The 72,089-nt window shown below is 38.4% G+C and overlaps 5 protein-coding genes and 2 long non-coding RNA genes across 7 annotated transcripts; 2 read left to right on the top strand and 5 right to left on the bottom strand.

The window, feature by feature from the left end:
• The first annotated feature begins 15,520 nt into the window (after positions 1 to 15,520).
• On the top strand, positions 15,521 to 17,646 carry LOC123664584. The gene is made up of 2 exons (XM_045599108.1): positions 15,521 to 15,834; positions 17,610 to 17,646. The coding sequence occupies exons 1-2, from the start codon at positions 15,521 to 15,523 to the stop codon at positions 17,644 to 17,646; spliced, it is 351 nt and encodes a 116-aa protein (XP_045455064.1).
• A 1,840-nt stretch (positions 17,647 to 19,486) lies between these two features.
• LOC123664724 lies at positions 19,487 to 20,592 on the bottom strand. The gene is made up of 2 exons (XR_006744877.1): positions 20,492 to 20,592; positions 19,487 to 20,267 (listed from the first exon to the last, which is right to left on the bottom strand). It is a non-coding gene; the product is annotated as an uncharacterized LOC123664724 (long non-coding RNA).
• Positions 20,593 to 32,652: 12,060 nt separating this feature from the next.
• Positions 32,653 to 34,791, top strand: LOC123664647. Its single transcript, XM_045599165.1, has 3 exons — positions 32,653 to 32,951; positions 33,829 to 34,046; positions 34,131 to 34,791. The coding sequence occupies exons 1-3, from the start codon at positions 32,653 to 32,655 to the stop codon at positions 34,730 to 34,732; spliced, it is 1,119 nt and encodes a 372-aa protein (XP_045455121.1). The 3' UTR covers positions 34,733 to 34,791.
• Positions 34,792 to 43,247: 8,456 nt separating this feature from the next.
• On the bottom strand, positions 43,248 to 44,905 carry LOC123664476. The gene has a single exon (XM_045599015.1). It carries the CDS (start codon positions 44,415 to 44,417, stop codon positions 43,422 to 43,424), a length of 996 nt encoding a protein of 331 aa, XP_045454971.1. The 5' UTR covers positions 44,418 to 44,905; the 3' UTR covers positions 43,248 to 43,421.
• Positions 44,906 to 45,364: 459 nt separating this feature from the next.
• LOC123664477 lies at positions 45,365 to 47,775 on the bottom strand. Its single transcript, XM_045599016.1, has 2 exons — positions 47,408 to 47,775; positions 45,365 to 46,096 (listed from the first exon to the last, which is right to left on the bottom strand). Exons 1-2 carry the CDS (start codon positions 47,577 to 47,579, stop codon positions 45,420 to 45,422), a joined length of 849 nt encoding a protein of 282 aa, XP_045454972.1. The 5' UTR covers positions 47,580 to 47,775; the 3' UTR covers positions 45,365 to 45,419.
• Positions 47,776 to 50,731: 2,956 nt separating this feature from the next.
• LOC123664715 lies at positions 50,732 to 51,465 on the bottom strand. The gene is made up of 2 exons (XR_006744875.1): positions 51,243 to 51,465; positions 50,732 to 50,885 (listed from the first exon to the last, which is right to left on the bottom strand). It is a non-coding gene; the product is annotated as an uncharacterized LOC123664715 (long non-coding RNA).
• Positions 51,466 to 68,745: 17,280 nt separating this feature from the next.
• On the bottom strand, positions 68,746 to 71,110 carry LOC123664646. Its single transcript, XM_045599164.1, has 2 exons — positions 70,734 to 71,110; positions 68,746 to 69,422 (listed from the first exon to the last, which is right to left on the bottom strand). Exons 1-2 carry the CDS (start codon positions 70,903 to 70,905, stop codon positions 68,746 to 68,748), a joined length of 849 nt encoding a protein of 282 aa, XP_045455120.1. The 5' UTR covers positions 70,906 to 71,110.
• Between the last annotated feature and the right edge of the window lie 979 nt (positions 71,111 to 72,089).

Here is a 72,089-nt window from a genome sequence, read left to right as displayed (position 1 = left end):
AAGACAATTTTTTTTGAAGATGTCGAATATGTATCGACAGTGAAGGTCGACATTTTGAAAACTTTTTATAATAAATAAATTAATCATAAAAACAAAATCCGATCATGTAATAAGGGTGATTTGGAATCCCCAAGGGGTGTTCTAGCTTCTGTGACACTGTATATTCATACAACCATTTTCATCATCATATAAAAAAAATATTTCCTTATGTATTATTCATCATAATGATGTAAGTAGGTACATGTTAATGATCTTTATGAAAACCAATGCAACACCTCAATTTAATCCAATAATTGCGTAATCAACATACAGCAAAAAAAAAGAAAGAGCAAAATGGTCTATGAGCGGCCAAAAACGAAATAGTTATTAAATGAAAGTACTATTACTAAGGACTAACTTTTACTATGAACGCAACATTAACGCTCATTTAGAAAAAAAAATACATATAGCTTCAATACTTAGATAATAAATGTAAGAAAATGCGCAAACTCATTTTCATAAAATACATTAATAAGTATTTCAAAACGTTGTCAGCATACCGGTTACAAGACTTAACCCAAAAACGGGCTTACTACATGGATTACCTGAGTTCGAACGGACCAATCAGCTTTGAGTGCAAACAAACGAGCCGAGGCGTGGGGTACGCGTCACTCCGCGCAGTCCTTCGCTTACCCTTGTGACGCTATGTACTGTGCAATCATCTACGGATTCTTTTTCAAGCATTTTAACCTTGGCTACCCTCTGGATACTGTTTCTTCCTAACCTGGCTATTAATTCTGAACTTCTGTACGTTTGTGCTTGTGTACTTGGACTCTGGACTTATGTACGCCAACGGAACATTGATTGAAAAATGGCAAAAAACGACCTATATGTGTTTTATGCAATCGATCAGTGGTTAACAGAAGAAGATTAGAAATAACCCATGCTCTTTTTGAGGAAAATGCTGCCAATGCTCAATATATTATTGAAGCTATAGCTCCACAGCAAGGAAGTTTTTTTGAATTTTTTTTTTTGTTGTTTTTACCCGTGTGTACCCACCCTATAGGGGCGATGGCCTCTTTATCTGTCACGATGGGCACATGGGTTCTTTTCTAAGTATAATTAAGTCATAGTCAAAACAGATCTTCTCTATCTCTTCTATCTAGCTTCGAGACATAATAGAGGCCAAACTCACTAACAATGCGTATGAGCATAATTCATTCGTCACGTGGAAAAAGAGCTCGGCATGTTCTTCACTATACAAAACATGATTAGACCGAAACTGCTGCGAGTTTAATATACTATGTTATAAACTATTCTCCTTTTCAGGTTGAATACAAGGGCCGAGGATACATTTGTCGACCATGTTGGCAACGAGCGCAACGGGCTGTGCAGCCAAACAATAACCCTTGTGTTCTTCAAGTGGAAGAATATTCACGAGTGCCTAGCACCTCACCGAATTGTGTGTTTGACAGATGCCGTAGTGTGTCACGTCGTCGAATACCTGAGAATATAAGGACTACTCTTCTGTTACATTCTAACTTATTCATACCAGACAGTGCCAGAATATGTGATGCACATTTAACATCGAATGATTGGGATGAGCTCATTGATAGTCCAAATCTCAGACATGATTTTAACAGCACTCATTTTGTGCAAATACTAGAGCTTTTGAAAACAGCTGTTTTAAAAAAAATCTGGACTTTGAAGATGTCGAAAATATGGATCCTAATGAGATTGGGCGTTAGCAGAGATCAATTCAATTCAATCTTGGAACAAACGCCTTCTTTGTCCGAGTCAAACACCAAAACGAAACTAGGCATTTATTTAATAAAGTTGCGAACTGGTGATAGCAACAAGAGATTAGCCACGCTCTTTAACATAAGTACAAGGAATCTAGAAAGGCATTTAAAAACCGCGCGTGATGCTATATCTCTGGATTTTAAGCCAAGACACCTGGGACCCGACCATTTAAATAGAAGAATGGTCGCAGACCGCAATCTTATTGTACCAAACGTGTTATTTAGAAAACCCGAGTAATCTCCAGAAGAAAGGAAGGCAATAACAATCATGGATGGAACGTATATTTATACAGGGTTATTTGTAAAACACCAGCATCCTTGCAGGAGAAGATAGCTAACATTATGTACAACAACATTTGTTCTACGATTTTTGACGTAACTCAATACATTAATTAAAAACGATTTTTTAAGCTTTTATTGTACGGTCCTAACATTTGTAAGTCTATGTTTCATTGATTCATTCATTATCGAAAGGACGACGCGACGCTCGCGCGCTTTTGCACTGCTAATAATAATAATAAATAACACTTTCTCTGCCCGATAATTCTAGTTAATAAAATAAATAAGTTAATAATATAAATTGCTTGGTGGGTTTGTAGGCAGTATCACAGTATGTATGTCGCAGTGACTTAGGTAAATGTGTATGTAGATTAGCTTTCTGAATTCTGAACATCCAAAATATGTGAAAATTATTAACTTAGCTAATTATTAGTCTTTAACGTTTACTAAAGTTTAATTAAACCAAATTAATATTAAATATTGGTAGCTGGGTATTATTCACTTTTCATTGTTTAATGCAGGCGAATTAAAAAAGTGGAATCAGCGTATTTACAATAATTAAAAATTAAAAAATAATTGACAATAAAATTATATTTACAAACTAAATTTCTATTACCTCTACACCGCGCACATAGCGTTCAAAATAGTCACCATCACAACCAACACACACACCACACCTAAAAATCAGCTGTTCACTAACACGTGCTAACACTTCCGAATTCGTTTTAATTTGATAATAATCATCCTCACCATTTCCGTGTATTCGACATTAGAATAGCAGTACGCCATGGTTATAAAATTATTTTAGTACAGATACAATACATCGATCGATACGAGTAAAATAAATACGAGTAGCACACAAAATCATATGACGCGGGCGCATCAAAGTCGCCGCGCCGACTGCTTCGGCTAGCGAAATAGTTCAAGTTCAAGGGCGCTAGCACCGCTCCGGCCCTTCCTTCCCCCCTCACATTCATAGCCGCAAGTAGTAACTGTTTACCTAATATTTGGGATGCGCGTAGAGTTTATAACATTCAAACGGAAAATTAAATTAATATTTTTTTTTTGTATGAAAGTAAAATCAAACAAATTATGAAAAGTCGTAGAACAAATGTTGTTACTTATGATGTTAGCTATCTTGTCCTGCAAGGATGCTGGTGTTTTACAAGTAACCCTGTATACAGAAGAAGAGCTCCAACTTTTCGTTCTAGCGAGAGACCAACAGTCTACACAAATACGAAAATCTATTAAAACCGTTCTTAATGGTGTGTTCCGATGGGCATATAATTGATGTTTGTGGGCCCTATGCTGCTACCGACTCAGATGCCAGTATTTTGGAAAGAATAATAAATGACGAAGAAGGCACATTTCATTGGTTTTACCGGGCTGGCCATATATTCATTTTAGATCGTGGGTTTAGAGACGTCTGTGGCGATTTGCAGCGATTCAACTACAGTGCCTATATGCCCAAAACCTAAGACCGCGGTGCAGACAAGCTTACTACTGAACAGGCCAATAGAACTAGACTGGTCACTCTATGCCGCTGGGTAGTGGAAGTTATAAATGACAAGTTCAAGCGAGACTCTAAATTTTTTAGGCAAGGTAATTTTAATTGCACCTTAAGTCACATGTTCGAGGAGTTCCAAAACGCACTCATCAAAGCATTTCAGACATCAATACAAGATAGTATTTATGCATCGTCATTCGTGAATATAATTAATGAACGCATTGAAATACCAAACCTCTTAGCGGACTATGTTATCCGTCATAACATACATAAAGCGCATATTTAAAGAGAATCTTGTCACTCGGTCCATAGAATATTATAATGTGTGTGAATCGACAGACCTTACAACACTAAGTGACACAACAATGCAACAAGCAACATCGGTACTAAAAACAGCAGAATCGTGTAATCAAACTACAGCCCAAGAAAATATGCAATACACAACACTGGAAACTGTACGCCAAGATTTCACAATAGACCAAAATATTTTGTACACAACACCGGTCGATAATGATAATTCCGATATTTTAATTTTACAATCTGAAAAAACTGCCGTCGAATCTAATAATTGCAATGATTCTATAATTTTAGATCCAGATTTTTTAGTTGAAAACCAATCTACAACGACAGAAAATATTCCATCCGTATCTGTGTATCGTTTTGTCGCACAATGCTGGAGAAGCATGAGGAAGACTCAAATTTTTTCAAGTACGTCTTATGGAGCGACGAGTCTGCCTGTAAAAGAGATGGGTATCTTAATCTACATAATATTCACAGTTGGCAATTAGAAAATCCGCATGAAGTAAGACAAAACCATTCGCAGCACCAATTGAAAATAAATCTATGGACCGGGATACTCAATGGGCACATAATTGGCCCATTCGAACTCCCCGCTACCCTCAATGCAGCAATGTATTTAGATCCATGTGGAGTGACGTGTTTTCGGCCGTTAACAAAAAATTAAAATTAAAAACTAATTGGAGAATGTAATTTAATAATCACAAAGATGTATTGATTCTACTATATACACGAGAATACAAGAAATTGGAGAACAAAATGTAAATGTAAAGAGTAATAACTACAAAATAGAAATTGTAATGTAAATTAATAAAAAAAATTTGTAACTAGCCAATTTTAAATGACATAATTTTATAAGAAATGACTAATATTTTTTAAATCTTAACAATTGAAATGATTAATAATAAAAAAATTAATATATAACATTGAAGAAAAATACATGTGGGTAGAAATAATATAAATTGAAGGAACCAAAATAGGAAGGAAAAAAAATTATAAATTAATTAACATATGTAAAGATGCAGTTCAATAGTCAAGTTCGGAGAATTTGATGCCTTGAAATTGTAAAAACCAAAAACTTAATAACTTAAAATTGTGCATATTGTTACCTATTAAATTCAAATGTTTTAGTTTAAATTTTCAAAATTTATAGATTACAGTTTAAAATATAACTTAAAAATAATATATAATGTATTTGGATTTAGAATCTTACATAATGAAAGAACTTTGACGGGGAGATGTCTTTTGACTACTGTATGTAAAGATGCCTGATGATGGTCCAATAAAGGATCGAAACGTCGCATGAATTTGCAATTGGTGGTTTGATTGGCACCCTATGTCCACTTTCCTGCTAATCGTCAAAGTGTATTTAGAATTTTTACAAAATGATCTACGCATTCTTTTGGAAGATGTGTCTCTTGAAACAAGAAGAAGAATGTGGCTGCAGAATGATGGGTGCCCTACTCACTATGCTCGCGCAGTTAGAGCTTGTCTAGCTGACACATACCCAAGAAGATGGATTGGCCGGCTAGGGCCAATTTTGTGGCCCCCACGCTCCCCAGACCTAAACCCACTGGACTTTTTCTACTGGGGATGTTTGAAAGATAAAGTGTACAGTAAACCAATTCGATCAGTCGATGATTTGCGGCAACGAATCAATGAAGCAGCTCGCGAAATTACTGATTTAAGTTTAACACGTTTAAAGACACAGTTTTAAGAAGATGCAGGTTATGCATAAGAGTAGATGGCAGAAATTTTGAAAATCTGCTATAATGATTTATTCAATGTAAATTTGAATGGTTAATGATTATTTGAATGTTGTAATTGTAAAACTTAATGAAAATAAAAAAAAATATATAACCTTAAGTTCTGTACCTAAATTATTTTGATGCCAGCCTACAACAACAATTAAAAAAGGATAATGGATAACTCTGTTAGACATTGCAAAACTAAAAAGCGATTACAGTAACTAAAAAGTTGTAAGTTAAAGACAAAAGTCGGCTTAACTTTGTATTAAGCATTATTACACATCAAGATCACAGCAAAATAATACTGTTTTCAAGCAGTATTGTGTTCCTGTTGGTGAGTAAGGTGACCAGAGCTCCTGGGGGGATTGGGGATTGGGTCGGCAACGCGCTTGCGATGCTTCTGGTGTTGCAGGCGTCTATAAGCTACGGTAATAGCTTACCATCAGGTGAGCCGTACGCTTGTTTGCCGACCTAGTGACTTAAAAAAAAAAAAAAAATTTATTTGAAGTATTGCGTAAGTAGTACGACTTCAATGACAAAACGTTATTATTCAATTTTTCGTAAAAAAAAAAAAACTAAAAATGTTATACCATTTTTGAAAGAGCATTAAGTAGGTTAGTTTTTAAGAACATTTGCTGACTCAATCTGGTACATTTTTTTTCACAGTCGCTAGCCAAACTTTAGTTAAGGTTTTCGCTTTGAAACAATGTAACGTTGTGCTGGAACGTTACTCTAATAAATAAGATCTTGTAGTAAAGGTTAAGTTTTTTCACTTTATTCTTATCATGCTTCTACTTGTAGCGCCATCTATCGGCATTTTTCAACACTTCGTGACTATTTGTGTTTCATATCGGCGTTTTTTCTCTAACAGACTTGATAGATGCCAGTGATGTTTTTTGGTAATTATTGATCTTTCTTTAATAAAATCAATTTAATTGTAATTAGAAATTCTAAATTTAATATTCCTGTCTACTCCTTAAATTATAAAATAATTTAATATCTAAATTTAAACTTAATAATTTATAAAAATACAGACTATGCTTAACGCATAGACTTTTGCTTGTCAATATTCCCGAGCGCGGGAAGGCGCGCCTTGCTCGCGTGTCTTTGCTTTTTTTTCTTTGCACTTCGTTGCCGCCGAACCTCGAGACCTAACCTCGACCCTAACTCGGCTTAAATCCCGCTGGGGTAAGTTCTCATGATATCTATTATAATTACATATTGCTGGTGTTCTTAACTTAACGAGAAAATTGTAATTATTTATTATTTTGCTAATTGTGACACTGGTTTCTGAATTGTTCTTTTCCTGACTCGGAACTTTCTTCGTTCCAGGATTTATTTTTAGATTTATATCTTTAATCATACTTTGCTACAAATCGAGTCACTGCCCTCGATTAATAACGTGCTGACTGATTACCGGCATTTACACCGGTGGAGATCTCCGCCGGTCATCGGACGAAGACGGAACTGAAGACCATCATCGCCGGGAATTAGTCAGGCCAGTGTCCTTCCATTTTACTTTCTAAGGTACGTTGTCGCGGCGTGGGCCAGCTAAGGAAATAAAAGCTGAAAATCAGGTGCCTAACGCGCCTGATTCCGAACCTACCCCGTTTTCTGACCGCGTGCTACTAAAATTTTATAACTTTAAAATTAGTTTATTATTCTATTTCTACAACTTCTAAATCTACAAAGCGCGGCAACAAAAAGTAAGATTTAGGTGTTTTTTTTTTTAATGTCGTGCTACTTTTTAATAAAATGAATACTGGGTTGTCTCAACCAACTATTAGTGGTAGCCCAGGAAAAAAAATTTATAATTTAGAGGTATTTTATTTCCCATAACAGGCAAAAAGGTGGAGATTTTCTGAAAAAACCTAAACGTGTCAATATCTCGAAAACTAAAAAACTTTTACTGAGATCATGTTGCTTTTATTTGATAGATCTAAAGCCGATCTACCTCCCGTGTCAGCCTGGCGTGCAATTTCTGAGACACCCTCTATAAAAAAAGAACCCAATAACCTCCGTTGATGTTTTAAAACAAAAAATTATTGATACCGCAAACGAAATAAGAACAGAATTAACGACTGGTGTAATGAAAAGTGGCTTAAGACACAGAATGCGTCTATGTGTGCGAAACAGGGACGGACATGTGGAACATGTACTGTAGAATTATTATAAAAAGATAAATAAACCTTATTTTTTACCTATTTGTATTGTTTTATTTTGTTTCCTGACTCAACTTAAATTTGACGCTTAAGTACCGCTATTTTGTACTACTACCTGGTAGCATTTCGTCAAAGTTTTTGTAAAGGAATCCTAAAAACCCTATCTTATTATACCTTGTTGCAAAACTTAAGAACCCTAGATATTTTAATGGGTAAGTCTATGACGTTTTTTTTTTAAATATCTAATAAAGAAAAAAAACTATACGAATTTATTTCTTTTTTTTTAACATTGACTAGTCTACTACGGCTCAGTTGGTACAGTTACTTGCAGTTTAAGTGTTTATAATAATAAAAAAACTAATCTACTAAGGAATAAAAATTGTTTGTTGGCAAACGAAAAGAACCGACTTCAATTACATCGACAAGTAATACAACGTAGATAGACGAAGTGTAATCAGATCTCGATTAAATTTAAATGTGACTACATAATAAACATAGGCTTTCGATTAAATTACGAGTAAAATTCATCAATATCGGTACACCCAGTAAAAAGTTGTGCGAATTTTCAAGGGTTTCCCGCGATTTCTCTGGGATCCCATCATCAGATCCTGGTTTCCTTATCATGGTACCACACCCGGGATATCTCATTTCCAATAAAAAAAAAGAATTATCAAAATCGGTTCTGAAACAACGAAGTTATCGCCGAGCATACATTTAAAAAATATATATATACACGGTCGTTTTGAGTAACCCCCTCCTTTTATGAAGTCGGTTAAAAATAGCAAAAATAAATAAATTAGAGGCACAAAACACAAAAATAAGGGGACAATTAACAAAAAAGGTAATTTTTATAAAAAAAAAAATCAAAGGACAATAACTCGAGAAGGGTTAAGTTTAGGGTATGGGGGTTTCATAGTCAAATCAGTCAGGAATGATGGAAACTACAACCTCTTAAAGGATTCAGGTCGACTTAACCATAACCCAGTATAATAGTGCTTGTTTCAAAATTTTACCTCAAAAACTGGATTTTTCACATATTTTCTCCCTAAACACACGCCTCTGGTCGGCCGCACAACTAAGTATGTACGGTCGGTTCCTCGTCGTATAAATCCCTCTATAATTGTGTGTTCTCCTGTTTTCCCATATTTTCCAAATTTTCTTTCGATAATATTTTTTTAGCGTCCCTTCCTTATATTTTACATTTTTTATCCCCCTGCTTCACAGGGAGGAAAGGTCCAAATTCAAATCGAATTACGTTAACGTAAAAATCATTAAAAAAATTTAAAATCTGTAACTCGCTTCGCCCTCATCCTATTCCATAGCGGATTCACCTAACACATTCCTTTCACATCCTCCATCGAATTCATTGATCTTATGGAAAGGGCAACTTGCTTTTCGCCAATATTTAGAGGGGAAAGCACATAAATACGGTGTTAAACTATATATTTTAGCCGACGCCAATGGTATTATACTAAAAATACATGTTTATGCCGGATCTCGAGATCAACTTGTAGGTGGTCGAAACCACGTTAAAAAAGTAATTATGTTGCTTATGCAAAAGTATCTCGAATAATTCTCAAAGGACATGCCCTATACTTAGACAATTTTTATACGTGCGTAGGAATAGCTGGCGAATTAGTTGATAAAAATACATACGTGAACGGTACCCTACGACCAAATCGGGTGGGAAATCCTGCGTTAGTGAAAAATACTCCATCATCACACACAACAACAAAAAAATTATTGTAACAAAATGGAAAGACAAGTGCGAAATTTTGTTTATAAGCATCAAAGAGCAACACGGAGGGGAGTAGCCATGTACAGGCGTTCCCCTCTGTCAAGGTATAAGGCCAAATGGCCATATGCAAACAAAACTAGTTGCAGCCGCACCGATCACTAGACTAAATCTAGTTGCGCGATTGAATCAACGTCCTTCAAAAAACACAGGTAACGAGGAAAAGGCGGAGGAGCTTGCCCGGCGCATCAAGGCGATCGTCGGCGAGGACGTGGCGGTCACCCGGCCGGAGAAGTGCGCCGACCTGCGGGTGTCCGGGTTGGACGACTCGGTCACTCCCCAGGAGCTGGCCGGCGTGATCGCCAAGGTGGGAGGATGCGCCGAGGAGTCAATAAAAGTCGGCGAAATACGACAAAACTTCGCCGGCGTCGGGACGGCTTGGGTTCGCCTCCCAGTAGAGGCGGCGAAGAAAGTGGTGGACGGGCGCCGCCTACTCGTTGGGTTCGTGTCGGCGAGTGTGTCCCTGCTCAAGACGAGACCGCAGCAGTGCTATCGCTGCCACGAGGTTGGGCACCTGGCAGCGAAGTGCGACAAGGGGGTGGACCGCAGCGGCCGGTGCTACCGCTGCGGCAAGGAGGGGCACATTCGCCAGCAGTGTACTGCTGAGGCCAGTCCCATTTGCGAGGCGGAAATCTGACCGGCGAAGCATAGCTTAGTCGCGTGCCCTCGTAACAAAGCGGGGAGAAGAAGCGTCGTGTCAGCCGCACGTCGACGGTCCACCGGACAGGGTGGCCGACTGGCTGGTGGCCAGAATGACCGACGCGTGCGACGCGGCCATGCCGCGATCGAGGGGTCACCCCCGACGTACGGGTAATCTTGTTATCAATATGGAACATTTAAATAATTTTTAATAAGCTGCGGAATAAAAAATAAACAACATTAGGAAAGAATTATTTAACCAATAGAAAAATAATAATGAGATAAAGCTGAGTCCAGGCACAAAGGTAAAAAAAAATATTGTGTGGAGAAGTTCTTTCTGAACAATCAAGAGATGATTTTTCGGGTCTTTCGACTCAAAAAAAGAAAAGAAAATTATCAAACCAAGTACGCTGAAGAAGTGCAATCGGTTCATTTTGGAGGGTCGAGAGGGAGGAGATAAGCATCTATACAGTCGTGGTGTACAGCAAAGAAAACAATGGAGAGTTGAGACAATGCTCCTGTTATTGCCAAATTATCAAAAAAATATAACACATTCACCATCAGAAATTTGGTTTTTTGCACATTTGCAGCCTATACTCGACAGCCTTCCCGCACAAATCAAAAACAATGATATAGAATAAATATTATGTAATATTAATAACGTTTTCTCCCGCCTCAGACGATAGAACATATGTTATGAACCAAATGTAGCAACACTAAACTATTATATTATCTATGACAGTTAGTATAGTTTACGAAATGGTTTTATCTATGAGCTGTCATTCGTCACCTTTGAATTTAAAAATTTGCATCGTTTTTCCGGTCTCCGTATAAAAGTTACGCTTTTGTTTGTACTTGTTCGTTCTCGCGAAAAATTATCGCCTTTTGTTGATCGAACCATCCTTTGTTGTTTGAAGTAATTTAATTGTTAATAGCAAAGTGTATTCCTTGTATTCCTTGTTGAATTATTGTGAAAAACGTGAGGGAACTACGCCGAACAACGGCCATTTTGATTGCTGGTTCCTGCTTCAGCCCGCCACTTCAGTTAAGTATAATTGATTAGCATTAGACGTAATGATTGGCCAATTATAGTTTGATGTTAATTAAGTTATACCTGGCGAGGCTTCACCGAACAGTATTCAGTGAAACTAAGGTAGGATTTTTATTTAAGACATTGAGTGTTAGCTCTGCGTACTGCAGACAATTGTTCGTCCCGTTCGTACCTGAGATCACGCTTCCACTCGTTTCAATATACTCCAGGTCGGACGTAACAACATACTTTCCATCAAAGAAAAAATGCCAGAGATCGAACTCAAGCTCGTCGTCATCGACTTCATCTTCCAGCTCGTCCTCATCTTCGTCCTCAAGCACATCACCCAGTTCAGCTTTAGCTTTGTCTATACAAAGTCCAAGCACCCAACAAATTACTCAAAGTACCAATGACACACGTAATAATTTCGACCCTTCTAATCCGGATGACGAAACAGAGAACGCAAATAGTAACATAAATGACCAAATGCCAAACACTTTAAAAATTGATGACATTTTCTTCACTCAAATTGTTGAAGTTTCTAATAATCATCAAAGAAGTGATCATCTTCCTGCTGATTCGAATCTTCAAAGTGGTCTTGCTCCGAATGATGGTGATCATGTTGCCTCTTCCAGCCGTGCCGACAACGTCGAAATCATACATTTTGATACAAATGACACAGGAACGATGAACGATACTGCAAAAGAAGCTCCAACTTAACCAGTTGATGTAATAACAAGAAAACTAAAGAAGAAAAATAATAAGATCGTTACTACAAATATTGTGAAGATTCTAAGAAATGCAGGCAAAAAATATGTTTCAAACTCAAAAATGAAAACCGTTTATCACGCTAAAAAGATTAAGCAACCTTGTGGAAGTACATGTCGGCTGAAATGCTCAGATAGAATTTCTGAGGAGTCACGAAAACTTATTTTTAATGACTATTGGGCCATGGCCTCATTCATGCAACAGCGAGAATACATAGCTCGTAGCATAATAGAGATAATGCCTAAATATGAATATAAAAAGATTAACTCCAATAGAAAGTCGAAAGTGGCTTTTAATTTCCAAGTTAACGGCTCCAAAGAAAGGGTTTGCAAAACCTTTTTCAAAAATTCGCTGGATATTACAGATAAGTGCATAAGAACTGTAGTAGAGAAGAAAAATACATCAACCGGTGTTCTAGAAGGAGAAAAAAGAAGCTGGCATGAAAACCACAGAAAGGTGCCCGCTGAAATGATAGAAGAAGTGAAAAGACACATAAACAGCATTCCTCGCATCGAAAGTCATTACTTGCGCAAGCAAACTACCAGAGAACTCATAGATGGTGGAAAAACATTAACTGATATTTATACAGACTACAAAGAAGATTGCATAAAACACGGATTGCCCTACGTAGAGCTACATACCTACCGAAAAGTTTTCAATAACGACTTTAACATTAGCTTCTTTGTGCCCAAGAAGAACCAATGCGAACAATGCACAATATACAAGCTGGCTGAAGGTCCGCAAAAAGAAGTTCTGAAGGAAGACTACGAACGACATCTAGCAGAGAGGAAGAAAAGTCGCGAAGAAAAAGCTAACGATATATGAAGGTTTCAAACACCTTTGTCGTGCTACGACCTACAAGCGGTAATGACGATACCAAATGGAGAAGTATCAACTTTCTTCTATAAGTCAAAAATAAATTGCTTCAACTTTACTATCTCTGAGCTTGCAAGAGATGGGGCAGTGAAAATGAATCGCTTAGAATCGAAATTATTAATAAAGACGATAATTTTTGGCAGAAGGAAATAAAACAAAAGTTGACAAAATTCTATATTGACTGCATACTTCCAGAACTGATTGATCCGAACATATTATTTAAGAAATATACTCAAATAAATAAAAGCAAAAATGTAACCGATTCATATTTAAAAATAAAAATCACAATTTTAAATCAATGAGTGTATGTTTAATCATGTGTACTCAATATAATAATTGTGTTTGCAGGAAAACGAAAAGAAACCGACTTCAGTTATATCGACAAGTAATAAAACGCAGGTAGACAAAAAATTAGTCAAGTAAATACGCATTATCAAAGATTACTCCAAAAGTTGTAATCAGATCTCGATGAAATTTAAATGTGACCACATGATAAACATCTACTGAATGCTTTTTCTGGGACGAATCGCAAGGTAACCGTGGAGCAAATGAAATAGCCAGCTGTGTCTTAAAATACTTACAAAGACTTTTTTTTTTTTTTTTTTTCCTTTATTTTAGGCCTGTGATCAGTCGCCTAGACTATAATCAGGTGTGTTGCAAGAGATTAGTGTTTCGAGAGATAGAGCCACTGCTCCATCTCCCCTTCGTAAGGCAGCACATCGGCTCTCTTGAGTCTTCTAATTGGATTTGGTTGCAGAAGCATACTGGATATCGGGTTAGGATGAGTTGTCAAGCGGTCCTTGTAGTTGGCTGAATATCGTTTTGCTTCATCCAAGATGGTTGGGATTTCCAGATACTCGTGAATTTCCGAGTTGCGAGCATACCAGGGCGCCGAGGAAAGTACCCTTAGAATATTGTTTTGGGCTCTCTGCAGGCACATAACGTTGGATTTGCTGGCTGTCGACCACAGTTGGATTCCATATGTCCAAATCGGTTTTATTATGGAACAATAAACCCTGAGCTTGTTGGATAAGGATAAGGCAGACTGTCTACCGAGGAGCCAGAGCAAATTTTTAAATCTTAGATTGATTTCATTGCGCTTCGTTTTTATATGATCTTTCCATGTCATCCTCCGGTCCAGGTGAAACCCTAGGTATTTGACGCAGGTTGATTGCGGCAATGTGTCTGGGCCTAGGTTGACTGGGGGGCATGTTTCACGTCTTAGGGTAAATGTGATGTGGTGAGACTTTGGAGCGCTTGCTTTTATGCGCCACTTAGTCAACCAAGCATTGGTGGCATTGAGCTGGCTTTGCAACAATCTGCTCGCTTCATTTGGATCACGATCACAACTGAGGAAGGCCGCATCATCGGCAAAAGTTGCAACAGCTATGTCAGATGACTGGGGTAAGTCACTAGTAAATATGTTGTAAAGGATCGGACCAAGTACAGATCCCTGGGGTACAACGGCTGTGCAGCTATGAAGGGAAGATCTTGCGTCTCGGAGCTTGACTTGGAACTTTCTGTCGCTGAGATAAGATTCCATCAGCAGGTAGTAGGAATGTGGAAGGTACTTTTTAATTTTATAGAGAAGTCCTTTATGCCAAACCCGATCAAAGGCCTGTTGTACGTCGAGAAAGGCAGCCGAGCAGTACTCTCTCCTTTCCAGACATTGTCTTATTGTAGAATAGACTCTATGTACCTGCTCTATTGTTGAGTGGTGTTTCCGAAAACCAAATTGGTGGTTAGGTATTACATGTTCCATATCTAGGCAAGGAGATAATCGTGCAAGGACGATCCTTTCCCACAATTTTGACAGCACAGGCGTAAGGCTAATAGGCCGATAAGAGGAGACTTCACTAGGCGGCTTACCAGGCTTATGAATCATAACGATTTGAGATGTTTTCCAGAGTGCAGGAGCATGTGAAATTCTCAGTGTGGCATTGACAAGCATGGTCAAAAAGACAATGCACTTCTTAGGGAGCTCTTTCAGTAGCCTAGGGGTAATCAAATCAAATCCAGGAGCTTTATAGGGGTCCATTTTGGCTATTTCTCTAGTAATTTCCCTTGGTGAGGTAGGGCTTAACGGTAGGCATAACTGCAGATCTTGCTTAAGGACTTGGTCTATTTCTGGATCTTCAGGGCCATCTGAATGGTTGGGTCTGAAGACCCCGGCTAGGTATGTAGCAAAGGCCTGAGACTTTTCTTGGTCAGTTCGAGCCCATGTATTACTAGATCTAATAGGTGGAGAACACTGTTGTGGCTGCGGGAGGAACTTTGTAGCCTTCCAGAGGTTGTAAGTCCCATTTGCGTTAGTAGACATTCTCACTAATCTCTGTTCAAGCGATTCATTTACAAAGACTTAGATGTAGTTTTCTATTCAGATAACTGCTGCGGCCAGTAGAAAAATCAGGTCATCATCGGTATGTACATCTACGCAGTACTTGACTTGAAAGTAACATCTATAACACACAAATTTTTAATCTGTGGACACATACAGAATGAAGGAAATGCAGCACATTCAACTATTGAGAAACAAATAAAAAGAATACTTAAATCTGGACCCATTTATGTGCCTTCCTAGTATGTATCCGCTATCAGAAGTGCAAAAAAACATGGCACACCGTTCATAGTAAACGAAATGATTTATAACGATTTCAGAGACATCAAACAACTGCCAGTTCTTAGATTGAACAAAAGTGTTGAAAGTGAAGTTGTAAAGCTATCTGATATAAAAGTCATCAAAGTGGTGAAAACTGAAGATGAAAAGGTAAAAATTTATTACAAAAAATCCTACCTTGATGATTTCAAAGAAATTGACCTGGGAACTAAAAGGGTAAGTACAAGGAACCAGCAGACTCAAGAATTGCAAAAGCTGTATAACCAAAAGTTGGATTTATCTGAAAGAAAAAAGAACGACGTAAAAAGCCTTCTAGATGCTGGTTTGATACCCAATTTTTACAATGACGCTGAAACTAGCAGCCACTCTTTATATCTCTGCTTCTAAACAACAGATTGATTTGTAACTTTACACAAATTAGTATCGTTTGTTCATCTAACTGTGGAAAAAATCCAAAGGGTAAATACCACCCCTTCTATTTTTTTTTTAATTTATAAACTAAAAAAGGAGGTTAATTCGATATAAAAGCTAAAAAATTAATGTTACTAAGCATAAGATAGGGTCAAAATTTGAAAACAAAGGTAATTTATAATAACAAGAAAGATTATTAAAAAAAAATTCACTTTAATTTTTTTATTTTGGGATTTTTTCTAAGCAGACGAATAAGTAAAATTTATTAAAGTTATCATATCTCGGCTCATAGACACTGCATTTTGTTGTAACTTTGCAGAAACCTTTTCTTTACTATCAAGAAAAGATAAGACAATTTTCAAAGCGGATACTCAACCCCTTCTATTTATTTTTTATTTTATTTTTTTCTCTAAGACAACGCCTATGTACCATTTCTTCAAATGTCTATATCTCTGCTCGTGGACACTACATTTTGTTGTAACCTTGTAGAAACCTTTCTATTACTGTCTAGAAACGATGATAAAAATTTCAAAAGGGATACTCAACCCCTTCTATTTTTTTTAATTTTTTTTTTCTCTAAGACAACGCCTATGTACCATTACTTCAAATGTCTATATCTCTGCTCGTGGACACTACATTTTGTTGTAACCTCGTAGAAACCTTTCTATTACTGTCTGGAAACGATGATAAAAATTTCAAAAGGGATACTCAACCCCTTCTATTTTTTTTAATTTTTTTTTTTCTCTAAGACAACGCCTATGTACCATTACTTCAAATGTCTATATCTCTGCTCGTGGACACTACATTTTGTTGTAACTTCGTAGAAACCTTTCTATTACTGTCTAGAAACGATGATAAAAATTTCAAAAGGGATACTCAACCCCTTCTATTTTTTTTTTTCTCTAAGACAACGCCTATGTACCATTTCTTCAAATGTCTATATCTCTGCTCGTGGACACTACATTTTGTTGTAACTTCGTAGAAACCTTTATATTACTATCTAAAAACGATGATAAAAATTTCAAAAGGGATACTCAATCCCTTCTATTTTTTTTTCTCTAAGACAACGCCTATGTACCATTACTTCAAATGTCTATATCTCTGCTCGTGGACACTACATTTTGTTGTAACTTCGCAGAAACCTTTCTGTTACTGTCTAGAAACGATGATAAAAATTTCAAAAGGGATACTCAATCCCTTCTATTTTTTTTTTATTTTTTTTTTCTCTAGTTACAACCCTTTTGAAATTTTTATCATCGTTTCTAGATAGTAATATAAAGGTTTCTACGAAGTTACAACAAAATGTAGTGTCCACTTGAATATAATTGCCTCCTTAGGGAAATTGCAATATTAAAAAAATAATCAAAGTGGATTATTTATTTTTTTACCTTTTTTTCTAATTTTTTTTAATATTCTAAACGACCTTTGATTTAAATTTTAACCTTATTTCATGCTTAAAGACATAGATTTTTTGCTTTTATATCGAATTAACCTCCCTGTTTGGGTTTTTAAATATAAAAAATAGAAGGGGTGGAATTTACCCTTTAGATCTTTTTTATAGCGAGATGATATAACGTCACTAATTTCTGTACAGTTACAACTTAATCTGTTTCTTTTTTAAGAGATATAAAGCGTGGCTTCTAGTTTCAGTGTCATTTAATTTTGGCTGCTAGCTGCTAGCTGCTAGTTTCAGTTTCATTTTTTACAATTCCTACTTTGATAGAGCTTTGAACTAGGTACGTAGAGTAGTGGGAACGCCTTTAAAAAAAAACTATTGATTTATAATTTGTAAAAAGAAGTTTTCGATAAGTTTTCTTTTGTGATAAATCACAAAATGTGTGAAAATGTTTTTAAGTTACTGTTAGTTTATTAACCTTCCTATACTCGCGCCAATTTTTGTAACACCTATACTCGCGCACGGTGTCACAGACCGATAGTTCTACGCCTACAACATATTTTTTTTATTATGGAGCTAAAAAAAGTACTATTAATATTTCAAAGTTAAGGATATAATGAAACAAAATAGTATAAATAATACTTAATTTATTCATTATTTTACTGACTTTCAGTCTATCATAAATCAGTCTTCGAATTTGAGATATTTTTCTTAAGTACTAGGAAAACAAAAATAAAATCTGTACTTCTTTTTAAAAACAAAATAAACATCTAAATAGTAGTAAACAACATATCAGAGGACATATTTATCTATGTTTGACTTAGTTTTGACCCTCACCATAACAGTCTTGGCATACGGTTAGAGCATGTTCCAAACAAAAGTATTTTTTCCAAGTGGCGTAGTTTTATCGTGTCTTGCGTTTTGTTTTGGATGAGCAGTATCCACAACTACCAATTTTATTATTGTTAGATGTTGCTGAAGACTCAGGTCCACCTAATTTACATATTACGGCGAGCCTGGGCCTTATGGTTCTCGGCAAGAATGTAGTGAGAGCTCGACGTCTAAGTTTCGGATTGATCAAATCGTATGCTAAGCTGTCAAGAAAGATCCTACGGCTAATTTTCTTGGTAGGGTTGTTATTTAGGTATATTGTAAACGTACTTATACCCGCTACATTCATTAAACTATAAAATACCACCATTGGCCATCTATACGACACATCTGTTTAAAAAAAAACTACCATTTAGACGACCGTTTTTTTTTTTGACTCCAGCAACAGTAACTAAAATGTCTAAAAAAGCTTCCATTTCAATGTTGTCTCTATCGGTACAGCCTCTCTCTTGTGAAGTTTGGTTTTAATCAGAACTCAATTCATCCAGCAGCAATCTGATTCGATCATCGTCCATTTTGATATAAATTATAATCTAAAAAGAATAAAAAATGGTCGAATTATAATACAGAGCAACAAACATACATATATTTTAGTATATATACGTCATGAAGTATTCAAAGTTTGTATAAAAATATATAAATGCACTAAATATATTACATTAATACTTACACAAAAAATTGCACCTATACTCGCGTCGGTCTCTCGGACCAATTGGCGCCAAATGCTACAACATGTGAGCTTCGCACGAACGCGTGGCGTGCACTAAAATAAAGCTAGGAACAAATCCGGCAGCTAGCAAGGAACTCGACTTCTTAGGGCATTTGTGCATAAAAATAATTACGAATATGTGCTTCGTCGGTCTCACAGACCAATGCGCGAGTATAGGAAGGTTAATATTTTTCTCGGTTCTAGAACTGAGCTTAATGACAGAATTGCTAAAAAGCTTTGCTGATATTTACGTAGTTTAGTTTTTACATGATTTTATAGTATGTACAAGATTTTGATACAATATTTTTTAAAACTACTTACAGTTTTTTGTGAAAAACTATATTTTTGTGACTACAAAATTTTTGCTGACTCTTATGATAATTAAACCTTTAATACGCTGATTTGTATGTAACTTTTACAGTTCCTACTTCGAAAGACTTAACCTTAGCAGATAAGTTGAAATACCTCTAATAATTGTACTGATTAGTAAGTAGTATGTACAAAATTTTAATATTAATATTATTTATGATGAAATGATGAAATTTCTGTTATTTTGATAATAGGTTATATTGTTTAGGCCTATATTGTTTTATTTCTCTCTTTTTCATCATTACAATGTAGGTAAAATAATAATTTGGAGGTCATTAAGCAAAAAGTTTTGAATAACTAGAAAACTATAACCGACACGATGATAAACTTTTTTTTTAAATGCTTCTCTATTGATAAATAATTAATAATTTTATTGTTTGCCACTGGATACTGAAACAGCGTTAGTTAAACTGTTATTTTAAGCCAATCACAAAGCTTTATTTATATTTTTTTACTTCCATATCACATTTCAATTCTTAAAAAATCTTAAAACGGCCATACTATAAAATTAATATTTTCGTTTAGTGCCATTTATGTTCTCAGGGTGCAATATATTAATATAAAAGAAGATGAAATACTATTAATCTACAAAAAGAATATTGTTTTACAATAATTCTGTTTGATAAATAATTACACAATATTAAATATAATTAAAAAGAAGTATTTAGTCAATGATGATGCAAAGAGATTTTAGTCTTATAATAAAGATAAAATTTAGAAAAGAAATTCTTACACTACCTGCCATATTCCAAAATTAGTATGTTGTAAACAATTCATTATGAGGATGTAGTCTTTAAATTAATGTATTTGAAAATAGAAATTTAACAATACCGGATATGCTCTGGATATCACCGTCAGTGAACGGTGATAGTCAATGAGAATCCATCTGTTTGCCAGCGTCACAATAATAAAATCTCTGTGATCATGATGTACTTCACCAATATCCCATTCTTCTGCAGTATTACAACGTGATGGCATGAATCCATAGATATCTTAGTTAAATAAAATATATACTATTAGTGTAGTTACGAAATCGTACCTAAAATAAAAACCCACAGCATAGGCATGTGGGTCTAGATGAGGGTAATCACTCCCTTATTATCAGTACGGAACATGTTAAAGAATTTTAAATAGCTGAGGAATGAAAAATAAACAATGTTAGGTTAAAGTTAACCAATAGAAAAACATCTACCGATAAAATAGATGTAAGTCTCACCAGATAAGAAGAATGCATTTTGTTTTGCATAAATATTTAATATGGCACCCTCATTTATTGAGACGCCATTATTAAAATAAATTTAATATATATGGATTCGCGCCAATGAAGTTTGACAGATTTGAGATCAAGGCACAGAGTATAGTAATACTTATTACTTAAAGAAAGATCAAGGTTTGCGCATGAGGTTCATGAAGTGGCACCCAGAATTATGAATTTATATTTTATGATAATTTAATTTTATTTAATCGTCTGCGCGTTAAAATTTATGAAAAAAAGGATCAATAACATTTGTTTGCGCGTGTCCTCGTTTTTGAGAAAAATCAAAATCAAAATTAGGTGCTACAACGCCAGCACCCAAAAATGAAATCAACTTTTGGCTTAAAAATGGCAGTATTTAATATTTTTATTTACACATATTGACTGCGAATGACACGCGCAGACGGTACCCGAAAGAATTAATGCTATAATAACTCAATAACTAATTATTAATATTTTAATATTTTTTGTCGGGAAATAATCAGTGTGCATTCCACTGCGCGAATCCATATTGAATTAACGTTTTACTCCAATCCATGCGCGGGCATTTAGTGGAACACACCCAATAAGTCAAGCCACACTGCCACCATCGATCAAGTAAAAAAAATCATAGAGCAACACGGAGGGGAGTGGCCATTGCGTTTGTTACCGATACAAAACTTTCTGTCATTTTTTGCGGGGGGAAATTACACACATGCACACTTTATCTAATTCCCACGCAAAAATAATCGTCTGTCACTACGAAACTCACACATACTAAATTAAAATCACACTTACATTTTTCACACACACATAGATACATTCTGTGTCATTACAGTATAGTGACACGCCGCAACTACACTGAAAAGTTGCTAGCAGCCGTGGTTGTAACAACTGTCGATATGCATTATCGATAAATTCAACTACTCGGTTAGGGAAATAATATTTTTAAAGTGATACAAAGGTAAGATATTATTATAAAAATAGACTTAATTTATTATATACTACAAATCAAACATCTTCATGTAAAATAAACGATTATAAAGAGTAAAGATTTGATTGTTTGTTTGTTAGCATTGAATAAGCTCCGAAACTATTGGACCGTTTGAAAAAATTATTTCATCGTTGAGAAGCTACACTATCCTTGAGCGACATAGGTTATACTATATTTTTAAAAATATTAGGGATCTTTACTAAAACTCCAATAATGTAACCCAAAGGATAAAAAAATATCCTAAAAAATTCCTTACATTGCGTGCGCTGCAAAAACTAATGATAATAGAAATACAAAATGTAGTAAGACTTTGTAGAACACATCATTATCTACAATAATTGTATTTGCTCGCAAACGAAAAAAAAAACTGGCTTCAATTACATCGACAAGTAATACAATATATGTAATATATACGCGTTATCAAAGATTACTCAAAAAGTAGTTATCAGATCTCGATGAAATTTAAGCGCAACCACATGATAAACATCAGCTTTCTATTAAATTAAAAATTATCAAAATTGGTCAACCCAGTCAAAAGTTCTGAAGTAACATACATAAAAAAATACACTCGAATTGAGACCCACCTCCCTTTCTGGAAGTCGGTTAAAAAGTGTCGCGACAGCATATGTCTAACTATTATAATTATGTCACAATACGTTTGGTGCAGCGTTGTTGTGCCAAACAATGCCAGTCTGCAATAAACGATTTAAAATTAACCCACATTTTGAGGAGTTGATGATGTACACTCTGATGTCAACGAATCAGGAATAGGGAGCGTAGCACTATTGGCATCATAAGATGATAGCCTGTCATCTGCTAGATTGAATGATTTGTTCATGGCTCTGAAAGGATGGATTTAACATTGTTAATTTTCAAAGTTGACAAATCTAAGTTTCGTTTCACTACTATGACAAAGGTGAACCATATCTTGATTACCTTGTACATGAGACAAAAAAAAAAAACTTACGGGACAAAAACAGTGTGGCGTTAGTGTTGGTTTGGTGCCCTCGACTTATCCTTCTATTGTTCGCCAACACTTGAAAGTTAGTGGTATTGATATGATCTGAACAAATTACACTATTTTTTGTGGGCGTCCAGGTCTGTCTGTTATTACAATTTTTTTGCATGTATCCCTTAAATTTGGATTTTCAGAAAACCTGCCAAATTTTTATATAAAACATTATGGTCGAAGTTCACATTAAGTAATTCTAGTAAAATGTATTAATACTCGTAATACGCGTATTATATTTAATTTAATGCAATTTTATTATATAACTATGTTTATTAAAAAAAGCTAGCAATATTATATTATAAATAAATCAAGATCTCAAAAATGTCTGTCACCTCTTTTGCCTTTGCCGTTTTTATCGATAACTATCTACAAACAAATCGGTAACAACACTATCGCTCAGTGACAGTGACTTCTCGGAAATAGACTCCGATCAGTCGCTCGACCGATCCGCATATTGTATGAGGGCGAGCGGCCTATGTTGGTAAACAAATCGAGTCAACACGACCGATAATATTTGTAATTTTTAAGTTTAAAAAAGGTTTAAAAGTAGTATACAAGTAATAATGTGATTAAAAAATACTTACGTATGAAAGGTAACGCCATGTTTTAGTAAATTTGATGTGGCAGATCTTTTTTTGGAGCAAAAAACAGAACAATTTGGCATTTTTTGAAGGACGTTGATTCAATCGCGCAACTAGATTTAGTCTAGTGATCAGAGCGGCTGCAACTAGTTTTATTGTACGCATATGGCCATTTGGCCTTATACCTTGACAGAGGGGAACGCCTGTACATGGCTACTCCCCTCCGTGTTGCTCTTTGAAAAAAATAGATAACGCACTTAGAACAAAAAAGTGAAGCCACTTTTTCAAATATGTGTGAGTGAGTGAAGTGTTGACACTTTTTAAAAAAAGTCCCTGAAAATTTTATTAAATGGGATTAAACACAATTAATTTAATATAGGTAAAATGGGTATGCGAAAATAAAAATCCGTTTATTGTTTTAAATATATTTACTCCTTTTTTGCTTCAAATTGTTAAATAAATCTATTGCAGCCATGTTTTGATTTAATGAATAATATAAATCTGTGTCAATGAAAATTGCGTTTTTAAGTAATTGATGATTCCTCTGAAGGGCAAGTTCCTGTTTTAAAGACTTCTAACTCTTCGTTGTAATGATTTAATTTTTTTACATTTTTTTTAAAAATGAAGTGCCTGTTTTTTTAACTTTTCTCTTAGTTTATGTTTTCTAGGTGTATCAAAGATTGAATCTTGGTTAACGATTAATTTTAGACTCATCCGGTAGGTCCTAGAACAAAAAATTCAACATTAAAATACCTAGTAGTAAGTAGTAGTATATACGTGATGGTACTCTGCGAAGCGTATGTGATCGATTCCCTCAAAATCTACTAATTGGATTTTCATGCGGTTTCACCAATGGAGAGAGGGCTTCAAGAGGAAGGTTTACGGAACGGCTAAGCCGATTTTGATGAGAGTTTCACTGGAAGTTTGCCGGAAAAACTTTGTGACAAACTGATTTCAACGCTGACGAAGCCGCGGGCACAGCTAGTATTTAAAATTTCGCGAAAGCTTTATTGCCTATGTCAAACGCTTCGTACGAGAGAATATTCTCGTAGGTAAACCTGACCTAAACCAAAATAAGGAATAGGTTCTTATACAAACATGTTTCAGCTATAATTATCACAAAAGAAGGGATAAAGGACCACGAAGATTGTGTGTCTCCATTAAACCAAGTAAAAATATGTTTAAAAAACATATCGCTTACATACAGAGAATGAAGATGAAAATTTGGAGGCAAATGTTTAATACACACTAAAAGTAGTATGTAGTAGATGTAATATCGCTTATTGAAATTGTAAAATATTTTTTTTTTGCCCTGATTAAAGAAATTACGTTTTATTCGTTGTTTTTTTTTTTAGTTTTAATGATGGCATATTTTTGGCATTTTTGTCGTTAAGTGTGGCAAATTCTGGCAGATTTTTTACCCATTCTGTGGCAGATTCGCCACTATTGAAACGGTCACACTGCTTACCACATCCAATTACATCTCAAAGCTGTATTCAAGTAAAATATGAGTGAAATTGAGTGAAATATGATATATCAAAACAGATCATCTTTTTAAAGTGAATTTTTTTGTATAATAGTAAAATAAATAGTTAAAATCAATCACAGTCATTTAATTGACTTGTTTATCTCAACACGTAATGTGCTTCAAAATTGAATTGCAAGATTTCGCCCGAATAAACATACATACACGCATTCATTGCAAGCTAAATAAAAGCTTGAGAAAACATTCACTACGAAAAGTTGACCGGTTTTGAAAGAAGTGTTTCTCGTTTGTTAAAGTTTGTTCTATTGTCTTCGTCTATTCCTTGTCTATTATCTTTTTTTTTTTTTTTTTTTTTTTTTTTTTTTCTATCTTGTATCTATCCTTGTCTATTATCCTGTGATCTTGTATTTTTTCTATAAACAAAAGACAATTTCTAGTAACTAATATTTAATCTGTGGACAATTTCATTTCATGAAAAAAATGTTAGGTACCTACTGTATAAATTAATTAAAAACAGAATCCAATATCTACAATGAAATTCAAAAACAGGAAAATGAGTCATACGGTAGCGATCCAAATTTCAGTCCAGGATAATTGAGTCAGCATGCTCAACAATAACCCCCCTTACTTTTCGTATTAATCGCTACCATCGAGACCTCATGTGAGTATTAGTTTATATATTTGGAGTTAATTTCATAAATTCTTAAATAACTTAAAGTTCCTGCTAGGCCATCATCATATAGACTATTTGTAGTTAGTGCAATATCTGTACTGTAGTATATGAGCCCCGATGCACAATAGTTCGCCTAGTGTGAAATTTTATCTGTGAGATTTTTTCTAACTTCATTATTTTTGTATATCTATATAAAATATTGTACTGTGTGGCTACGGCACTAAAGAATTTAGCCACCCCCTCTCTTCCCGTGGGTGTCGTAAGAGGCGACTAAGGGATAACAAGGTTCCACAACCACCTTGGAACTTAAGAAGCCGACCGATGGCGGGATAACCATCCAACTGCTGGCTTTGAAATACACAGGCCGAAGACGGGCAGCAGCATCTTTGGTGCGACAAAGCTAGTACTGCGGTCACCAACCCGCCTGCCCAGCGTGGTGACTATGGGTAAAACACATGAGTTCACGTTATTTTTGGCGTAAACTTGTGGAGGCCTATGTCCAGCAGTGGACTGTATAGGCTATAATGATCTATATAAAATATTAAGCTTTTCTACTATCGTATGACGTGTTACTTATGCCATTTTTTAATTATGGACCAATAAACTATTATAGCTTTTTAAATTTATACATACCGTGTTTTACATTCGAAGAAGTTGTAAGCAAAATAGTTCGTTTAATTGATTATCGATGCAAAAGAGTTTGTCTATCAGTGATTATTCCTTCTTTGTACAATTATGTTTCATAATTTAAATTTGCAAAAGGAATTGTGTCAAGTGAGACAGTATAAATTCTGAAAGTTTCAGTTTGTTTCTCATTAGTTTTCAAATAACAATGGGTTGTGGCCAACCCGTGTGTGAAGAGCTTCGAAAGGGAATAGTTTGTAGGGTCAATGCTGGCAAATCAAGTTACCAAATATCTAAAGACTTCCCAAGTCTACAGTCCAATCTATCATTCAGCACTATAAAAAGAATAGAACGACTTCTTGTTTTGAAGAAAACTGGTCGACCACGCATCACAAGTGCAGCAGAAAACAGAATCCTGAAGAAAATTATCAAAAATAATTGTGAAAATAATTGTCGTGCTCGAGCTGGGGAACTCACGGTGCAATGGAAAGACATGATTCACAAAGACGTCTCAGTTGATAGTTGCAAAAGAGTCCTACAAAGAATGGGTTTTGGATTTTACACTGCTAAGGAGAAACCACTGCTGACTGCTGTACAAAAGAAAAAAGAGGTTGAAGTTTGCTCGTGATCATTTAAATTGATCCGATCAATGGCATGGTATCATTTGGAGAGACGAGTCCGAATTTGAAGTGACAGTCGGCGATGAAAGGAAAAAAGTGATTCGGAACATAAATGAGGCATTTCATACAGAATGTCTCAAATGCAAAGTGAAGTTTCTGGCATCTCTTATAAAACGGGGCTGCATGTCTGCACAAGATGTTGGTGGTATGCAGTTTGTGGATGGTTCTATCAATTCTGCAAGGTTTCAAAACCTTTTGGAAGAGAATTTACTGCCCTTTATTCTGTCACTCAAGCATCAAGATTCCTTCATTTTTCAACAGGATGGTGCTTCCTGCCATACTGCAAGGACAACAAAAACGTGGCTACTGGCGAAAAGTATCCCTACAATCGAATGGCCATCTAACAGCCCGGACTTGTCGCCGATTGAAACCCTATGGTGGAAAATGAAAAAAGTTCTCCATAAAAATCCATCAAGATCAAAGAGCGACTTAAAGGCTAAACTCTTGGCTGTCTGGGAGTCAATTACGCGTGAGGAGTGTGGAGCGTTGGTTGCAACCATGCCTTTTCGCATTAAAGCTGTCATTGAGAGCAAAGGCGACACAACTAAGTGGTAGATGTACTATTTAGCGTGAGTGTCAAATTTTTTATGTTATATAAAGTCATGAAAAAATTTCAGTTATGTTTAATATGTTCATCAAATTGTGGTTTACTTTTTACTTAACATTCTTAATTATTTTACCAATATTTACTTCCTATATTTTACACTTGCACTACTTTTCATATCAGACGAACTATTTTGCATCAAGGCTCGTATATAGTTCATGTGATTTTATAAATCAGTCGTATAGAATCAAAACCGGCTCTCTGATTAATGGCTGCGCTTAAATAGTTAAATTTGATGCCTAGATGAAAATTGTCGTTCGCATTAATATCTGTAAACCATAAAGAATCTAGAAACGAACACAAAACTTTTCAAATTAAATAAATTATAGTCACGGCTAACATTTTTTGTTTGCAATTGACCGGGGTAAAGTTTTATATTAAGAACCATCGAATTTCGGGATTTTGGGGGGAAAGAGGGTGGGGGCGGTACCCTCGGTACCACTGCCATACTTCGAAACCCCCATGGTTATGGAGATGTTGATGTTGATAAGCACGGGCTATTGTCCGCACCTCGACGTCTTAATGCGTCTATTTTGCGTGATAATGCACTTGTCGTGGGATCTTCTATGAAAGAAGCCCATTTTTGATACTAAAGTAATTTATACATTAAAAAGTATTCGTAATTTCCAGTGTTGTCACAATCAAAACTATATTTTGACCAAATCGACAGTCTCCTTTGATTCTATATGACTGAACCTAATATGTTTGCTAAAAACAAATGTGAGTACTTATAAAATTCGTTTTTTTTATATATTTTCATTTCTAGGTCTCTTGGATAGTCACAGTGGAGTCGCTTCTGCAGAAATGACTACTCCACGGAGAAGTTACAGTTGACAAACACCATGTTTTGGAAGAAGATTCACAAGACCTCACTCATGGCCACGAGGGCTAATTGGTCAAATAGATTGCAACAAACCAACTTCCCGAGGCAACATAAGGGGCCAATGCCAAAACCTAACCCAATGGGCCCTTAATAAATTCCCAACAAATTACATTGATGATGATGTATCCAAAAAAAACCAGAATGATTTAAAAAATACTTTAATTATTTAAAATAAAATTACAATTGAGAGAGGTGAAACCTATTCGATGTCAGAATTAGGAATGACAGATTTGTAAAAAAAAAATAATAAAAAAATTAAAATTAAAATATGACTGTATTGGACTTCCTAATAAGAATTTATTTTGGATGCTCTGAAGATCATCAAGACTAATTATCTTGAAACCGGTATGAGTATAGGTAGTTACTTGGTTAATTTGGTTGTATGGGATCCTTGATAGCTTCAGCGGCTCGCGATTTATATCACCATTTTCATTGATAACGGTGAATTTTCTAGTTCGCAACAGGCAATTCATGGAAATAGTGGCCAAATAACTTTCTTGTATTTGGCTCTTTAGGAAATTTCATGTCTATTCTTTCGCTAATACAGACAACCCTTTAATTTTAATGTTCGAGGCAAGTTCATATATTTAGTTGATACTGAGATTCCTTTACAATAATTATTTTTTATGCATTTTAAAAGGTTGTATGTAGCTTTATAGGGATCGAAATTAAATGTGGAATGGATAAGAACATAATGCTTGTTGTTGTTGTTTCTGTTTTTTTTTTTTGCACGGGCTTTTTTCCGCAACTCGACGTCTTATAGCGCCTTTTTTGCGTGATAGGCTATCTTTTTTGGGGCACTATTCGAATATAATGCTTATAAAGCAAAGAATATGAACAAAGTTTTTTTTTGATAAAATTTATAATAGGTTTAAAAACCTCCTTACATATTAGTGCTTATAAATTAGATACGAAACTTTATCTTGAAGTGTGTCTCTTTTCTCTCGCAGGCTAACTGTACTTTCTCCGGATTAGTAATGAAATAACATAGTGTTGATCGTCCAGTTTATCGATTGCTTCACCAGACAACACAACCTTTTTGAAGTGTAAGGTTTCTTTTAACTCTTCGAGGATCTCCTTCCATTCTTAGGAATTTCTTGCAAGACATTATTTTGAAATGTAAAGCCTGGGTTCTCTTAAAGATTTGTTGGCTTGCTGTCTTTCACTACATACTTCAGTGTCCTTCAGATGAAAAACATTATCATGTACTTTTATTATATCAACGTAGTCATTTGATTGAACAATGGAATTCTTCTTTTTTATTTCTTTTTCAGCAACAAATAATAAATCAGGGGTTATAAACCAATGCCCCGTCACGGGAAAATGATTTCCACTTTTTCTTATTGACCTCTGTGAACTACTGCTGAAACATTTGGAAACCATTCCAATCATGGTGGAGTTTTAATTGTGTGCCGAACGTCCATCAGCCATTAGTCTGAGAATCTCCACAACATTTAAAATCTATATTGTTTTCACTATGACTTGTTTATCAACTAACGCTCCTGTTAATGGCTCTACTTTGGCATGCAAACGAATATGCTACTTATTAAACTAATTCCAATCCCAATAGTTTTCTTGCAGAAATTTTAAGGCTGTATCACTTTCATCAGTGGACAATTTTTCTTGGGGTAATTTTGAATTTACCATCTAAGCTAGATAATGAACCGGTGTTATGGCTTGGCGGTACGATTCGTGACTAAGTTCATTTGGTTCGTGTTTAATATTTCTTCCAGTTGATCTATTAAATCATTCCATAAAGGTGTCTGTGGTGGTGTTTTATTAAGACCATTGAACGATAGAATAGAAATGCGGATTTTATTTTTTTAAAAGTATGTCACCCGTCGAGTTGAACACACCGTTCAAAACGGAGCTTTGTGCTCTGCGCCGCGTGTGGCGGTGATGAGCTCGCACTGTTACGCGGCACCTCCCGGTAGTCTTTTTAGAATAAATACACAAGTTGTTCAAATATGGATAAAGTTTATTTTATAGTCCAAACACTGACATTAACTGTCCCTAAAAACAACTCACTTTCCTTTTCTGGATAAAAATATATATAGTGACGCGCTGGATGGTAAACGGCATCTGACTCGACCGTATGGAAAATGGAATATTTAAAAGTAATTAAAATAGTGACGTCAGCACCAACCGCGAATTAAACCTAGGTATAACAGCACGTTTGGCAAAAAGAATTCAGTAATCATGTGTCAATAATTTTCACCATTGACATTCGTCGCCTGGCCTCTAGAATTTTCGAAAAAAAAAATGGTCCAATTATCTCATGCGTGGATAAGGCACACCAAACAGTTACCCTGGGGCAATGCAACGGTTTTTGATGTTTCAATCGAGGGTTGCGGGTTCTTGGAAACCAGTAATGGCAGTTTTGCTTGTTGACGTGGCCGTTAAAGTGAAAGTGAGCCTTGTCGTTCAAAAAAATTGGATTTACAGTGCAAAAACGCTCCAACATCGTTTCACAAAAATGTTTGTGTAAATCAAAGTCACTTTCTTTCACTTCTTGGACGATTTGAATTTGAAAAGTATCGAAGTTCATATCATTTTTTTTTAATTTTCTGAATAATCGCTCTTGGAAGTCCCGGTGAGGCTGCTCTTTTCCGTATTGAAAATCGCGGATTGTCACTTAAACTGCTTTCAACCAGTTCGATGTTTTCATCAATGCAAGGCAGGCAGTGCCTTTCTGCCTACAAAAAATGCACGCTACGGCTTATAAGCCGTCCACGCTAAGTTTGCCGTCGGCGATTTGACGCCACTCGAAAGGTAGCGTCAGAAAAAAAAATAAGAAACTAAGTATATGTATAATTATAAAATATTTTCTATTTCTTATTATTAAAAAATGTTTATTTGGGTAAAATTAGACCCATTAATAAGGTTAATCACTAACGTCCATAGATTCAACACAAGATATTTCATTCTCACTGTCACTAAAAATTGAGTCCGTATCACTCTCTGAATCTACCCCCACTGAAATTGTGAGGTCTCTCTCGTTTAATTCTTGCAGTCGATCACTTTCCCAATATTGCTGTCATAATCTATCAACATGGTTGATTTCTCACTTCCAATCATCTGCAGATATACTTCTTATAGCATCACGTGTTAACTGTTCTATTTATTTTTCTGATTGTGATACGTTCTTTTCGACCACTCGCTGTTTCATAATATTCCAAATGTACTCTATTGTATTCGACGCGTTGACGTAACGGTCACGTTGTGGCGGTTATGGTTTCGATCCCCGCACATGACAAACATTTGGATTGACCATACAGATGTTTGCCGTGGTCTGGCTGTTTGTGCAGTCCTGGTGGGACAAAGGGTCTTGTGGGACGTCAATTTAGGAGGTTTGGTCTAATGGTAATGATAGGTGATAACTATTCAAATACTCCCCTCTTGAATGAGCCCCGGCAATAGGGGTCTGGAGTGGCTGAATTCGGAGTAACGCCAAGTTGAGTTGGGGGGTGGGGGGTGGAAATAAGATTTTTGGGGGGTGGTTTTTAGGGAAAGGGGTGGCTTTATTTTTTTTAATTGGGGATGTGAAATGGCCTCGTTGCTACGGTTCTAACGAGCCGTGGCAAGAGGGGGTGCGAAATAGGGAGTTCGGTTTTCCCATGGTGCTTATCCACGAGTTGGTCCAGTTCAGAGAGAATCTGCAAATGACGAGACCGAATCGTTGACAGATCGGTTATCGTCGGTAGAGCGCCGGTTACATCAGACGAGTCGCTATGCGGCATGCGTGATGGACGTGACGCACGTGTCGTTGTCTCCAAGTGATGTTGTTTGTAGGTCTTTGCGGCGCCGGTCTGGCGGGAGATGTGGACTTTATTTTTTTTTACACTTCCTTATACATTACTAGAATATGGCCACTTCTGACCTTTATATCTCCTGATCTACGCCAAACTCAGAGACAAATCTGGTGTCAAACGACAGGTCTCACCAGCGCACAGAGGGGTATTTGGCCCAAAAAGTCGATCAAAATTATTTATCTGTAGTTTCTTTTTATTTTAATTCTATTTGAACAAATAACTATAAAAATAAGCATTGGAGTTAAAAATAGTATAATAAAGGTATATTAATAGGTTTAAAAATTAAACAGTCATTCATAATGTTATTTATGTTTAATTTTCCAAAAAGAAATTAATAAGAATTTGAAGAAGCATCCCATCTTTCTTCATCTGAAGTTTCATCGTCTCTGTCTGCTTCTTCATCTTCCTCAGACTGAGCATTCGCGTCCCACGGAAGCAACATTTCCATTGTTTCTGGTTTAAAAGGTTTTGATTTTTTTGGAGTTTTGGGTCTGATGCAACTTAGAAATGGATCTGATGTTAATAAAAGTCTATTAATGACATCCATGTTGCACTGAATCCGGCTAAATTTCCTTGAAAACCTTTCCCTGTACTGTCTGAAATGTTTATTTCGTGCTTCTGCTGCTTCTTCCGACAGAGTTCCTATGGGTAAGAGCTCGTTCCCACCTGTCGGCTATCGGATCCGTATATTAATCGGATGTCGGCGCCTTTGTTCACACACACGATTAATAATCGGTTGTCGGCCACGGTCGAAGCTAGTGCCAATTTTAAGCACTCTACGCGAGGCGTGCACGATGGACGTCGACGAAGCTCTTGTTGTGATGTATTATTATTTGAGAAGAAAACGAAGAAAGACAGCCAAGGAAAGAAAATATTGGGTGCACCCAATCCTGAGAGAAAGATTTAGTTTGGGAACATTTCAGAATTTAATAACAGAATTGAGGAGTGACGAAATTAAGTTTTTCAATTATTTTAGAATGTCGATAACTACATTCAACCATCTATTGGCTCAAATATCAGTGAGCATAAACTACCAAAATACGAGATTTAGAGACTGCATTTGTACTGAAGAAAGGTTGGCGATATTTTTAAGGTAATATAATTATACATATTAATTTGTATAAAGGAAGAGATAAAACAGTCACTTTTAGTTCACATATATTTATTGAAAGAAATAACTTTAATTTTTTTTAATTACGAAAACAAATTAGTGGAGTTAAATATTACTAAAATCTAAGTCCGAATCTTGAGTATTACTTGAATGTAGTGACAAAGTAGGTGATGCTGGTTCAACGAGTTGGCGTGTCGAATATCCATATCCACTTGAAGGGAAGATATTATTCTGGTTTAATGGTGGGTGCACATTCTGGTTTTGTGACGAATATACAGATTGTTGCACGTGATCTCTTGACTGTGAATGCCAACCATAGTTTGATGAGTATAAACGACTTTCACGCTGCTTTTTAATATTTTGAATCAGTGACAGCACGCCTGATTGAAACTCTAAAGTTTCACTATCGTCAAAAGACGTAACGCTCGGTAGAACACCTTTGAAAAAAGAGAGCATTGGATGTTCGTTACTTCTGTCTGACTGTAGCCTGCTATCTAAAAACTGGCTTATTTTGTCATCGAGGGTTTTGGGCTTTTTGGAAGTGCTTGGTAATAGCAGCTCTGAATTTATATCTGTTGTATTGGCCGCTGATGCCTCGGGACATGTATCTGTTGGACGCTTCTTGACAGAATCATGAGTTCGATTAGGCTCAGCCACTTTTTGCAGAAAACTCATCTGTTCTTTATATATATATGGCTTTGAAAACTTAGCCCCTGCTCCGGATTTTTTGACGTCATTTTTATTTGCTCGCATCCAGGCATCTCGTAGATTCGACCACTTTGTAGATACTAATTTACCTGCAATTACAATAGGTACATATAGAAATGTTAATTATTTTACCTACTTAATTATTTTACAGATATTACGCATCGGGTTGTTCCTTCAAAGAATTGCACTATAGTTACAGAGTTGGTGTGTCAACTATTAGTAAAATCTGCAAAGAAATTAGTTCCACTATCTGGGATGTATTAAGAGACGAGTTCATGAAAATTCCTGATAATGAGAGTAAATGGTTGGAAATTGCCAAAAGTTTTGATATGAAAGCCAACTTTCCGCACTGTCTTGGAGCAGTTGATGGTAAGCACATTAGAGTGGTGAAACCAAACAATACTGGCTCGATGTATTTTAATTACAAAGATTATTTTTCATTTGTTTTACTAGCCGTTGTTGATTCAGAATATCGTTTTATTTTTATGAGTGTTGGCTCGTATGGAAAAGAATGCGATTCTTCAATATTCAAGGAGTCAACTATATGGAAGAAACTGAATGATGGTAGTTTAAATATACCAAAACCAAGGCCTCTACATGCAACACTTCAAAATGATATGCCTTATGTTCTCGTGGGCGATGAGGCTTTCCCTCTGTCAACAAATTTGTTAAGACCTTTTGGAGGCACTCATTTAGACCACATGAAAAAAATATTTAACTATCGTTTAAGTCGGGCAAGAAGGTACGTTGAATGCGCATTCGGTATTTTAGCCAATAAATGGAGAATATTTCATCGGCCACTGGATGTCCACCCAGACACGGCTATCGAAATTGTAAAAGCGTGTACAGTATTACACAATTTTGTAAGAGAAAAGGACGGTCTGAACTTTGAAGATATTCATTATACGGCAGAAAATCCGATGCAAGAACAAGTACAACTGCAAAACTGTAATCCACGTGGTGGTCCTATTGCAAATGATATACGGTCTGAATTTGCAAACTACTTCGTTTCAACAATAGGCTCGGTGCCTTGGCAACCAGAAGCGCATGGTTAATATTTATGTTTTGAATTTTACGTATATTATTAAATAAATAACTTCAAACACTTACCACATGATTGTCTTTCTTTTTCGTCCAAATTGTCAAAATCAGGTATGAGTAGGCAGCAAACTTCCCGCCAAGCAGCTATTTTCAGTTGCTTATCTTTATAATCATTTAGAGTTTTGTCCCAAAGGACACCTCTTTCCTGAACTAGTGTGATCAATTGTTCGGGGTTGATATTTCTTTCCATTACTACGAATCACCAAACGTGCGTACAATAAAAACACAACAACTCTGCTTGCGCGCCGCGATGTGTGTGTGCGCGATCGCAGGTACGACGTACGCACGAACGGAATGAGGGGTAGCGGAGAGAGGGTTATCGGCTCCGACATCAGACAAATGTGAACAGCGCCGTTCTTAATCATAGGCGAGCGAGATCCGACACGATTTTTTTCCGGGCGTAGAGGGCTGGCAAAACACCCGACATTTCTTGTCGGAGCCGACACAAAATCGGTTTCCGATAAGTGTGAATAGCGTCATATATAATGCTCTGCCACTAGAACTTCCGTTTAATATACGGATCCGACACCCGACAAGTGGGAACGAGCTCTAAAAGCGCATGTTGGATAACTATTGAGCCGTGTATCAATATTTTATGTAGGGTAGGCGACATCGGATGCCATGAATACAACTGGACGTAAAGCTTGGCTGTATCTCGGCAGTAGACATCAAATTTGTTTATGTCGATCTTGTGTCCACTAGATATTACCTCCAGGACAGTAGCAAATCTCTCTATTAAAGTTTTATCTATTCCTGTAATGCTTGCGGACGTTTCAGCATTAGCGAAGAACCTTCTGCTGGTGTTGCCATCGTTGCTGTTGCCATAATTAGCCTTAGGTACGTCTACTATTAGTCCAAGCTCACTTCTGAATTTTTCTTGGATATGTTGCTTTCTTTCTTTTATAATATTCTTTTCAGCTTCTGTTCGGACTTGCCACTTTTTTATTGGTAGCTTATATGAAATATGCAGTATTGATTCCAAAAATCTGATTTTTGCATGCAAAATGGATAAACCAAATTCCAAATCTTTCGGGTCTATATGTATTCCTTCAAATTTTGATAAATTATTGAATTCTTTGGAGGTAGCTTTGCAAATATAGCATCGCATGGTCGAGGTTGTATTTGTAGCTGCATTGCAGACTTTACCATCTACCATGGTAAATAGCAATTTGTGGTTGACAACCACTTCTCCAGACCCCACAGTTATTTTGGTTCCTGATAAATGTTCGATTTGTTCTTTGTGATAGATTATTTCTTCATTTGTTATATCCTTTGATTCTTGAATGAATCTAATTCGCATTGGTCTGCAGAAGCGCGGTGAAGAGGGCGATGGGTTATGCCAAATTACTTTGTTATTGGTCTTACATACGAGCTGAAGGGGTACCAGTGAAGACTGAAAAATGTTGGCGTCAGAGTCACTACTACTGGAAAACCTTTGTTTAAATTGAGCTTGCTGGGAGCCATCACAACCCTATTTTATAAGTGAGCTCCAAGTGAGCTGATTCTTCTTGTGTTAGTGATGTCAACACTTCTTCCAAATACAAAATAAATCGTTTGGCTGTGTGATCCAGTAATGCCTGTAATTTTATTTCCGCACATGTTTCAGTGACACGGTAAGCGTCAGTATCTGGGTAGCAATCTGATTTTGCTTTTTGAAGGATGGAGTAGCACGGATATAGTTTCTTTGAACTTTCTCTTACGATTTCATATTGCTTTCTTGTTAAAGATGCTTCAACAAACATAGATAAGGCTTGCGTTGGCGTTAATTGGGTAACTTTCCACTCAGGGGTATTCCTTTTTCTGAGTACATCTCGATATTTATTAGCACGTGATGGTGATGAAATTATATCTTTTATAACCTGTGCTCCATTAACATTCCCAGATTCTCTAAGTGCCATTTGACCAGCATAAAGAAGACTTTGTGCCTGATTTTGCGTTCTCAAATGTACTGTTTTGCGACGTTTACTGCAATCGGTTAATTCTTCAAAGGCTTTCTTCGGACGGCCTACAATATTTGATGCACATTTTAATGGTATTTCGAGAGTGACTTGCAACCAATCATGGTATTTTTGTAAAAATAATTCTCAGTTCTCTTAGAAGCCTGCCATTTTGCTTTCATTTCCGATTTAAGTCGCGAAAATTTTCGAAGAAACTGTTGCGTTTGCTCGGTCGGGATAGTAGATCGATTTATAATTTGCTTCTCGGCTAAATCCAATTTTTTTGCAAAATCTTTTACTTCGTATTCTTTTGTCATGCGATAGATGTATTCCCGTGTCACAATCTTCAAACCAGACGGGGCTATAACAAGGAAAAGCTTAGATAAATAGAGGTAACCGCAAAAACAAGTTTGTCCTGGCAAACCACAACTAAATTTTTATCTACTGAATTCATATTTTTGGCACTTTCTGGCAGCTGGTTTTTAAAAACACGCAAAGATTACACATCAAGTAAAAAGATGTAAAAGAAATTAGATCCCGGAAAGGTCCGGAAATATAACCAAGTAGCTTCTTAACATAATTACAAAACAAAACAAAAATGACAAAGTAGATCACTTCTCAAAAATCAACAGAACTAATTATGTTATATAAAAATTATAAAATAAGCTTATGATATAGTTTCTACATACCTGACTCTACAATATCCATCAAAATAACCACAGTTTACTTGATTGGACACAAAAACACTTATAACTTAACAGATTTTTTTTTGTGTATTCACTTTGTAACAGTACGTGCGATTAGCAATGCGCTCAAAAGACGACTGATCATGCGGTGGTGAGTGATGCTTTACAAATAAAGATAACGGAATATTGTTCCTTAGACTCTTACCGCCGGCCAGATAGCAATGGCTACCTGAAATTTGTTAGTTTATTATTTCCGACTTTTGATCGACTTTTTGGGTCAAATACTCCTCTGTGCAGCGGCTAAAAACTATCAATTTCTCAACCCCGTAAACATTGTTTTAACACTGATTACGCTGTTTTGAAGTTTCGACGCTAATAATTCGGGAACCAGGGACTCCACAGAGTTGCGAACACTCTCACTTATGGAACGCACCTTAAATAATAGCTACCGCCACTTTTTTAAAACACGAGGCTCGAAAAAATAATTTTTTGATTTTTATTGACGGAGCCTATGCTTTCATAACGCGTGTTAGACTTGTACACGGGGTTTTAATTGCGTTGTACTAGCAATGGTATGGTGGTAGGAGCAAAACTTGATGACCGCGTTGTTTAGCCATCTCGTCGAGTTGAATTGGTTTAGCTTCGCCTTCAACATTGTCATATCAACGTCAATGTTATTGTTTAAGCCACTCGACATGTTGCGCTTTGTTGTGACACGATGTTGGCGCTTTATTCAGTTGAACCGAATAGTATGGCGCATTATCCTATTAATGGTGCTGAGTTCCTTTAAATTGCCCATCATTTTAATAAACCACTCTTTAAATTTTTCCACATTCATTTCTTTATGATAGTCTCTCCTCTTTTTGGACTTAAACGCGAGAGGTGAGTTATCGACAAACCCATTAACTGTGCCCGCGTAGCAAATTATTTTATTAATCGTTCGCTTTACCTTCCGGTACTTTAGTCAAAAGCGTGAGTAGTGTCGTCTCCATTACACTTTGCCAACAGTATCATTGGCGTTCATCCATGTCTCGTCAAGGAATACTACGTTGTTCCAATCCGTAATGTATTTCGCCTTTTCTAAGAATGTCACCCGTGCAATAGCAATAGTTATATCCGTCCTTTATATAAGCCTTTTTGGTTTGTTTATTTTTTTGTATCGAAATCCGATTTTATTTACAAGTCGCCATAACGATTTCGCACTTCTATTAAATAATTCGGCATCTTCCAAAGACTTCATCAATTTTAAAACTGTGGGCAACTAATTTCTCCGCTAATCATCACATATATGATTTCTTATGGCATCGAAATCAAAGCACTTCTTAAACTATTGGAAAAGGATTTAAAAAAGCAAGATACTCGTACGCGTTGGAGGAAAAGTATCTGCCCAGAAGAAAAACTAGCGATATTTTGAAGGTACGTACTTTTATTTTTAAAACTCAGACAGATCTAACGTAGCATCAATGTATACAGATTGTACTGGCGATAGTGCACTATCAGTAGGCTGTCGTGTGCTAAAATAGCCCTGGGATTGATAGTCACTAGCACCAGATGTTTGTGTATAGGCTGACCAGTCATAAGTTGACTGGCCAACCCTCCTGGTTTGATATTTTTTAATAGGTTTAACACCCCTGCTCAATTTACTTTGGTTTTATCTGATAGTCAATGTAGGACATCATTTTGGCATCCATTTCATTAAACTTTCTTTTGGCTGGTTCTCTGCGTTTTGGCGGGGGGGCTAGATTTTGTTTGTCTTTTTGACTGTCATTGTCAAGTTGTGTCATTGTAGTCACACTGTCATCTTCCTTTGTAGGTTCATTCGATCTCGTGGTGTCATCTTCGGTGTGTTCTACAGTTTGTTTAGCAGAGACGCTTTCGTGCGTTTCACCAGCAGCAACTACTTTTTTCAAAAACAGCATCTGATTATGGTATTTGTAGGGCTTCGTGTTTGAGACAGCGGAACCAGACGTCTTGCAATTCTTTTTATCTTTTAGTGTTCTTACCCAGGCATCTCTCATCTGTCTCCACTTTTTCATAACAAGTTTTCCTAAAACAAGTAATAAAACAATTAATTAACCCAGCACATTGTCGGAAAAAGTTGCCCGGCTATCTCGAAATACAATGTGCCGTTGACAAAGAAAATAGTAATAAATCTTTAGGGTTAGGGCCGAATACAAATTTTGAAGCAGGTTGGAAAAAGTTTTAAAATAATAAACCAACTAGTAGTTCAACAATAAGGTAGTTTAATTACAAATATCACACCTACCCTCAAATAAAAAAAATATATAAAAGCCTACCTAGCCAACCCCAAAAACCATCACTACAGAAATTTCTTCTGCGTCCGTGTCGCGAAGCTCAGGTTTTTCCTGATTTTTATACTTTACTCGAATCTGGCAAAGCTTCTTATTGATATGTATAATTATTTTTTGTGTTATCTCTCCGTCAAAAAAAAAAAATTTTTTTTTTTCATAAGTCTTCTAGGTTGGTGAATATTCTGGGATGTGATCTAGGTATGTTCACTATGTTATGACTAAGTGAGCGACTTGACCATTTGAAACCATTCTTACCTACGTAATATCTTTAGTTTCTTTGAGATATTGTTGGTACATTATCTTGTGAGGGTATTAAGGGTAGACCCGAATTTTCTATAGCAACTGAAGGCTAAGATCTAGATTAGGTAAAACCGAATTTCGGGACCGTGGGGGGATGGGGGGGGAGAGGGTGGGAAACGCTACCCCTGGTACCACTGTCACACCTCGGAACCCCATGGTTATGGAGATATCCATGGTTAAAGTTTTGAGGTTAGAAGAAGAATTTCGAAAGTTAGAGGAACGCTTGGCTCCGGCGCTACGGGAAGTGCAGCCCTTGCGTGCGAAAGCACGCTCACTCATGCTCCGTACAAAAAAAACCGAATTATGGGGTTTTTGGGTGTGGAGGGTGGAGGGTGTAGGGGAATCTATACAAGGTAACACTGTCATACCTCAAAACCCCATGGTTATGGAGATATCCATGGTTAAAGTTTTGAGGTTAGAAGAAGAATTTAAAGCTATTATAATACCTTTTAGCTCGTACTGTTTGCATTGTGTGACAAATCGACACTTTTAAACAAATTAACGCGTCAGACATAATATTCTAATAAAATTAGTAACATTGCGTGCTAGAATATAGGTTTAGAAATTCGAAAAATACCCAAAACCGAATCGGAGCACCCCACTGTCCACGTGGTCTTGGTCTGTCCTACCCCTAGAGTGTTTTTTTTGTGCCGCGGAGGCGCGAAGGGAGGGCAGCCCTCGCCCGCCGTGCGAAAGCGCGCGAACGAATGCGTAGAGGAGCGGCTGAGGCTGGTCGCCTCCGCTGCGGAACGGAGCATGAGTGAGCGTGCTTTCGCACGCAAGGGCGGAAGGGCTGCACTTCCCGTAGCGCCGGAGCCAAGCGTTCCTCTAACTTTCGAAATTCTTCTTCTAACCTCAAAACTTTAACCATGGATATCTCCATAACCATGGGGTTCCGAGGTGTGACAGTGGTACCAGGGGTAGCGTTCCCCACCCTCTCCCCCCCCATCCCCCCACGGTCCCGAAATTCGGTTTTACCTAATCTAAAGCTTTACCCAACTGAATTGAGTGGTGATATTTGTGGTTGGAATACCTGAGATTCTTCTTCCGCTGATTGTTCTGAAGCAGAGTCATGTTCGCTTTGCAAACCCAAGTCTGGATCCACATCTTCCTCATCTAAAGGGTGTCCAGCGGAAAATTTTGTTTTATAAACTTAAATAAAAAACATATTAATAAACTCAAAATATTTATTATATTTTTAAAACAAAGCACGTTTCTGCGGATTTTATTTTTTAAAAATAATGTCCTCCAAGTGACGTCCATTTCTCGCAACACACTCTTGTAAGCGAACCCTCATATTGGCGAATACGCGCCAACACAGTGCTTGGGGGATTGCATCAATTTCACGCCGGATATTTTCTTGCAGTGCAGATATGGTGCGGGGATTATTACAGTACACTTTAGACTTGAGGTATCCCCACAAGAAAAAATCACAGGGCGTCAAGTCAGGCGATCGTGGTGGCCAGGCTATGTCTCCGTACTTGCTTATTAATTTTCCAGGGAAAATGTCCCTTAACTTCGACATGGACACCCTGGAAGTGTGCGGGGTTGCCCCATCTTGCTGAAAATGTGTCCTATTGTTGCGCCCTGGAAAAACTTGCAATTGCGGCACCAAAAACTCATCAATCATGCGGCAGTATACAGAGGAATTCACAGTTTCCCCCTCATTAAAAAAATACGGTCCGATTATTCCTTGAGCTGAGATGGCGCACCATACTGTGGTTTTAGGGCAGTGCAAACTTTTCTGATGACGTTCTTTTGGGTTGTTGGGATTCCAGTAACGCATATTTTGCTTGTTTACGTAACCCCCGATGTGAAAATGTGCCTCATCGCTGAACAATATGTTTCCAAGTGTTCTGGGGGTTCGAAATCGTTCCAAAGCCGTTCTGGCGTACCTTTCCCTTGAAACATAATCGTTCTCATTCAATTTTTGGACAATTTGCATTTTATAGGGATGAAGCTTTAGTTTTTTTTTTCAAAATCGTGTGCACAGTTGACTTCTTAATGCCTGTAGAGGCGGCAATCTTTCTTACTGATTTCCTTGGATTTCTAAGAATTTCTTGACGCACCTGTGTCACTCGTTCTGGTGTTGCTGCCGACGTAGACGGTCCTGGTGGCGGCCTATTGATCATTGTCCCTTCTTCTCGAAATCTTTGCACCCACGTTCTGATAAGCTGCGTACTCGGACCATCGCTTAATCGCCGAATGTTGTAATGCAAACAAAAAGCACGACGCGCTCGAATAGGCGAATTACCGTTCATCAAATATTGTTCCACCGCGTACGCGCGGTGCGCGCCCGACCAATGACTCATGGCGACTGACAAATCCGCAGAAACGTCGCTTCTAACGCCACCCCCTCCGCGGCCCTAACCCCGCTTACAAATGAGTAACGTTGATTTAAAGTTGAAAAATTCCCGCTGGACACCCTTTACATTACTGAAGTCTCGCTCCATCTCAGCTTCTCTCCATTGACTTAGGGTATTTTGATTTGTCAAGACATTTAGTGCTACTCGCTTTCGCTTTCGGCTATTTCCCGAAGGTCATGATTGATCCATCTAAAATAGTAGCGTACATAATGAGGTGACGAATAAGAGACAGAAAAATAAACTCTAAGTCTGCCTACGCACTGGCGACCATAGACGCGGCCAGGCCGCCGCGGCCATGGTCGCCGGTGCGTAGGCAAGCGCGACATGTGGACGGCCGAAAAATTTGCAGTCGACTTCCAAGGATGTGTCAAGATGGACGTGCAGAAGATAATCACGCTAACTGTGCTTGTGTATTTACTACGAAAACGAAAACGGAAGATTTCACGTAAAAGACAGTTTTGGGTGCATCCATTACTTTGCGAGAGAAAGACTAAAGGATTATATTATACTTATTTTTTGGATTTAAAAATGTATGAGAAGAGATTCTTTAATTACATGAGAATGTCAACGAATACTTTTAACCTGTTATAGTTATTCTATTTCACGATGAAGGTTTTGCCTTTATTGTAGTAGTGACGTGTACCGACAGGCGCATTTGTGTGTGTAAACTGAAGGAGCGTTAGCAAAGAAATCAGAAACGCATTTTTATATTAAATAATTATTTTTTTAATGATGAATATTTGATAAATGTTCATTTATTATTATTATTATTAATATATATATTATAAATATTTGTCTTTTATATACCTATATTACATATATTTTATTGTTAGAAAAAACTTGCTTGATGGAAAAAAGTAAGTAGATATAGGGTTTTATGCATTTTTATTCAGTAAAGAAATGAAAAAAATTGACAGAATTCGATATTGTTAATCACTGTCAGATACATAATTTTCAAATTCTGGTTCACTGTCGTCGGAATCATTTTGCAAATCAATCACGAACTCAAAATCTAAGTCAAAGTATTTCAAGTATTCTTTTTCTATTTTTTAACATGAGTACAGGTTTTACACCACGTTTCGCTAGTAACTTTGTTCAAGCTTTCATTTATTAGTGTTTCCATGTTAGTCATATTTTGTTCAATATTTTTTGAAGCGATATCATTTTTCACAATTCCCCAAATGTTTTCAATCGCATTCAATTCCGGGTGATAAGGAGGGAGGCGTAGAACATCAAAACCTTTGCTCTTGATAAAATCATCGATTTTGTATTTTATGTGTTGATCTTTGTGTTTTTTAATTATGTCATATAATTCCAATTTAAGAAGAGATTGTTCATATGCTATGCCCTTGTCTCTGAGCCATTGCTGCATGTCTGCTTTATTTGTTGTCGATGTTGGCATTTTTTCAGCCTGTGTATTATGATAAGAAGCATTGTCTAAGACAATGACAGAGCGTTCCGGTAAATTTGGTAAAAGTTTTTCGTTGAGCCATTTTATATAATTATCATAGCTCATATTCGAATGATAATCGCCAACTGTAGAATTAGCCTTATAAACCAATGACGCATTTTCAATAAATCCATTCTCTGTTCCCGCGTGCACTAATATAAATCTGCTACCTGTGCTTAACTTTTTCAAAAATGGCGTGCTTTCTTTTTTTTGTGCCCAGGTGTTGTTGCGCACGTGTGTTGAAAGAACATAACTTTCATCAGTGTAGACAATAGGTCGTCCTTGAGAGCGATATTCAGATATCTTTTTTAAATATTTTAGTCGCCACATCTGTATGTCATGACGTTCTGTCAAAACTTTTCGGTTATTTTCTGTTTTGCGCCACTTGTATCCTAATTTGAGTAATAGCCGTCGAAGCGTTTCGAGACAACCTTCAAAGCCAATCTTTTCATTTAAAACTCTTCTTAAGTTCGCCAACGTTGGGATCACTTTATGAACGACATGAAAATTTTGTACCGTACTTCGTATAACATCGGCTGTGAAATTATCTACGTCTATCTTGTTATCTCGTTTTATTCTTTTCTTCATAGGAGAAGTAAACTTTGAGGAAGTGGATGGCAATTCCTTCTTTTCTTTTAAGATCCGTTGGACAGTTGAAAGAGAAACACCTGTTGCCTCAGCTGTACGCTGAGTAATATTTCGTAAATGAGATAGATCACAGTTAGGCTCTATAACTGATTTCGTAAATTCATACTCCTCTTTTAGGAAATGGTAAACGCTAGCTATTATGCTTCGACCCTAAAATCAAACCAAACTAAATTAGTACTGTCAACTAACTCTACTACATTAAATACAAACAAAAAAAAAATGAATTAATGTTACCTCACTTTTAACAACTTTTCTGTGTTTAGTTGCCTTGCTGACAGTACTTTGTGTAGACATCTTGCGCGGACCCAAAACACTAGTGACACGGACCGCGTTGCGATCGTGACTGACCACTCAGAGGCCTACGCACACTAACACGATGTGTATGTGCACGGTTAACAACAAGCAAAGTCAAACCTTCATCGTGAAATAGAATATCTATACTGGATACAATAAAACCAAAAATTACTGGAACTGGTAACAACTATCGGAAATGCATTCCAGCAGAAGAAAAATTAGTAATAACAATAAGGTAAGCTTTTTCTTTTTTAAATACAGAATGTTTAAAAAATACGTGATATATTTTAAAGGATGTTTCGGAATGGAGTATTGTGTACAGGAAAAATAAAAATAATGTGATAGGGCCTTTTTTTTACTTAAACTGCTAAACGGATTTTTTTGTAAATTTGAATTATACAAGACTTGATTCTGAATCACCCTAAACCACCACTGTTGCGTTTTTCACAACAACCTGTATAATTCATTGACCAAGGTTTTGCCACTTTAAAAAATTTATGAACTATTGTTCAGTAGTATTCTACTTTACGACTTTGAAAAGGAGAGGAAAAGGGCTTGCTTATAACATGTTTTTAAATATTAAAAAACTGAAGTAGATAATCAAATTATTTGTATTTTCATAACTTAAAAAATGGCAATTGTGAACAATTAATCATTCAAATTGGGAAATAGGTCTATCATTTCTGAATTTTGAGAAATATCAGAATAATGAGTATGAGTATCGCTGTAATTTGAATCATCTGATATCCTGTTGGTAGTAGAATAACCTGAATAACTCGGTCGATGCGGGTCATATTCTTGGTCGTTAAGAGTATTGAAATTACTTGAATAGTTTATGCGCGCTGTTGTAGGTGTACAGTTCGGTTGGTATTTTTCTATAATTTCCATGATTTCCATTTTCGCTTTGGTCTTCATTGCAGCAGGGATTGTTTGAAATCTTTCGAGGAGGGATAAAAGAAACAGTCTGTCACAATTTGAATCATTCTGTGTAGTCGCTATGGTCTTATGCAGAACTGAAATTAGAGGGTCTGTATCGGATTCTTCGTTTGGTATTTTTTTCTTCCTTTTTGTTCTAAGCGACTTTGATGCAGACTGTTGAGTCTCAAGATCAGAAGATCTTGCACTTTCATTTTCTTGACTTGCCTCTTCGAGACTATTTTCTGTTGCGTTTGTGTCCAGCACTGATTTCAAAAACAGTAATTGGTTGAAATAGGTGTATTGTGATTTACGTTTTGCAGCAGAACCACTTTTGACATCTTTAAGACGGCGCAGCTCTCTTGTGAAACAGTCTCTAAGGTTTTTCCATCTTTTTTGGAGAGTAATGCCTGTAAATCAATAAATAAATGTAGTACATATTACAAAACTAATATTATGTTTATTAATGTGAATTTTATTTTCAGGTATTTGGCTACTGGGTGTTCTTTATCTCATATAAGTTATGAATACCGTATAGGGCTTCCTACAGTATCGGAAATAGTATTTGATGTTTGTGAAGCAATATGGGAGATATTAAAACCAATTGTGATGCCACAATTGACCAGAGATAAGTGGATTCAAACGGCTGAAGGTTTTCAAAAATACGCCCAATTTCCTAATTGCATCGGAGCCATCGACGGCAAGCACATTAGAGTTATCAAACCACAACATTCGGGATCTCTTTATTACAATTACAAGAATTATTTTTCAATCGTGTTACTTGCAATATGTGATGTAAATTATAAATTTCTTTACGTAGATATTGGAGCATACGGCAAATGCAGTGATTCGTCAATTTACAAAGACTCTGTATTTTATCATAGGCTTTTAAATAATGATCTCGATATTCCGAGCAATAACCCCATCAAAGAAAATGGCCAATCAATGCCGTTCGTTTTAGTGGGTGATGAGGCGTTTTCACTATCGGAACATATGATGCGACCGTATGCTGGGAGAAACTTGAATAATGTAAAGACTAATTTTAATTATCGACTATCCCGTGCCCGCCGCTATATTGAATGTACATTTGGAATATTAGCCAGTAAATGGCAGATTCTTCACCGACCCCTAAACGTCAAGAAAGAATTTGCAGTTGTGATTATAAAAGCTCTATGTGTGCTTCATAATTTTGTGCGAGAAAGAGACGGATATGATTTCAAGGACACGTTAACTGTACCAGAGGCTTTATTAGAAATACCTGCATGTTTACCTAATAGAGCAAATAGAACATCAACCGAATATCGAGATATATTCGCAAACTACTTCAGTACCGATGGTCGCTTGCCCTGGCACAATTTGTAAATATATGGGTGCTCGCCGCGAGCCGCCATTGCGCGCCGTAAACAAAATGGCGTCGAACGCACATGCGGTATGAGTAATCTTTTTAAAAAGTTATTCCAATCATTACGAAAACCTGGGAAATTTTAGCAAATAATTGTCAAAACTCATGTGCAAAGCGAAAAATAGTAGAAATAAAATAGTTATACTTTTGACAATTACCTATTTGCTAAAATTTCTTAGATTTTGAATGAACGGAACAACTTTAAAAAAAAATCACTCATGTCACATATACGTGTCGAATGCTACTACAGCACCTGCTGCGTTTATTGTAGTTCATCGCATTATTAATTTACTTAGGCATAATAAAATAAAATACTAACCAAGTTCTGCCTTTTCTTTATCTTCCATGGATTCACCGCCAAATATATCGACCACTTCAAGCCACAACTGCCGCTTAACATCTTTATTGGAGTAATCATTTGATGCTAAATCCCATAAACCTCTTCTATTTTCAACTTCAATTATGAACCTTTCCGTGTCGAAATTGGCCATTGTAAAATAATCACTCTGTAGCTAGCTACACGTCTGGTCGCCGCGGCCGATGCGGTAGCACTGATGAATTTTAATACAGAAGTGATGTTCTCGACGGCCACGATTGGTCGCTGGTCGCGTGGCATCAAATTGGACGCCGCGGCCAACGGTGGCCGCTGGTCGCTGGCCGCTAAGTGCGTAGGGGCTATAGCGATTGCCATATAAAGTCCAGAATTCACTGGCCGCCGCGGCCAGGTCGCGGCGACCATGGTCGCCAGTGCGTAGGAGGCCTAATACTGATGTGACGTCTAATAATTCATATGCGCAAATACTGACCTCACGTCTCAGAGACATCCAATGTTTATTGCCACCCGACACATTGACGGAAAAAGTTGCCCGGCTATTTCGGAATACAATGTGCCGTTGACAAAGAAAATAGTAATAAATCTTTAGGGCTAGGACCAAATACAAATTTTGAAGCAGGTTGGAAAAAGATTTAAATAATAAACCAACTAGTTGTTCAACAATAAGGTAGTTTAATTTCAATTTTTACACTTACCCTCATGTAACGAAATATAAAAATAAGCCTACATAGCTAACCCCAAAAACCATCACTTCAGAAATTACAGTCTAAACAAATACTAAGGTTGCTCAGTCGTAGAGAGAAGGTTCTTTAACATTTTTACTACATTTAAAAAAACATGATGAGTATAATGAGCTTAACGAGTATACCACCAGAAATCAAATAACCTTGCAAACATAAGTTTGGATAAAACTAAATAGTGATAAAATCTGTACCTCTTCTTCATTAATTCATTACCAATGACCTCAATTGTCAATTTGCTCTGGACATCAACCGGGTGTTAGGATTTCAACAGGAAGTTTTGAAGAGCAGGATCTCCAGCCCAAAGGATTTTACTTTAATACGGACAGGTGTTTCATTGCCCTGGTGATCCACGGTAGACTCAGCTTTCAAAATATTGAAAAGATCCCTCTGGTGTTATTTAAATTCCAGATTCAAACATCCAGGCCTCGATGATTGAAACGAAAATGACAGAAAGAAATTGAAATATAATCTTTTTTTTAAATTTTTGAGTCCTGGTTTGTGACTCATTCAAGTTCCATTTTAATTTCAAGTTATAATTTTTAATTTAAATTTTCTTTTCCTACATCATTAATTTATTTTTTAATTTAAAGTAATAAATTTATTCATTAGTTACATAAAAAAATAAAACACAAAAAAAGTAATAAAACCCTGAAACAAAGAAAACACGTTGTCAAAATGGCGTAATCGAACCGATGCAAATTTAAAAAGAAATGGTTTGAAATCTTACCAGAGTAGATTGCATATGTGAAATCTCTCGTTCCCACCATCCCCGAAATCAGATAAAAATCTATTTCATAATAAACAAAACAAAGGAAGCATTATTGTTGAGATAAAAAAAAATATTATTCCTCTACTTCAGAGACATAATTTTATAATACAGGCGAACCTGGCCAAAAAAAACACGAAAACGTGAAATCTTTCCCTCGCCATTCCCAATCATGGTCGAAGCGAAAATCCGTCAACCTGGCAGTGTTGCCACTCAAAATTAAAAATTTATCCATTACAGCAAACCGAAAGAAGGCTATATAAATATATATATATATATATTTATTATTTATAAAAAAACAATTTAGACAAAAACCCTAAGCAATTAAATAAATATTTAAATATGAAACGATGTAAAAACAAACCGTGCAAATATACATAGCAACTCTCCAAGCACGCCATCTAGTGAGCCCGCAAGCTTCGCTAGATAAACCTCAATACCAGGATCTATAGTAATACTGCCGTTAGAACCAGATGTCGCTATGCACCATATTTTTACTATGTACAAATACAAGTAGCGCGAGCGCTCGACTGACTAATCACGCCACCGAAACGCGAAGTTAACAGGGAGCAGGGAGGGCGGGGGCGTCACTTTAACATCGGCGGTGGGAGCCTACTTTTTGCATCCATGCCGTCTCTGAGACACCCACGTCACTACTTATAGGTAATAGGATTTTTAGGCATGTATTGTTTCAGGCTACTGCGGCCTTTAAATTTTACCATGCATTCGTCAACAGAGTGTTTGCTCGAATTTTTCATTTTAATTCTGAAAACTGAATTTAGTTTATTGATCAAGGGCCGCAGTTTAAATAGTTTGTCGTAATTTGGTTCATTTCTAGCAGGTTCAAGTCCGTTATCGTTCAGATGTAAATTCTCTGCTATTTCTTAAATCTAGATAATTACTCTTGAAATTTCAGCATTACTATAGAAAGTATCACTGGACCAATATAATTCCATATCGGGGAGAGGATTCAGGCCCATCAATATGAGAATTAAAAGATACGCTTTTATTTCATTATAGGTTACTTGTTCCCAGTTTCGACTGCGTTTTTATTCAGCATATTTATTGGTTTGATACACTATTAATTCTATTACAAACTCGTTAAAAAAATTTACGTCTATGGGTTTTATGTGTGTAACTAGAACGAGGATTCTGATTGTTATGCTCACTTACTACTGGAAGATTATCATTCTCGGGTGTTATGTCGGTATCATCGCGATTTGGCGCTGGAGTTGAAACAGAAGGCGTCTCTAGGTCCATATGAGTGAATACAGACTGGACTTCAGAAACAATCGGCGGTGAAGATTTTTCAGTAGCATCAACAAAACTGCAGTCACGATCACGAAGGGGTATAGAGTCAGAAGTCAAAATAAGTGATAGATAGGAAGGATTTGGTTCAGTGTTCGCAAAGCATTGTAAATTTTCATACTCAGGATAAGTTGGCTCTAAAATATTTTCAAGGTTTTCTGTTAGAGCTTCATCTTCATATGGTTCTTGTCTTGGTGTTTCTTCGTGATCATCATCAAACATTTCTTGTATACTGATTTCAGTTATTCTGCCATCAGGTAAGTTAAGATTGGAATCCGAAGTGGTGGTCAAATTTAAATCATCCCAACATGGGTCATCATCCTCTTCATAAGCTGACAAATCAGATATATCATCTAAATGATCAACCACATCTTGTATCCGCACAATACAATATTTCACCATTTTTTAAGGCCGTCCTCTAGTTTCTCGGCTGTTTTTTTATGGCTTTTTCAATAATTTTTTACGGGCAAAGCATTGAAATAATCAATCTCATTATTTTTGCATAATCTTTATTAACATTTAAATAAGCTTTACAAATTTTTTGAAGTCAAAATATATAATAGAATAGCAGTTATAGTGGCCGACAGGAAGACATCAACTAAAAGAGGTGCTTGACGGTGACCAAGATTGCGGCTGTTCTGCTTATCTGAAATCAAAAAACCAAACGGCATTTTAATCTTCATATTCAAGACTAGCGATTGAACTAGAGTGAATTCTAAATTACAAAAATTGACTTTTTTATACACTTTTCTATTTCACTACATTCTATTTTTTACTCATTTTTTCTTAAGTTTCTCGCTCGTACGAAAAAAACTATCGAAGCAATCATGATAATCCTAGTTCAATCGCTGGCTTATAACATATTAAAGATGCTGTATAAATTTGAACAAGATCGGTGCAATAGTTTCTGAAATATCGTGGTTACCGTTTTGAAAAATGGTGTTTCGAGAAAAACGCGTTTGAAAGTTCGCGCATGTGATTTATCCTAAAAATTTCATCTCACCGTCAATCTGCTATGCCTGGACCATACAATAGGCCTTCCTCTTCTTCTTGGAAGTCACGCAGAGCTGCTCTGTCTTCTCTTTTCGCGATTCGGGCCTGTTTTACAACATCGCTCGTGCGCCTTTCTGAACGGTCGATCCGAGAGCTATCACGCTGTTGAACATATCACGGGGCCTTGAATTTGGCCTTAACGGTCGCCTTTGTTGCCGGCCTTCCGGACGGCTTGGACGGCTTGGCGGCCTGTCGCGCGGACGACGCCGTGGCTAGCTTGTCAACCGGCTTCGCCGCAGGGGCGGCAGTTCGACCTTCGCCTGCAGGTGTAGATGGAGGGGCGGAGGACTTCCCTTTCCCCTTCCTCTTGCCCTTCCCTCTTTTAACCACTGTTGCCCAGGTTTCCTCCCGGGCAACCGTGGAGGGGGCTTCCGACGTAGTGGCCGCCGTCTCGGGGCGTCGAGGTCCACCAGCTCCCAGTTGGGGGCGGACCGACGGAGCCGGCGGCAGCCTCTCCTCGATCTGCGCCAGCCGGACGTTCATCATATCGCCCAGCGAGCAGGTCAAGGAGTGCTTGAACTCCTCTAGCATGTCCGCCACCGGAAGTGTCGCAGGTGGACCGGCGATTGAGGCGTTGGCAGCGGCGGCGGCGGCGACGGCGGCGTTAGCGGCCGCTTCCGTCTTCGTCTCGGCGAAGCCGCGCCGCACCGCCTTCAGCTCCGTTTTCATCGCCTCTATTTCCATCCTGAAGCGGCGGTTCTCCGCTCGGAGCCGCCTCACCTCATCGGCCTCGGTCCTAGAGGCAAGGGCGTCGACCACCTCGCTTAGGTCCGTCGCGGACCTCTTCAGCTTTGCGACGAACTCGCCTTTGAGGTTCCCGGATTTCCGGGCAACCTCTAGTATTACGGCGAATCCCTCGCCCGCGCGCGCCCTGAGTTCTTGCGCGTTGAGCGCAACAACGTCGTCTAAGATCAACGAGCCGACGTCGGACTCGTTGTCGGTGAATAAGTTGGTCGATTCCGGCCGGACAGGTGCTGGCTTGAGAAACTTTTCCCGGGAAGGACCCGCCGTGGTTCCTCTCGCCTTTCCCCTTCTCGCCGTGTTTATTTTAGCGAGGCCCGCGCCCTCGGCCTCCGTGTCCGAACCGTCACGCCCAGACGCGAAGGTCGAGGATGAGGGCCGCTTCCGCCGTCCCGTCAAAGCAATATCCCTGTCAGGGGATCCCGAAACCATGTCTGCATCCGTGTCCGTTTTGTCGTCCGCAGCCAGAACCGCAAAACGGTTTCCACCTTTGTCCTGGCCCTTAGAAGGGCCTTTTTGGCGTGAGAGGAATCTCCCCTTGAGATCTCGCGAGGGGAGACCAGTCCTCGAGAGTGACGGCTCGTTTGAGCCGCCACTCCGAAGGCTGTTATCGGAGTCCGTATTTCTAGCAGAGGTCGTATCACCGCCCTTCCCGGGCACAACGTCAACGCCCATATGGGGCGAATCACAGTCACAAAGGGTGCCCTCCCCAGAATCGAACGGGCAGCGTGCATCCGAAGATGCACGGAGGGATTCTCCTTTGCCGGAGGCGCAGGTACCCTCCTGGGGTAGTAACGTTTTGATCTTTGTGTCCATGATTAGTAAGGGCTGTATCACAGCTTAGATTTTTAATCGGGGTTTACTCCCCTAGGCCGCGCGGCTGACAAGCCGCTAAAGGTGCGCCCACACCTACTGGTTTTGGTCCGCGGGGGTCCGAAAACCCCTACCACCCGCTCAGTGCGAGTGGCGTTCCCCTATCCGCCACCGTGGGGACGCGCCCAGTAAAAGTCCAGCAACTCCTCCCCTTGGAGCCTAGGTCCCAGACCTAAGTCCGAGACCCAGGCCCCAAAGGCCTGGGGGGCTCCAAAGGCCTTTTTTTTTTTACGTGGGGAAAATCCTTCATGGACACCCTCGGCGCGGGGACACCGAGGGGAGTCAGACTCTTACTGAATAAAAACCGGCCACGTGTGTTCTGCCGTACGCCTATGTGGCGGGATCACAAGGACACATAGTTCTTTCGCAATCCCGCCGGCGCTTGCCCTTGCGGGCCCGTCGCGGAGAGTTTCGCAGCTCTCCGAAAGACGCACTCGAACACAAGAAGTACGTCTTCCTCCTCTGGGCCGACTAGTGCGGACGACAGATACCCCTTTATCTGTCGCCCGCCAGCCCGGCAAGTGGGGGGTTTAATCCCCACTCCCACACGCTAAGGAGACATTGGCGCGGCCTCCTCAGTTGCCTGACGGCTTTTTCTCCTTTGAGCGGGAGTGGCCACTTTCGCGGCCACTTTCCGATTGGCTTTAGGGGGACGGCAATTCCGTCCCCCCATCACATGCGACGCCGGTCTGCCGGAAGCGGCACAGACCGCGCAATTCGGCGCCTTAGTGCATGTGCGGGCCAAGTGACCCTCGAGACCACACCTGTAGCAAAGTCTGCTACGGTCTACCGCCGTCGGACAGGTCGGGCGAGTGTGCCCGATACCCATGCATCCAAAGCAGCGCAACGGGCGCCGCTCCAGAAGCCTGACTCTCGCCGAACTCCAGCCGACCAGAAGTCTGCCGGCCTCGGCGAGTGCCTTCGCTATCGGGATCGGGCAGCGGAGAACCACTGATCCCATCCCGCTCCCACCGAATGCGATTTCCGCGGCCCTGACAGAACCGGCGTCGCATTTTCCCACTTTGGCCGCCGCGTCGACGACCATCTCTCTCGTGATCGAGTCGTCGAGTCCGGAAACACGCAAGCTGACGTGTCTCTCGGGCCGAACGACTCTAGCCACACTTCCCACGGCTTTTTCGAGCTCCTGTGCGAAACGCTGCGCCACCTCCGGGGCCTGGTCGTTAGACAGCTCTAACAGCCTGGCCCCGGTTGCGGCAGAACGAATGCTTAAGCCCTCCTTAATTCCCAGGCTGGCGAGATTCACCGAACCTGCAGCCTGGCGAATAACGTCGGCATAGGTGACCCCCCGTTCGATCGCGTCCGGCTTCAGTGCGATGATCACTGCGGGCCGACGGGGGGCCACCAACTTGGGTGTCTTCTTCTTCTTTTTGAGTCCCTTCCGCTGCTGCTGCGGGGCAGCCTTAGCAGCGGCGTCCGACTCAGGAGCTTTGCCCTTATCTTTTTTCTTCTTTTTCTTCTTTGACTTCTTTTTGGCGACGGTGACCCATTCGGCGTCGCCAGCAGCAGCCGGTGTGGCCGGCGTGGCTCCCTCACCCGAGCAGGCCGCCGACGAGGCGGCTTTCGCCGCCGCGGCCGCAGCCTTGCGCGGGCGAGCTTTCTTCTTTCCAGCGCTAGTGGTTAGCGCTGGCACCTGCTGCGTTGCATCACTCGAGTGGTCCGTCGCCTTGGTCGGCGTCAGCCTCTGCTCGATGCTGGTAAGGCGGGCGTCGAACAGTTCTCGAACCGACGACAACAGCGACGCCCGCATCCGCTCTTCCTTGTCAGCCTCGCTGGTAGTGACTGGAGCCGGGCCCGGAACGACAGCCGGCTGACGCTCCTTGACCAACTCCGCCACTTGGCATTTGAGGTCCTCGACGTCCCTCCTCAGACGAGTGTTCTCCGCTTGCAGTTTGCGGACCTCGTCCGAGGAAGTGCGTTCCTTCAACACCTCCACCCCGAGCCGGATTGAAGTGGCGGCGTCCTTGAGGGCCCTGACGGAGGTACCCTTCAGGTTCATAGACCTGGTCGCCACTTGGTAAATCACGTCGACGTCCTTACCGACCTGCGCACTAATGGCGTCGGCGGTTCGAGCGTCGCTTACGTCCAGACCCATCGCCCGACGTCTCTCCTCCGCGTCAGAGATGCTCGTCTCCAGCGCTTTCTCCTTTTCGCGCGAGGCTTCCTCTCTCCTCTGGCAGCGCTTACGCGCCAGTTTCGACGACGTCTGACGGCTCTCCTCGTCCGAAGACAAAGCCGACGGAGATGAGAGCAGTCGTCGTTTTCCCGGTTTTCTGGCCTTTCTGTAGGCCGGAAAACTATCGTCGGAGTCGATGGCGGTCAGACCCTCTGACATGTTTTCCTGACTCGTAATCGAGCAGGACCTACTCCTTACCTGTCCAGGTTCTGTCCCATACTCATCACTGATGCGCGTTAGCATTACCAGTGGTAGTCGTATAGGAAGCGAGCTTACAGCTTCACGGGTAGAAGACCCGTGAACAACACCGCCCTTCTCGGGCTTCCCGTCCTCGCCGCCCTTCGCGGGCGCATCCTCCACTCCGCCCTTCTCGGGCACTACCTCCACTCCGCCCTTCTCGGGCCTCTCTACGGCGGACGAACCGCGAACACAAACACGATGGGTGCCCTCCCCAGATTCGTACGGACAGCGTGCATCTGCAGATGCACGGAGGGATTCTCCTTTGCCGGAGGCGCAGGTACCCTCCTGGGGTAGTAACGTTTTATTCGTCGTGTCCATGTTGTTGAATGACACAGTTAGACCGAACCTCCCATCGGCCACGCATCCCTTCGCGCTGTGTCGCCGCTTAGGATTCGGGGTAATTTTTATAGAGGTCTTCTTCCTCTAGATCCGGCCGGTTAGGGCAAGACCCCTCGGTCCCGAACGAAGCCGCGAGACATGACCACGACACCTCGCACGGGGTTACGAGATTATGAGGCGTAGAGCGGACGGGAAACCCGCCCACTCTACCCGACGGCGGGGTCACCGCCGCCGAGGTCGCCCGTCCACTAGGAGCAGGGGGGAAAATCCCCACCCCGCTTCTCCGCGCCTTCGCAGCGCCAGTCTCACCATCTAATCACCAAGGGGGGCGAGCGATGACGCTCACCCCGCCCTCTAGTGCCGGGGGGACCGCCAAGGTCCACGTCCCACTCAGCGCCCTCTCTTCCGGCGCCGCGTGAAGGGCTAGGCCACTCCACGCAAACTCCGCGCTCCCTCGTGGCGCAATGTGCGATCACAGGACCGCTCCAGTACAAGACCAGAGCGGGACCCGGACGCCTCCGCCTGGTGTTGGTCCGCGGGGGTCCGTAGACCCCTACCGCCCGCAGTCATTCGACCGCAGGCGGCACTCCCCTATCCGCCAAACGGGGGACGCGCCCAGGTAGAAGTCCAGGAACTCCTCCCCTTGGAGCCTACGTCCCAGACCTAAGTCTGAGGCCCAGGCTCCAAAGGCCCGGGCTCCAAAGGCCTAAACTAAACCTAACCTAACCTAACACTCAATTGACCTTATAATTTGAATTGACCTAATTGACCTAATTGAAATTCACTACATTGACCCAATTGACTACATTTCATTTCCCAACTTACACTCACTTAACCTCACTTTATTACACATCACTTGAACATCAACACAACTTTTGTTAACTCAACTCTGCAGAGTTAGGTTATTTACACAACTTACAAACGTAAGTTACATCAACCCAACTTGTGTTAACCTAACTCTCTATCTTAATCTTTTCAGCGCAAAAAAAAATTTAAAAAAAAAATTTTAAAAAATTAAAAATTAAAAAAAGATTTCAAAAAAAACAAAAAAATCTTTATAAACTCATTTATTATACCACTACCATATTATAACATTTTACAAACTTATAATTACTTAATCTATTACAATTCCAAGTCATACATTTTCCACAATTTTTCCCAACAATACGGTGATATTGTCGTATATTCTTCCAATTGTTTTCTAAACGTTATTGTTATTGTTCTTTCATTTATTGCCTCTTTTGCGCTTGGAACTTTACAGTACATCTCTATCGGATAATTACTACAAGTGTACAATATACATTTTTTAATGTCACACCTGTCCTTATATTTGACATCCGTCGACATTGGCATTCCAGACAATTTCCACTGCTCAAACTGGTTTTCCGTCAATTTGCATTCGTCCATGAAGCACGCATTGCTGTGTAACAGGTTACTAAAATTGAAGCTCGAGTTTGGTGTCAAACCCGTCAGTCTACAAAAGTTAAACTGACATTCTATCAAAGATGACATTATCATCGTCTTGCCCGTCGATGGTACTCCAAAGAAAAATAAATTATTTTTTTTACCAGTCTTTCCAGTCAAGTGGTTAAATGTCAGAGTGGCAAATTTTCCAATGTCAATATCCTTATTCTTTAAAATGTTACATAAAGTCTTAAATGACGTATCCTGATATTCGTCCGTCATTAATTCAGAGTTCAACTTTTTAAATTTTGCTTTGGCTCTCTCAAATCTCTGTTTTATCGGTTCCTGAAATACCAAAATTCTGCTAATGTGGATGTAGTTCTTGATCCTCTCTTGGTATTGTTTAGAGCAGATAAATTCAATCCCCTCAGGCGTTCTTGCAAGCACTTCCATAGCCTCTGATTCTGAGAAAGCACTGTTCTCGCATAAAAGTAGTATAATATCTGAATTTCGGTCATAAGAATTGCGATTTTTTCTATAGACATTGTTGTTTAAATAGTTTTGCCGTCTGTGTAAAACTTCCCTGTTTTTGCGTGATATTTTATCTCCGTCCCGAAGTCGTTTTCGTAAGTGATGCTCATCGGTTTCACCAACTGCATCCACCAGTCCTGGCTGTTCTTCCGATAATGCTGGGCTTTCATCTCGAAGTACTGAATCTCCCCTTTCGGAACAGTCAGCCTCGTAGTTCTCTGCCGACCACCTATCGTACCACCTGTAGTTTTAAGCTTTCTTTTTATTATATCAAATCCACGATCACAGGGCAAAAAGGGGTGGCCCCGGATCGGAAAGTATAAGTTAATTTTTTTGAAAATCTTTGTTTCAACCAGAGCCATCATGAACCTTATCATTGAATGATTTTTGTTCTGCCCAGCACAGTTATCGCAAAAAAGGTTTAGTTCATCATAGTCTTGGTCCAAAAAATTGTTAAAGTAATGCAGCAGCATAGAACAAACTTCATCAGGACCTTTGTGGCCTGTACCTTCATGATATACGTATGTAAAGGGTGTCCAGCGGAAAATTTTGTTTTATAAACTTAAATAAAAAACATATTAATAAACTCAAAATATTTATTATATTTTTAAAACAAAGCACGTTTCTGCGGATTTTATTTTTTAAAAATAATGTCCTCCAAGTGACGTCCATTTCTCGCAACACACTCTTGTAAGCGAACCCTCATATTGGCGAATACGCGCCAACACAGTGCTTGGGGGATTGCATCAATTTCACGCCGGATATTTTCTTGCAGTGCAGATATGGTGCGGGGATTATTACAGTACACTTTAGACTTGAGGTATCCCCACAAGAAAAAATCACAGGGCGTCAAGTCAGGCGATCGTGGTGGCCAGGCTATGTCTCCGTACTTGCTTATTAATTTTCCAGGGAAAATGTCCCTTAACTTCGACATGGACACCCTGGAAGTGTGCGGGGTTGCCCCATCTTGCTGAAAATGTGTCCTATTGTTGCGCCCTGGAAAAACTTGCAATTGCGGCACCAAAAACTCATCAATCATGCGGCAGTATACAGAGGAATTCACAGTTTCCCCCTCATTAAAAAAATACGGTCCGATTATTCCTTGAGCTGAGATGGCGCACCATACTGTGGTTTGCACTGCCACCACCATACGGTGGTGGCAGTGCAAACTTTTCTGATGACGTTCTTTTGGGTTGTTGGGATTCCAGTAACGCATATTTTGCTTGTTTACGTAACCCCCGATGTGAAAATGTGCCTCATCGCTGAACAATATGTTTCCAAGTGTTCTGGGGGTTCGAAATCGTTCCAAAGCCGTTCTGGCGTACCTTTCCCTTGAAACATAATCGTTCTCATTCAATTTTTGGACAATTTGCATTTTATAGGGATGAAGCTTTAGTTTTTTTTTCAAAATCGTGTGCACAGTTGACTTCTTAATGCCTGTAGAGGCGGCAATCTTTCTTACTGATTTCCTTGGATTTCTAAGAATTTCTTGACGCACCTGTGTCACTCGTTCTGGTGTTGCTGCCGACGTAGACGGTCCTGGTGGCGGCCTATTGATCATTGTCCCTTCTTCTCGAAATCTTTGCACCCACGTTCTGATAAGCTGCGTACTCGGACCATCGCTTAATCGCCGAATGTTGTAATGCAAACAAAAAGCACGACGCGCTCGAATAGGCGAATTACCGTTCATCAAATATTGTTCCACCGCGTACGCGCGGTGCGCGCCCGACCAATGACTCATGGCGACTGACAAATCCGCAGAAACGTCGCTTCTAACGCCACCCCCTCCGCGGCCCTAACCCCGCTTACAAATGAGTAACGTTGATTTAAAGTTGAAAAATTCCCGCTGGACACCCTTTATGTATTTTATCATTTGCGAAATTATAAATGCCAAATGTATTTACAGAAAGCTGTCTGTAGTAGTAAATATCCTGTACAGGTATACGTGGCAAATCAGTGACAGCCATAAAATCTATGCTTATTGAAAGAATTTTATTATTCTCTTTAGATAATTTTGTACAATTTTGTATCTGCTTATAAAACTTTTTAGCCCTATTTAAGTGAACCATAAGCTCACCATTATAGGTTCTTTTAGCATTATCATTCAAGCTTTTATTATGCAACTTAGTTTTTATTGCTTCACAGCTAGTACAAGCATCTACAGTTGGCCGTCCGAAAGATAAGTTAAAATTAGTAACAAAATATTGCCAGTAAAAGTGATATTTAACATCTAAATCAGGGTATTTAATTTTGAAAAGGGAATGCATTTTTTTAACAGAAAGATCTGCAGATAAATAATATTTAATATAAGATGAATAATGAGATTCTTTAAGGGGAAACGATGAGATATGCTCATGAATTTTAGAGCAGACACTTGATGATATGGCGTTAGCAGAAGGATGTTTACCACGTTGGTCCAGTGGAATAATATCTGATTCAAGGAGATTTGCAATTCGACGAATACGTTTAGTTGTTACTTTGTGAACATTCATAAAAGCTTTTTTACACACTTGGATCCTCTGGCGGTTTACTAATATGAAATAATCAAGGCTTTTCCCTTTCGGTTTTCGCTCTGTTGGCAGAGTAGAACTCCTTCCTCTTTTTCTTTCTATGCCTTTAATTTCCATGAGTCTTTGTAGGTGAATATCTTGCTCATTTTTGGAGGTCATCTTGTAGAAGGAAACCAATATATCATCAATACTTGACTTGCCTGATTTATTCGCAATCATCTTGATACATTCCTTGTAGCAAATGAAATAAACATGGTTTTGTTAGTTCAACAATAGCCCGAATAATAAGTTAAAATATGTTGACTGTTAAAACTTGCAAACTTACCAGTTCATATCAATAAAATCAGGATCATTTTTAGACGGGACATAACGACCACGCCAATTCGTATGAGCTTTTCCGGATACCTTAGCTTTTTTGATAAGGTTACGTTGATAAGATTGATCATTACGAACACCTTTTTTTCTCTTTTTACCACTATTTTCTAGGGATTTCGACATCACTTTTCGCAGAAAACTAGTGTTTTGATAAAAATAATCTCACAACGAAACGTGGAGGGAAAATTATGTGACATCTGACATGACAGAACACAGACAAGACAGTCGATTGAAACCACAGATTAGTAGTTACAAGGGCACTTGTCCATGGACAAGTGCCTTTTTAGTTCTAAACGAATATTTTGTTCGCGTACCAACCTAAGGAAAAAGAAGTGACATGTGACTTTTTTACACAAAATGAAAGAAAACATTGTCTCCAATAGATTTCATTAAAAAAAAATGCCTTCGAGACGGACAAGTGCCCTTTTAGAAATCAATGATTCACTTATTAGTAAAATATTCGAAGAATGGTTATTCTTTCTATTAAAATAAGGCATGTATTTAGTGCGGCAACTAAGTAAAATGAATATAGGTTTTAAAAAATATTAGAGTGGGTACCATATATAATGGGTTGGCAGCTAATAAGGAGTATCGTAATAAGTAATAGGTAGCATATTAATATATCAGTAATAAGCTCCGTTTTAATTTAAACTAGCATCAAGTTTTTCTTTTGGGAACTGAATTAATATCTAAGCGAAAACTTAATGGCGAAAATAAAATAGAAAATGGGCATTCATAAATAATATAAATCAGATTCTATTTAAAATTGTTTGTATGAAGAATAAATATAAACTAGCTTATATTATACATATATTGTGTGACTTTTAATAGCTTTAAATAAACTCTAAAATGGCATGCAGAAAAAATATTTTGCGGCCTTTATTTTCAAAATTATAGGTGAATAAATAAAAAAAAATAAAAAGAGTAATTACTTTTATTTATTTTTAAATAATAATAGAAGACTGTAGTTATACCTAAGTATTAAAGTTACACAATAAAAAGTTACGCAGTTAGACACAATTAAATGAAAAAAATATATTATTATTGTATTATTAGGGCAGGTTTAGATTTGGCAGGACGCCCTCGCTTTCTTTTTTGACCAATTGGAATCAATTTGGCCTCTAAAGGCGGAGTGGCTAGTTTCAACCTTATGGCGAGGCCTATTATATGTTTACACACATATATTTTAAAAAATTGAGGGTAATTGCACATGCCTTTCTTCCATTCTGTTCTTGGCAGTACAACTTTCCAGAACGCAAAGTTTTTTTCTTTTTACTCATCAAATGTATGCCATGTTTCGTTATATGCCATATCCGTAGCCCTAGCTTTCTCACTAGGTACTATATAAACGTTGTTTGTATAATCCGATGCTAAAGTCTTTACTTTAATGTTCTGCTTTGCCCAACAATATCCTTCTGTCCATTCTTTGAGTTCAATGTTGTGTGTCTCTGGGAATAAGTCTTCAGAGATTTGGTTTGACCATTGGGTAACCATATCACTCGCCACAACAAGGAAACGTGAAAGGGGAAAACGTTCCCGCATCGTATTATGATCTTTGATAGTCTTGTTAAATGCTTCTAAAGCGTTGTTTGTGGTCGGTGAAAGGGTTGCTGCAGCCCCAAAGTACCAGTTAGGGTTTTTGACTAGCCACTCCCTTTTAAAGTATTGTATGAATGCTGTCTTAGTAGCATGTTTGGCAACAAAAGCATGGGCAGCAGCATTGAAAATATCAACTGATGATGCATTATGCAAAGCGTCTATATCTTGCAAAATATCTTTTCTGTATCTTTTTTCTACAAACTTTTCAACAGATTTTTGCATATTTTTTTAGCATGCGCCCAACACATACGCACAGTAGTATCAGAACCAAAAACATGGATAAAAGCATTTTTTATTGCTTGAGCTGCGTCACACACTAATACTTTTGGTTGTAAATCATGATTAAACAGTGAATGAACTTTCTCCTTTAATCCACTAAAAATCATCTCAAAGTCTTCTTCTTGTTCATTAGTGGAAACTCCTAAGCAAAGGGGATAAAATTTTCTGTCTTTATTTGTAGTTCCAACAATCAAAACAGGAAAGCCTTGCCATATCAATTTGTAGGTTGCATCAGCGTGGAAAACGTCAGAAGAACATACAAACTTTAATAATTTTCTTGTTGTCAAAACAAATCTGAAGATCGGTTGGTCACTCTCTAATATCCAGTACTTTATAACAAATGGTTTATCCTCATCTTCAGGAATAGCTTCATGATCATGTATCCACTTTTCTAATTCACCTAAGTGAATAGTGTGGTGTCCGAATTTCACGCGCCGCCTATCACTTAAATAATTATTTAGTTGAACTTTTGTAGGCAACTTTATTCCATCAATTTTTTGAAGAGAAGCCAATATAGCTTTAGGCTTCAAATGTAAGTCAAAAAGTCTGTTGATTTCTGTTTTAGTATGAGCGTCGATGCCGTAGTCGCCTCGAGTGCCAATATTTTCGTGATTATGTTCAGCATCTGTATGATATGCAAGAATATTGTCGGTTCCACTCTCAAATAACAAATAAAGTTCTGCCGCACACTGTGGTCCCTTCTTCCGAACTTTATTACACCTGTAAAAACGTTTTTGCCCCTCTTCTGTCATTCGCGTAAATTTCCGAGACCAAGTATTTTTTGAATTCACGAAATCTTCCGCCTCTTTCAAGTTTGAAAATTTAGATTTAAAAACCCAAAGTTTGTTTCGTCCACGTTTGGGTTTCATTGGTCCTTGATCCTCTGATTCTGCTCCACTTGAATAGTAATCCGGCACTCCTTCATCACAATTTATTTCACGACTTGGTCCAGCTAACTCTAACTGACTCATCTCCACATATAAATCACTAAATACTGGTAATTCACTAAAATATTACGCAAAATAAACAAAACTAAACATTAACGTGCACATTACCGGCGAATAATGAAAACAATAACAATCTAGAAGTCGCGTGGGCCCGCCGCCCGCGCCGCTTGCTATTGGCCGTGCACCCGCACGCACCCCGCCACCCCGCACTACACTCGTATCCAACCATCGCACCTTCCGCCGTTTTCATGAAATTATGATCAAAAAATATTAATAATTAACTCTTATTCATTTTTATTGTACTCGTTTTAATATTTAGAGCTGCCCGCAAAGCGAAGCCTGAAAGTGGGTTTTTAGACGGCACGAAATAGTTGGTAATATATTATCTTTGCCACCCTACTAACATTATTAGTCGCCAAGTCATTATTTATAACTCCTCGCCTAATATTTTATTTGACTGGTATAGTTTATTTGCTACCTAAACGCAGCTGCTAGTTTTTAGTTTTTATAACAACTTTAATTTTGAACCTTACATAATATAATAGTCGCGAAAATATTTAATCGCTGGCAAGTTATTTTATTTGTTGCAAACATTTAGTCGACTTTTAAGTTATTAGTCACTCGGAAAATAATAAGCTTTAAAATAAGTCTCCTCAAGCTCCTTAGGATGGATTAAAGCCACATGTACCATCAATGCAACCTATAACACTTTGTTTCACTCACTCAATACTCTTATTATTTAAAGAAAATAAAAAAATATTTTAATCGAAAAATTGCTCAAAATGCGATCCTCTTGCCTGAAAGCAAGCAGTTGCTCTTAAAGCCACCTGGTTAGTGGCACGACGGATCATGTCAGGGTTTGCTTTTATTTCTTCTGCCACTGACATAATTTTTTCTTTTAACTCCCTTGTGTTCGGCACCGTACAATAGACTCTGTTTCATGTGGCCCCAGAGGAAAAAATCCAATGGAGTTAAATCTGAAGAGCGTGGCGGCCATGCCACAGTACCACCACACCCTATCCAGGGCGAATAATTATCATTTAAATATTGTCTAACTTGACGAGCAAAGTGAGCTGGTGCACCGTCAAGTTGAAGCCACATATTTTGCCGGTAAATTAAGGGTATTTCATTCAGTGCGTCGAAAAACTCATTTTGGAGAAATTCTAAAAATCGTGGTCCATTTAGGGAACTGGGAAGCTCGATGGGTCCAATCAATTTGTCATCAATTATTGCTGCCCAAACATTCACCGAAAACTCGTGCTGAAAGGTACTTGCTCTCACAGCATTAGGGTTCTCATGCACAAGTGACCATTGAAGTGGTTGGCGATTCCGGCTCTTCTGAATTTTGCTTCGCCTGTCCACATAATCTTTTTTAAAAAATGAGGGGTTTCTTCTTATTCTTCGGTTAATCCACGAGCAAAAGGTAGCTCGAATAGCATAGTCTGGCTCACGTAAGTCTTGCACACGACGGAAATGGAAGGGATGCAAACCTTCACGTTTTAAAATTCTCCAAACCGTCCACTTTGATAATTCCAATTGAAGCGCAATCCTCCTGACACTCAGTCTGGGATCTCGCGTGATTGATCGAAGTACTTCTTCTTCTTCTTCAGGAGACACTAAACGATTTCGTTTATTTGGAAGCTCCTGAATACCACGTTCAGCCAATCTTAAATGTATGTCCTCAAACAGTTGTCGACTGGGAACTGGCCTATTCGGATAAGTTCTTCGGTACACTCGCACGGCTTCTGCTGCATTACCATTATATTGGCCATACACAAAATGGCATGTCAGCAATGTAATGCGAAGAAATTTGTCTAAACCGCATGTTAGTAGGCGCCAGAATATAAGAAAATTAACACAGTAGAGTAGCTATGACAACGCAGGGCGAGAGACAAGTGACTGTGAAATAACATAACCTTTTTTAGACAGAAGTGCCCTTAAAACAATCTCCTGTCCCTCTCCTATTCGATGAAAAATAGTATTAAAAATTATCTTACTTTCTCTTTCACTCATGTTAAGCGGCTGGTTTTTTTGTTATGTTACAAAAACTAATTAATTTGAGCAAATTTTAAGCAAAAAATTACTTTAAATATTTTTTATAACACGTGTGGTTAAAATATTGCTTAAAATTGTATTATAGCTGACAGGGTAGCTTTATTAACTTTAAAATGAGACAATTGCGATAAACGTAGGACGTTCAGATGTGAAGAAAAATTTTTTTTTAAATGGTCTTATCAAAAATTAAAAATTAAAATGGCTGCCATTCCAAGGGCAGGGGGTAAAGTCCCCCAAAAGGGGGTTTTTAATGATGAAATTGTATGTACAAGATGCCCTTAAAATAACACTAAAGGTATCCCGGACACACTGTATAAATGTTATTATCGTAGTCGCTAATGACCTTAGCTGTTAAAAAGCGACTTAAAATAAAAATGAGTAATGGGTCTCGTATTTAATCGTTGTTAGATAGATCTCGGATGTTGATTTAAAATTGGATCTGCTTGATCTGATAGTTTTTTAAACTTTGAATTTGTTTCCAGTGTGAATATATCTAAATCAATTTTTTGTAATTTCAAGGGCTTCATTACTTTTAATTATTTTAAACTTATCATAAGTACAAAAAGAATCTGTAATTATATTAAAATCGGATTGAACAATATTTGAAATAAATTACAATATCGTTAATCTTAGGTATTTTAGTACTTTTACAATATAATTATACACAAACAGAGATATGATAGACACAAACAGAGCTGAACCAAAAAAAAAAAAAAAATCCACGTTTGATTTTTCCAGAGCTGTGCTAGATGTTTTTGATTAACTCAATGTGGTCGTGAGTATCCGCATCTAATTTCTGCGTAAGTATATAGACGATAATGGGGTCCCAGTTCACTATGCTGACTCCCAAATTTTTAATAGCGTTAAGGCATTCGTTGGTGGTGTCGTGAATCCTTTTAATTGCAATTGCGGACTGTTGCTGCATAACAGGCTGGTTAAATAGGACACTCATGTGTGAATTAAAAATAAGTTTGGTGTTGCTATAGCGGTTGTTTAAAAGATCCCAACATATTTGATAATTATCCGTAGATGTGGATGTAGATGTTGCACTAGTTTTTCTGCTTCACCCTTTAACTTACTTTTTAGGAACTGCATTTTTGGGCTCTTTGATAAAGCTCGATTCGTGTGGATTGTGTCTCGACGAACGAGTCTTTAAACAATAACCACTGGTGGTAACTCCCACTAAAAACAAGAATATACATTTTCGGGGTGGTTTTCTCCCGATAAAGATCAGACCACATCTTGCTGTTGATATTTTTTTTTATTTCGTTAAATTTCCGCTCATAGCTGCTGAACATTTCTTCATATTCTGGATCGTCTTCGTATATTTCGCTGTCTATTTCCCAGTGCAACGCGTCAATGGTGGTCCAGCGTGATTGTACTGGCTCCAAAATATTTTCGTATTCCCATTTTTCCGAGACAATGTCGAGATCGATGCTGCTAATTGTACGCTGAAAAGTCTTAAAATTGCTTCTTTGCCGTCTCAATATTTCCTCTAATTTGCTGCTATTGCCTTGGATTTGCGAAGTTTCTTTATCAGATAACGTCACCGGATGTGACACGCTGCCAGACAATAGTATATATATATAGTATAGCTGTAAAGCCTGGCATTTGCAACGGGTTTGCTGGCTTTAGTACGACTTTTTCTTTAGACTCACTAGGTAAAAAGGTAAGGAAATAGCTGCGTGTTTCATTATAAAAATCGGATGTTTTCTTATCATAATTGCTAGTGGAATATTCGTTAGATTTGTCGCTAGAATCGCAAAGCCTCAAATGATTATTTTGAAACTCCTGCCAATAACTTTCTAAAGTGCTGAGAAGCTTTTTAATATGAGCTGGAGTCATGCGTTCGGCACCGTCTTTCTTAAAATTAATTAAAAATTGATTCATATCTAGCCTCCATGATCTGGGTTTGGCTATCTAGAAGATCTTTCATTGTTATAAAATGATACAAATACTGCTGATAATAGAGGGCTGTAGACTCACCAAAGCTGCTGCTGGTTGACTTACGTGGCGGCCCTTACTGCGCTCGTAAAGAAGGCACTGGCGATATAAGTCCTGCTCACGATAAGCATAAGCTCGAAGGACCAAAAAGATGTATGTTACACCTGACTTGCTGCTGCTGATTATTGTAATTAAAAGATATTAAAATAAAAGTTAAAATGTAAATATATATTTTGTAATATTTAATTGCTATGAGTGAGCTCATGAACGCGCTGTACGATGATGATACGTGAACTGATGTGTGTAGCTAATAAATCGTGCAACTAATGTAAAACGCTGATCGGGCGATATGTATGTGCGGCTGAACCGCACAGGGACAAACAAAGTCATCATCAGTCAGTTTTTATAGTAACAGTTTAAATGGAAATATAAATTTACAAGTGAATATCAAATACATAATGTTAAAAAGCAAAAGAGGTCAAAGTAAAGGAACAGTATTACTTAGTTTGAGTTCATTGCGAACACGTGTATTTTGTTTAACTATTGGTAGTCAGGACTAAGTTCTACCAAAACCTATTAGTCTGCCTACGCACTGGCGACCATAGACGCGGCCAGGCCGCCGCGGCCATGGTCGCCGGTGCGTAGGCAAGCGCGACATGTGGACGGCCGAAAAATTTGCAGTCGACTTCCAAGGATGTGTCAAGATGGACGTGCAGAAGATAATCACGCTAACTGTGCTTGTGTATTTACTACGAAAACGAAAACGGAAGATTTCACGTAAAAGACAGTTTTGGGTGCATCCATTACTTTGCGAGAGAAAGACTAAAGGATTATATTATACTTATTTTTTGGATTTAAAAATGTATGAGAAGAGATTCTTTAATTACATGAGAATGTCAACGAATACTTTTAACCTGTTACTGGATACAATAAAACCAAAAATTACTGGAACTGGTAACAACTATCGGAAATGCATTCCAGCAGAAGAAAAATTAGTAATAACAATAAGGTAAGCTTTTTCTTTTTTAAATACAGAATGTTTAAAAAATACGTGATATATTTTAAAGGATGTTTCGGAATGGAGTATTGTGTACAGGAAAAATAAAAATAATGTGATAGGGCCTTTTTTTTACTTAAACTGCTAAACGGATTTTTTTGTAAATTTGAATTATACAAGACTTGATTCTGAATCACCCTAAACCACCACTGTTGCGTTTTTCACAACAACCTGTATAATTCATTGACCAAGGTTTTGCCACTTTAAAAAATTTATGAACTATTGTTCAGTAGTATTCTACTTTACGACTTTGAAAAGGAGAGGAAAAGGGCTTGCTTATAACATGTTTTTAAATATTAAAAAACTGAAGTAGATAATCAAATTATTTGTATTTTCATAACTTAAAAAATGGCAATTGTGAACAATTAATCATTCAAATTGGGAAATAGGTCTATCATTTCTGAATTTTGAGAAATATCAGAATAATGAGTATGAGTATCGCTGTAATTTGAATCATCTGATATCCTGTTGGTAGTAGAATAACCTGAATAACTCGGTCGATGCGGGTCATATTCTTGGTCGTTAAGAGTATTGAAATTACTTGAATAGTTTATGCGCGCTGTTGTAGGTGTACAGTTCGGTTGGTTTTTTTCTATAATTTCCATGATTTCCATTTTCGCTTTGGTCTTCATTGCAGCAGGGATTGTTTGAAATCTTTCGAGGAGGGATAAAAGAAACAGTCTGTCACAATTTGAATCATTCTGTGTAGTCGCTATGGTCTTATGCAGAACTGAAATTAGAGGGTCTGTATCGGATTCTTCGTTTGGTATTTTTTTCTTCCTCTTTGTTCTAAGCGACTTTGATGCAGACTGTTGAGTCTCAAGATCAGAAGATCTTGCACTTTCATTTTCTTGACTTGCCTCTTCGAGACTATTTTCTGTTGCGTTTGTGTCCAGCACTGATTTCAAAAACAGTAATTGGTTGAAATAGGTGTATTGTGATTTACGTTTTGCAGCAGAACCACTTTTGACATCTTTAAGACGGCGCAGCTCTCTTGTGAAACAGTCTCTAAGGTTTTTCCATCTTTTTTGGAGAGTAATGCCTGTAAATCAATAAATAAATGTAGTACATATTACAAAACTAATATTATGTTTATTAATGTGAATTTTATTTTCAGGTATTTGGCTACTGGGTGTTCTTTATCTCATATAAGCCATGAATACCGTATAGGGCTTCCTACAGTATCGGAAATAGTATTTGATGTTTGTGAAGCAATATGGGAGATATTAAAACCAATTGTGATGCCACAATTGACCAGAGATAAGTGGATTCAAACGGCTGAAGGTTTTCAAAAATACGCCCAATTTCCTAATTGCATCGGAGCCATCGACGGCAAGCACATTAGAGTTATCAAACCACAACATTCGGGATCTCTTTATTACAATTACAAGAATTATTTTTCAATCGTGTTACTTGCAATATGTGATGTAAATTATAAATTTCTTTACGTAGATATTGGAGCATACGGCAAATGCAGTGATTCGTCAATTTACAAAGACTCTGTATTTTATCATAGGCTTTTAAATAATGATCTCGATATTCCGAGCAATAACCCCATCAAAGAAAATGGCCAATCAATGCCGTTCGTTTTAGTGGGTGATGAGGCGTTTTCACTATCGGAACATATGATGCGACCGTATGCTGGGAGAAACTTGAATAATGTAAAGACTAATTTTAATTATCGACTATCCCGTGCCCGCCGCTATATTGAATGTACATTTGGAATATTAGCCAATAAATGGCAGATTCTTCACCGACCCCTAAACGTCAAGAAAGAATTTGCAGTTGTGATTATAAAAGCTCTATGTGTGCTTCATAATTTTGTGCGAGAAAGAGACGGATATGATTTCAAGGACACGTTAACTGTACCAGAGGCTTTATTAGAAATACCTGCATGTTTACCTAATAGAGCAAATAGAACATCAACCGAATATCGAGATATATTCGCAAACTACTTCAGTACCGATGGTCGCTTGCCCTGGCACAATTTGTAAATATATGGGTGCTCGCCGCGAGCCGCCATTGCGCGCCGTAAACAAAATGGCGTCGAACGCACATGCGGTATGAGTAATCTTTTTAAAAAGTTATTCCAATCATTACGAAAACCTGGGAAATTTTAGCAAATAATTGTCAAAACTCATGTGCAAAGCGAAAAATAGTAGAAATAAAATAGTTATACTTTTGACAATTACCTATTTGCTAAAATTTCTTAGATTTTGAATGAACGGAACAACTTTAAAAAAAAATCACTCATGTCACATATACGTGTCGAATGCTACTACAGCACCTGCTGCGTTTATTGTAGTTCATCGCATTATTAATTTACTTAGGCATAATAAAATAAAATACTAACCAAGTTCTGCCTTTTCTTTATCTTCCATGGATTCACCGCCAAATATATCGACCACTTCAAGCCACAACTGCCGCTTAACATCTTTATTGGAGTAATCATTTGATGCTAAATCCCATAAACCTCTTCTATTTTCAACTTCAATTATGAACCTTTCCGTGTCGAAATTGGCCATTGTAAAATAATCACTCTGTAGCTAGCTACACGTCTGGTCGCCGCGGCCGATGCGGTAGCACTGATGAATTTTAATACAGAAGTGATGTTCTCGACGGCCACGATTGGTCGCTGGTCGCGTGGCATCAAATTGGACGCCGCGGCCAACGGTGGCCGCTGGTCGCTGGCCGCTAAGTGCGTAGGGGCTATAGCGATTGCCATATAAAGTCCAGAATTCACTGGCCGCCGCGGCCAGGTCGCGGCGACCATGGTCGCCAGTGCGTAGGAGGCCTTGGAATCCAAATTTTCCTAAACGAATTTATCCAATGACTCCTTTCTCTCTCTCTGGCAACTGCAATGGATCACTAGCGTCGCGCAGACGGCGTCTTTTAATTCATAGAATCTTACGTCTACGTTCTTATTCGGAATATCCCAAAAGAAAGCGCGCAGTAATTCTATAGACAATCGGGCTCCGATTTATGGGGTTGGCGGAGGGGGGAAGGGGGCGTAGGTTACCCCCACTCCCACCGTGTGAAACGCCATGGTTATGAAGATATCGCACGCTTAATTGTGTACGCGGAACTTTGACCAGCCTTTTTTGTATTTTTGATAATGGCTACATATTGGTGGGGGCAATAAATTGGTCCTGATTTAAGGTTCTTTTTATTAGTTTCTTTTCCGATTAGGCTATGATGTTGTCACCCACATTTTGAGTGTACCTTTAATTAAAAATTTGTGCGTGATTGATTCTATATTCAGGTGGGTTACAGCATACAGATAAAGCACTACTATATATTTATTCTTATTTTGACCGCAGCAATTATCTGAATACAGAATCAAGTTCATTATTATTACAGCCTATACAGTCCACTGCTGGACATAGGCCTCCACAAGTTTACGCCAAAAATAACGTGAACTCATGTGTTTTGCCCATAGTCACCACGCTGGGCAGGCGGGTTGGTGACCGCAGTACTGGCTTTGTCGCACCGAAGACGCTGCTGCCCGTCTTCGGCCTGTGTATTTCAAACCCAGCAGTTGGATGGTTATCCCGCCATCGGTCGGCTTCTTAAGTTCCAAGATGGTTGTGGAACCTTGTTATCCCTCAGTCGCCTCTTACGACACCCACTGGAAGAGAGGGGGTGGCTAAATTCTTTAGTGCCGTAGCCACACAGCACATCATCATCAAGTTCAGGCCAGCACTATTAC

The sequence above is a fragment of the Melitaea cinxia genome, chromosome 22, assembly GCF_905220565.1.
Source record: "Melitaea cinxia chromosome 22, ilMelCinx1.1, whole genome shotgun sequence".
NCBI classification, from domain to species: Eukaryota; Metazoa; Arthropoda; class Insecta; order Lepidoptera; family Nymphalidae; genus Melitaea; species Melitaea cinxia.
The sequence above is the reverse complement of the archived record's forward strand: the minus strand, read 5'-3'. Positions and strand labels throughout refer to the sequence as shown.

What these genes read in the sequence shown, in the direction of transcription:
- LOC123664584 (XM_045599108.1), top strand. Translation starts at nt 15,521, where the DNA reads ATGATTTATAACGATTTCAGAGACATCAAACAACTGCCAGTTCTTAGA. An exon ending in GATGCTGGTTTGATACCCAA is followed by an intron (nt 15,835 to 17,609) that starts TTTTTACAATGA and finishes TTTCAGTTTCAT; the next exon opens with TTTTTACAATTCCTACTTTG.
- LOC123664647 (XM_045599165.1), top strand. Translation starts at nt 32,653, where the DNA reads ATGGACGTCGACGAAGCTCTTGTTGTGATGTATTATTATTTGAGAAGA. An exon ending in AGGTTGGCGATATTTTTAAG is followed by an intron (nt 32,952 to 33,828) that starts GTAATATAATTA and finishes ATTATTTTACAG; the next exon opens with ATATTACGCATCGGGTTGTT. An exon ending in CTGTCTTGGAGCAGTTGATG is followed by an intron (nt 34,047 to 34,130) that starts GTAAGCACATTA and finishes TTGTTTTACTAG; the next exon opens with CCGTTGTTGATTCAGAATAT.
- LOC123664476 (XM_045599015.1), bottom strand. Translation starts at nt 44,417, where the DNA reads ATGAAGAAAAGAATAAAACGAGATAACAAGATAGACGTAGATAATTTC.
- LOC123664477 (XM_045599016.1), bottom strand. Translation starts at nt 47,579, where the DNA reads ATGGCCAATTTCGACACGGAAAGGTTCATAATTGAAGTTGAAAATAGA. An exon ending in TAAAGAAAAGGCAGAACTTG is followed by an intron (nt 46,097 to 47,407) that starts GTTAGTATTTTA and finishes ATTGATTTACAG; the next exon opens with GCATTACTCTCCAAAAAAGA.
- LOC123664646 (XM_045599164.1), bottom strand. Translation starts at nt 70,905, where the DNA reads ATGGCCAATTTCGACACGGAAAGGTTCATAATTGAAGTTGAAAATAGA. An exon ending in TAAAGAAAAGGCAGAACTTG is followed by an intron (nt 69,423 to 70,733) that starts GTTAGTATTTTA and finishes ATTGATTTACAG; the next exon opens with GCATTACTCTCCAAAAAAGA.